Source organism: Salmo salar, chromosome ssa18 (assembly GCF_905237065.1).
Source record: "Salmo salar chromosome ssa18, Ssal_v3.1, whole genome shotgun sequence".
In the NCBI taxonomy this organism is placed as follows: Eukaryota; Metazoa; Chordata; class Actinopteri; order Salmoniformes; family Salmonidae; genus Salmo; species Salmo salar.
Window position 1 is genome coordinate 21,691,741 of NC_059459.1, and position 72,089 is coordinate 21,763,829.

The 72,089-nt window shown below is 41.8% G+C and overlaps 1 protein-coding gene across 5 annotated transcripts; it reads left to right on the plus strand.

Moving 5' to 3' along the window:
- Positions 1–14,479: 14,479 nt before the first annotated feature.
- Positions 14,480–51,841, plus strand: LOC106577042 (carbohydrate sulfotransferase 15). Of its 5 annotated transcripts, none has more exons than XM_014154724.2 (9): positions 14,481–14,911; positions 38,241–38,385; positions 39,315–40,297; positions 40,465–40,807; positions 43,255–43,398; positions 43,941–44,097; positions 44,494–44,650; positions 48,248–48,391; positions 48,561–51,841. In XM_014154724.2, exons 3-9 carry the CDS (start codon positions 39,917–39,919, stop codon positions 48,783–48,785), a joined length of 1,551 nt encoding a protein of 516 aa, XP_014010199.1. In that variant the 5' UTR covers positions 14,481–14,911; positions 38,241–38,385; positions 39,315–39,916; the 3' UTR covers positions 48,786–51,841. The 5 variants fall into 5 exon arrangements, with proteins under 5 accessions (XP_014010202.1, XP_014010199.1, XP_045556822.1 ...); XM_045700866.1 differs by having other exon boundaries at positions 39,639–40,297; XM_014154725.2 differs by having other exon boundaries at positions 38,310–38,385.
- Positions 51,842–72,089: the final 20,248 nt, after the last annotated feature.

Sequence of the window (72,089 nt, forward strand, 5' to 3'; positions counted from 1 at the left end):
GGCACGGCAGCTCAACTACTCCCTTGTATTAGGCCATGGCCTGTCATGCCTTGAGCTTCCTGTCACAGCTGGCTCTGTACAAAGAACTGTAATGAGGAGCATTATCAGTCCATTGTCCCTGGTCATAACCAAATTATCTGTTTTATTAGGATTCAACAATCCCATAACAATTGCTGCTCTCTTTGTTGGCTAGATAGCACGCAAAAAAAGGATATAGAGCAGAATGTCTTGATATCTGGAAGAGAAAGACGATTCATATTTTCATATCTGCAGTTTTGTGACTGTTCTGAGACTGGGTTTTCTCAACAATCTATCTTTGTGATAACTCCTCCAAATACAAAATTGTTCCCTTTCTAATCTTATTAATGTACTTTTTCTAATGTCTCCCTCAAGCAGGTCTTTCTCATGGAAATGTGACAACAGCATACAAAGTGACTGAAAAGCACAAAAGATACATGCTTGAAGGAGAAAATGAAGGCAATCTTGACAAAGAAGGGAAGGCAACAAACCTTATTACAAATCAGAAATCTCACAAATGGAAACAGCACACGCTAAAGACAAGTGGCATAAAATGCATACCAGTAGGCTCCAATTTCCGCACAGCATCAACAAACCTATTGCATTCTATAGCCTACACGTATACTATAGTCTTCAAAGAGTTTATAAGATAAAGATATACAGATGGAGATATATGTCTGTTGCAGTATGTAGTAAGCTATAGTGTTGTGGATGAATCAGCAGGATTAGTTCATACAACTCAGAACTACTGCTACTCTTATAGCTCATTATCACCCTTAAATCCACTAATGGATCAGATGGATTAGTTCATACAACAGTTCATACAACTCAGAACTACTGCTACTCTTATAGCTCATTATCACTCCACTATTTTCCTCTAAGTTATTCTCCTGAAGCTAGCCTTGTTGTGGTGTCATGGAATCGTTAAGTCAATATCAAAATGGAGTCAGAGGCAAACTTGATTTAGAACGGGGCTTGGAGTCTAGTCTGACATTTTAGAAAACATTTGGATGGTTTCCCAGGCCGACTGCACTCTACTTCAATTTACAAGACAGTCAGGAAATGGCAAGTCAGTGTTTGAGTGATGCAAGCAACAAGGCCTGAATAAATCCATGGCAAGCCATGAAGATAAAGCTTGTCCACTCCACATTTGAATGCTTCAACTCCCTTTCCCAAGTCTTTGGGAGCACATTGATGTGGTTCTATGGCCATTGGCCCCATTGCAAGCGGTGGATGAAAATATATTTTGTAAGAGAAAGCCTTTCAGCTAGGGCATGTGGGGGGATCTAATCATGGTTAGAGGAGGGATTCCGTATCCTTGAGTCATCCTGAACTTCAGCCTGAACCCAGGATAGGCTGAAAGGAATATGTTTCTCATCACAGGGACTTGGCCAAAAACTAATTACGTAGACTCTCTCTGTTCAAACACATCCTAAAGCAGACTCCCAGAGAGGCTCAGGTCATTGGCCACGTACTGTTTGTCCTTTGGCACGTCCTCTTTGGGAATACCTTCATAATGATACTTTAACATTTTTACAGAATCATACATTTCATGTTTACATAGACAATCTCAAAGTGCCACATAAAGCAAAAGGCACTTTTGGCACGTCCTCTCCAGGACGAAATCAGTACAGCCTAATGTCCCACTATATTCGTCAGGCTGAAACATGCACTCCCTCTCTATATTAGGCACAGCATTCTCATCTCTCCACTCACAAAAGCTACAGTGCTGTCATGTTTTCCCTAGAATGCATTTTGTTGTTGGTTTGGTCCAGTCAAAGGTCAGCTGCACAGATAACATTCAACAGAACACACAGCACATCCTGTCAGAATCAAAGGCCTCAGTGCTGTCAGTGCCTTCACCCGCTAACGCAATCATTTATAGACGTCCCTTCAAAATGGCTTTGCCAACAAACTAATGACTGACGAATGAACTTCAATGTTATTCTATATATTATATAGGCCCAATGATATAGATAGGAGAGGCAACACCATAAATCATTTATTCTGCAAGAGGGTACCGCTAGCAGCATCCTCTGAACAAAAGTCGACTGAGTTCCCAGAAGACCCGAGGCATGGTTACAACAATGTTCAATCAGTGCTAGAGATGAATCACTGAACCATGAGCAGAGATTCAGATTGTTTTGTGATAGATTACAGGCAGAAAGGCAAAGGCTACAGTCGTAGTGTTTCTGCTGTTGTAGAGATCATTAAGACATATAGGGACTCACAACAGAATCGGAATAACACTTCATACACACTCTGTTCTGTATTACAACATCTTATCTCAGATGTGGTTCCTTGAGGGGGCAGGATAAAGGCCAAAGAATACCGCTTGTCATTGTTGATGAAAAATAGAGTTAAAAAATAATGTTTTTACCGTTTAATCTATTGTGTTTGTATCTTCAGGAGATGACTAATGGAACACATTTCATATAACTACAGTATATGTGGGAATAGAATAACACTTTGAGAGAGAAACACAGGCATTAGTTTTGTTATATCTTGAGGAGGAAACAGGCATAAGAATTTTCCACGACAAAGCTTCAGTTTGAAAACCCTCTTCATTCAGAGTGAGATGGATTTATCTTCCTTGTGCAGGGACGGACTGGGAGAAAAAAAACGGCCCTGGACTTTGATCCAGACCTGCCCACCAGAACCGGTCCCCGTATACTCCACAACAGTCGCCCTGCTAATGCACGCATGTACACACACGACCAGCCCATAATACAGCCACCTAGCTGCATCAACCATTGATCACTATCGCAGTATTACTTTAAAAAGGCTGCAGAACACACACACAAACGCTGCACATTTTCATAAAACTTCTACAGAACACACACTGAACTTGTCACGATCAAACTACCTCACGTCACATGAAGCCTAGGGTGAAAAAGAGATGTTTTAATATCCATAATACTCACTGAAACACAGAACTGTCAAACTGCTGCTCAGGATCAGCTGACTGGCTTCACTCTGTCAAAGTACTGAACAGCAATATTACAGATAGGAAAAAGAGACAGAAATGTAAGAGTAAAATAATGGTAAGTAAACAAGTTATAGGAAATATGTCGCAACTACCCTTTTCTGTGGCAGAGTGGCTTCCACCTCCTCCAGCTCTGTGTCCTCATCCTGTTCTTTGATCTTCTTATTTGCAAACTGAACAAATGTGTCTGTAGCTGCCTTAATGGTGTCAGTCTCTTGACATGCCTTTCAGGGTTTCCTGTGTAGCCACAAACATTCGATGGGCAGACAGGATGCTCATCTCGCTTGCCTGCAGGTATTTGGACAGTGGTGACGTGTTCTCAAATATCCAAAGAAATATAGTATTGTCTCATACCGGAGAAGAACCTTGGTAAATCCTCTTGCCTTCACACGATCACATGTTGGCCTGTCCTTGTATGGCTGATAGTGTGAGGAGTACTTCAACATAGAGACCCTGGTCTGGTTTTCCAAAGGATCCAAAGACCTTCTTCAAAGCACTATCCTTTGCACACCAGCGTGTTTCTCAGATTGGAGATAGGCGTCTGTGTCGCGTGTCCTGGCTCTTCTTCTCCCACACATCCATCTTTTGGTAGGATTTACGGAGTAACACAGCAATGTCGTTAAGGAGAGCAAACAGTGACCCACTTGCTAAGACAATTTCAGTTGTGTCAGACAACCAGATTAAGGACATGTGCACAGCACCATACATGTACTTGATTGGGGGACTTTGAGGATAACAGAGTAGAGAAGCTCATATATTTGCCCTGCATATTGGATGCTCCATCCGTAGCATTGCCAATGCACTTGCTCATGTATAATTTTAGTTTATCCACGGCATCTGTCAACAACCAGACAAAGTACTGTCCAGTGGACGCCTCACACTTCACAACAGCCACAAGCCTCTCTTGTACGACGTCTGTCACATATCTCACAATGACAGAGTACTGGTCTTGAGAAGTTATGTCCTGAGTTGTGTCGATCTGGACAGAAAACATTCCAGCTTGCTCAATTTTACTTGACATGGTCCCTTGGATAATGGTCTGAATTGTGTGAATGACGGTGTTGACAGTATTTTTTGAGAGGAGTGTGATTAGAGAACCTCTGCCTCTTGCCCCAGACTGATGTAGGTTCTTGCTTTTCTCAAAGCATTCGGTGAGATGTTCTTTCAAGCAGACGTCATACATTCCCAGCAGTATTATCATCTCTAAGAAATGACTGTGATCGATACGGGTGTCCTCTGATGTATACGCAGCCTCAGACTGCATCCCCCTGTAACTAAGCCCCCTCTTGCCAATGACTTTCACTATGTCTACGACACGTTCCAGCACCTGCCTCCTCCTGCGTACCTGCTCTGTGTGGGCAGATACCTGACTGCCACTGAGCAGACTTTGAATGTCTGCTTTGGAGGACCTTAAAAAGTATGTCTCAGCACTACTTCTGTGCATGTTGCTCTTCTCATGCTGTTCTACCCTTTGGTGAACATGTTTCCAATCCGTCATTCCACTCATAAAAATACGGCTGTCAGTAGGATTTGCAAATGCCATACAAATTGAACAGTGTAACGCATAGCTTTCTTCATTGTATGACAGACATTTTCGATTGGTGCCGTCTTTAAAACAGAAAACCCTCTGTACCACAGAGTTTTTTGATTTCTGCATAGGGTGGAAACCCAAAAATGTTTTTAGGTCATCTGACTTGGGTCTATTGAAATAATCAAAACTTGGTCTGGCATCCTGGCCTTCCCTGAATCTCTCTTCCCCTGAAACTGGACTGGGCCTGTCATCAACCCCAAAGATCCTCTCTTCCAATAAAACTGGACTGTGTCTGTCATCAACAATACTCTCTTCCACTGAAACTGGACTGGGCCTGTCATCAACCCCAAAGATCCTCTCTTCCAATAAAACTGGACTGGGTCTGTCATCAACAATACTCTCTTCCACGGAAACTGGACTGGGCCTGTCATCAACATCAATGCTCACTTCCACTGAAACTGGACTGGACCTATCATCAACTTGGATATTCATAAAATAATATATAAATTAACTAATAAAAGCCCAATTTTGAAAAACTACAAAAACACAGCAGCAGCCTCAGTATTTCATATCAAGTGAATGAATGACAACACAACATGTTTTTTTTGTGTGGCTTTACTCGCCGTTCACACCGGAATGTTGGCATGATGATGAGATTCAATGCATCGTCTAATAAGAGGTGAAGTGGCAGGAACTGTGGCGATGAGGATCATTGCTAGCAAATTATTGTAGCCACATTCACCCGCACAAAATATGAATTTGAGAAGGAAAGGACTTGATTGGTTTTACAATATGTATACTATTTGCAACCAATGTGTCACGGATCCCTCTGGAAATGTCATTACGCACACCTGGCCCCTATTCCCAGTGATTAGCAATTGTATAAGTGTGTCCTTTGTTCTCCAGTGTCCTGTCGATTATTGTTACAATGTCCGTTGGTTCGTGTGAGTACCTGTGCTGTGTGTTTTGACTTTCGTGCCACGTGTATTGTGCAGATGATTACGGGTCTCGTCCCGTGTGATAATCATTGTGCACATGTGTATTTATTTGAGGTACTTCTCGCTCTTTTGTTTGGGTTTCTACCCTGTGTTTTGTACACGTGTTTGTTTGGTCTTCGTCCCCGTGCCTGTACATGGCACGCTGTAATTTGGGGCTTAATAAAAAACCTTATTACACATTCCTGCGCCTGTCTCCCGAATCCCTTTATACCAGCGCGACAGAATAATCGACCATTAAGGGAGACAGCGGGAATGGCCCGTCTGACAACGCTGCGACTGGTCCGTCCGGCGCCGCTGCAACTCCGGCAGCTGCAACTGGGCCGTCCGACGTCGCCACAACGGGTCCGTCCGACTACGCAACTTCAGCAGCTGCAACTAGCCCGTCCGATGCTGCCACAACCGGTCCGTCCGACGCCACTGTAACTGGTCCGTCCGACGCCACTGTAACTGGTCCGTCCGACGACGACGCAACTTCGGCAGCTGCATCGGGTCCTGATCGACTCGCACTGCGTTCCTGTGATCATCCTCGGGGCCGGTGTCGTTACACTGCTGGTGCAGCTTGTCGGGGGGGGTACTGTCATGGATCCCTCCGGGAACTTTCATTACGCACACCTGGCCCCTATTCCCAGTGATTAGTAATTGCATAAGTGTGCCCTTTGTTTACCATTGTCCTGTTGATTATTGTTCCAATGTCCGGTGGTCGTGTGAGTACCTGTGCTATGTTGTTTTGGCTTTCGTGCCACGTGTATATATTGTGCAGATGATTACGGGTCTCGTCCCGTGTGATAATCATTGTTCGATTGTGTATTTATTCGAGGTACTACTCGCTCTTTTGTTTGGGTTTCTACCCTGTGTTTTGTACACCTGTTTGTTTGGTCTTCGTCCCCGTGTCTGTACATGGCATGCTGTCATTTGGGGCTTAATAAAAAAACGTATTACGCATTCCTGCGCCTGTCTCCCGACCCTTTATAGCAGCGCGACAGAGTGGCTGTATAGACATGAAATAAAATTTGCTAATTAACGTTTGCATATGTCTAATGCAATTTAGCATTTAGAAAGACAAGGCAAAAGCAAGCAGAATCCAACGAAAATGCTTATTTAGCTAAGTACAACAGTAAACATACGACAGTAAATCACTGATTCTCTAGTGATTGCCATTTCCCAAAAAATCCAGGTGTTGTTACACGTGGTCTGCCACTGCGTGGATGATCTTTCTTTTGGTGTTTTTCAGAGTCAGTAGAAAGGCCTCTTAGGCCTCTTTAGTGTCCTAAGTTTTCATAACTGTGACCTTAATTGCCTGCCGTCTGTAAGCTGTTAGTGTCTTAACGACTGTTCCACAGGTGCATGTTCCTTAATTGTTTATGGTTCATTGAACAAGCATGGGAAACAGTGTTTAAACCATTTACAATGAAGATCTGTGAAGTTATTAGAATTTTTAGGAATTATCTTTAAATGACAGGGTCCTGAAAAAGGGACGTTTCTTTTTTTGCTGTGTTTAGTGCTACTACTACCAAATAAGTCGGTTAGTTTTTTACATTTACTTGCATTTGAGTGAAGACTTTTGACTCTTTTGTCTCTTGACTTTTCAGCCCCACCCTTACGTTTTTTTTACTCTGCTTTTCCATTTTCTATTGTAGCTAGTTTTCGAGCTGTTTCTGTCAATGTGTTTGTGAGTGTGAGCGAGACAAAGGGGGCGGGGCTAAGGGTTGCATAGATGTTCGTTTGGAATAGACCAACGGGCCTGGGGGAAAGGGGGGGTTGGCCCGTGTCGCTCAACCTTCTGCCAACTTTTTTATTAGTAGTAAAAAATGTATAAGGCAGGCGGCCCACCGGCCCAGAGGGTGACCAGCCCACCGGGAGTTCTCCCGGTGCTCCCGATGGCCAGTCCGCTATTTTCCTTGTTTGATGGCATGAATCATCTGAAGTGTAATTTGGGCTCTTCATGAGAAAGAGTAATGTGTGTCCACATGAAAATGGAGTTTCCTATCCTGAGCCGATCCAGATGTGTTTGTGTTTAGTCATTTAATGATATGCGCATGAGTGCATCAACCCCTGCCTAAAAAAGAGTTTCAATAACAAACCAATTAAATATCGATCAGAACTGATTATCCAGTTAACAGGATTCGCCTGAGAGCCTGAGAGAGTTGACAGATGATGTGATCCAATCGGCATGCGGACTCAGCCTCCTACAGTGAAATGTGTATAAATCTGTATCGCTCAAGCCCGGGAATTATCAGCAATTAGACTCAGCCTCTCATGAATATGGATTTGCGCTGGTGGGAAATGATTTATTCAAATTAGTGTTTATCTCTGTGTGCGCAGAGCCATGGACCTTCTCCGGCTGGCTTTTTCACTTGTCAGAAATGAACTATCTCACCTTTTAATGCCGCAACTGCTGGGAGTTTGGAAAGATGAACATCGTGCAGCAATCAACATTTCATTTATTTTTCAGCCCAAGAAACAGATGTAATGGATTGGGGGAGAGCTCGATCTCCACAGAAAAATACATTTTCTTCTCAAAGTAGAAGAAACACTACAGAAGACTAATTCACAACATTTTATCCATAGAACTGTCCTTAGTAGGAAGGATTGTTGACATATATTTGACATGTCTATCTAAAAGCATAATTGAGAAATCATTAATCAAAGTTGGTATATTTATGACATTACCCAGGCCTCCTTTAAGACTCCATAATGTTTCATCTGTAGATTCTACAAAGCAAAACTTGGTATCATATGAAGCTTTACATTAATATATGAATATGGAAAATTTTGTAGAATAATTTCTAAATGATGCTTTTAGATATAAATATAAATATATTATTATATAAATATATTTCAACAATCCTTCCTCCAAAGGACCATTCTATGGATAAAAAAAACAAAAACATGGTCTATTTTTGTTCCGTGTGGATTCACTCAGAAAACTTCTCTGAAAAGAATGTATTCACCACCTCAGTCTATAACTCCAACCATGCATATACCTTATTAATAGAGCAGTTCAATGACTCATCACAGTAAATGTTAGCAGTCTCTAACAACAACACTCAGTATCATTTACCCTACAATCGTCCACTTCTACATAGCCTTGGTTGTCACAGAATGTAATATTATGTCAAGAGGATCGGCCTTGACAGACTGTTTGGCATTATCAAGAATAATGGGAAGTGGTCTCTGATTCCATTAAAAACCAGGGGATTCTGGGAATATTTTCAATCATTCTAGCTATTTCTCTCCAAATCTAAATAGCATCCCTGCTTCATATGGCCTTTGAAGGCAAAAGAGACCACGTTAAATAAGTTGTTAGAGTTCTTATGGAATCCAAAACACAGATGATGATGATGATGGTCCTCTTACTGTCAAAGGTCATGGCAACTCCCCCCTCCAATGTCTCTATTCCCCTCATCTAGTCTTCTAGACATGTCATCTCCAACAATGTGAGTGGTACATTTTGCATGTCATACATGGACCGGTTGTACATTTCAGGCCCTGCTCTCAATTGCACCCCCTGCTCAGTCAACTCTGCCTGTCAAAATGGAACCTGCCTTTATTACAAGTCGATGCATTCTCTACATTGAATTCTATTCAGTCTAGTTGTCTTATACAGTTGCTGTATAACACAACTGTCTGTATTTGCTTCTTTGCACACTAGAGTCTTTTGACGTCTGATGATGGAATAGAATGCTAATCACATCACTTTAAAGGTAGGTCTAAATCCTAATAGCCTCTGTATGATACAGTTCATAATTCACTAGTCTCACCGTGATATCGCCATGTCTTATGTGACCATGTAGATTCAAAGTAGTCGAGGAAACGTGTGGGTAGTGAATCTTCTCTTTTGTTCCCTGAACACCACACAGTGTGTTTCAATTAGCTGCAATGTGATGTGAAGTACACGTCAGCTGACGGTTTAAAGGTTGTTTGTAACATTTCAGTCTGTGGAGATCATAACAGGTTACCGTTACAGGAACGTGACTGTAGTCAAACGGACAAGCTTCACGGAGTCCTCTAAAATATGTGCTTGATACAGATGTATAATCATATCTTCCATCACCACTGCAAGACTACAGTCTCAACTGAAGAGATTTCATTACAATCTCTTGTCTGGTAGCCACTTTAATGTTCTATGCAATTTGGCATGTAATGAAAATCGATTGCTGTGATGAGGATCCTTTTGTTCTATGTGGATGGCTATGGTGAATTACTGTTTAATTTTCTAGGAGAGTGTCTGCTACAAATAATACAGTATATCAGCAAAAAGCCTTACCCCACTGGGCACAGACGTCAATTCAACATCTATTCCACGTTGGTTCAACGTAATTTCATTGAAATTACCTGGAAAAAACGTTGCTTCAACCAGTGTGTGCCCAGTGGGACTAGTTATATTTACATATCTACCTCAATTACCTCGTACCCCTGCACATCGACTCGGTACTGGAACCCCGTGTGTATAGCCAAGTTATCGTTACTCATTGTGTATCTTCTATTACCCTACTATTACTTTTGTTCTATTTTTCGATTATTTCTCTATTTTCTTTCTCTCTGTATTGCCCTACCCTGGAGGCTCTCACTGGACTAGAGGTTTTTGAGACACCAAGGCTGTGTTTCTCTTGAAACTATGGTGTACACTTTGGTCATGTCGAAAGCATGAAAAGAGAGATTGCTATGGTGAAGCTTACCCTGCCGCCAAAGCCAAATTGCGTGTGTGCATACGCACGCCAGTATCCACTCGCAGAACCACAGCAGTAGTGATGACAGTCTGTGTGTCTAAGCAGTTTCACAGTAAGAGCAGCCAACCACACTGCTGACGCTAGTCCATGAAGAAGGAGATGACAAGTGAAACGATAGACTTCCTGATGGAAGTTTCAACATCACTGTTACTTTATATTTTCAGTGTGAGGCTTTGCATCTACACAATCTAAGTTACATAACAAAACAATCCCCATCAAAATCTGTCAGTTTAAGCTAGAGATATCAGCTTTTTTTGCATTTGATGCATCTCAATCCACCGCATCTGCGGTGAAAGGTGGCAGAGCTAGAGCGATGTTAGTAAAACCATGAGACATCCCATCTGCGGTGAAAGGTGGCAGAGCTAGAGCGATGTTAGTAAGACCATGAGACATCCCATCTGCGGTGAAAGGTGGCAGAGCTAGAGCGATGTTAGTAAGACCATGAGACATCCCATCTGCGGTGAAAGGTGGCAGAGCTAGAGCGATGTTAGTAAGACCATGAGACATCCCAAAAATCGGTCTTCTCACAAAAACATCTATAGCATCCAAACAGTTTGACCTACTATTAAGGGGAGACTATCACAAACACGATGGTGTTCTCCGTTTCACTCTACGACCCCCATAAGTGTAACGGTACTTGTCTGAAGGTAGCCAATTAAAAAAAATAAAAAATGAATGGAAGTATGAAGGTATTTTTGTGCCTACCCAAAAAAAGGAGTTAAGACTAGAGTCTTAGACTATAAAGAAATAAAGAATTTGACAGCCAAATTGCAGTAAAAAGCTGCCTTGGCCTTTACAATCTCACTTTCTCAGATTTATCAAGGTCAGTTGCTTATTCAGTTTCTACCTTCTCCCTCCACAACCTAGTCTCAGGGCAGTTCGGAAGATTTGGTACGTAAATCTGTTCCCCTCCATTTAGGTTGGTACATTACTTTATGTTAGGTTACATTATGAATGGAAAAGTGGTCACACAATATCATATGAATTAGAGGGGGTAAGTTATAATACGGTCATACAATAACATATGAATTGGATGATGTAACTTATCATTAGTATTACCGGCGTATAGTAATATACGTCCTTTTCTGAGACAAGGTTGCTTGTTGTGTCAACAACGAAGGAGAAAAGAGAACTAACAACAAGGACAATTTACGTAAAAGGTTAGGTGAATTGGGTTAAGATTAGAATAAAGGTTAGGGGAAGGCGTAGCTAAAAAGCTACAGTTGTCGACAACACGACTTGAACACGCACATTTTGGATTGCTAGATGATTATGGTATATGCCCACCCATCCTCCTTCCTATAGTTTCTGTCTTAAAGTAGAAGTTCACTTTATTGAGTAAAATAGTATTTTACCTGATTATGTATTTTTGCTGAAGGTAATTATGCCGCGTTCACGTGCTAGTTGGAACTAGGAAACTCTGAAATGTACAATTTGGTTGTAGTTATTCACGTGCCGTGTTCAACCAGTTAGCAAGTCAGACATTTCTCAGTTTCCTAGTTCTGACTAGCACGTTGTCACGTCTGTCGTAGGAAGAAGAGGACCAAAGTGCAGCGTGTGTGTCGTTCCACATTTTATTTATACTGTGAAACTATGCAATACATAAATACACTGAATGAAAAAAAATTTAAAAAACGTGACGCAGAGATGAACACATACACAACTCAAAATTAATCACCCACAAAACCCAGGTGGAAAAACCCCTACTTAAGTATAATCTCCAATTAGAGACAATGAGGACCAGCTGCCTCTAATTGGAGATCATCCCAAACAAAACCCCAACATAGAAATACAAAACTAGAACCTAAACATAGAAATAGAAAACAGAGAAGAAAAAAAACCCTGTCACGCCCTGACCTACTCTACCATAGAAAATAACATCTTTCTATGGTCAGGACGTGACACACGTGAATGGTTTTAAATTTTTTACATTTAACTAGGCAAGTCAGTTAAGAACAAATTCATATTTTCAACGACAGCCTAGGAACAGTGGGTTAACTGCCTTGTTCAGGGGCAGAACGACAGATTTTAACCTTGTCAGCTCTGGGATTCTATCTTGCAACCTTCGGTTACTAGTCCAACGCTCTAACCACTAGGCTACCTGCCGCCCCATAGGATTATACCATTACCCAAGTGGAGACTGTTTAATATGGAATTAAACAGTCTCCACTTGGGTCATGGTATAATCCAAGGTGTGGCTATGGGGGAGGTTCCAATAACGTGGTGTTTGTGACATCTCATATACTAGTATACGACTGGGAAATGTCCACTTGAACGCCCCTTCAACTGTTAGTTACTAGTGGGAAACTCGTCTATAATCCCTGTGCTCCCAGTTTCCTACTTCCACCTCTGACCTCTGTAATTTGTCAGTAAAAAAGACAACAACAATGGCGGCCTCTTCAGCAGCTGTTGATAATGGTAAGATCAATATACAAATTGATGATACAAATGTATTCTGTTCATCTTCCATTTGGTTTAGAAAGTGAAAGCAGCTTTTTGTGGGGAAAAAAAGCTAAACAATCACACGTCTTCTAATGACCTCAATGTTTGATGGTGTTTCCCAGTCCATTAGGCGAATGCACTAACTCGTATTTACGACTTCACAACTGCAAATGAAGGTTCTTAAATGGTTCTTCCTCAGATCTTAAGGTTCCTTGGAGAACTCTTGCCCGATAAAGCACCTTTGAGTTAAGTTTGGGGTTCTTGGATGTGGCATCTGTGGTTCTTCAGAATTATTAAAGGTTATTGAAATGCTGGAAGCCTGCAGATGTGTCCCTTTATTAGCACACAGCAAATTGGTCAGTGTTAACTAGAGTTGATATTTCAGTGTAACATTTGTAGTGTTGATTCAAGAGTTAAATTAACACTATAAAGAGATAAACTAACACTCAGTGGTTTAAAAGAACCACAGTGTTGGTGTTCATAACCACAGTTGACCCAAAACTATGCCCATTATTATCATATTTCCCAGCATGCTTTATTGCAGGTAGATTTTTTTTAAATAGTTTCTTTCAATATCTACAGTATGTTTTTGCATGTACATTGATTGATTAAATAATCTTATGCTACTCAAATATCAATAACGTAGCATTTTCTAAACTATTCCAATCTGTTACTTGGACTTATTGTACCCGTGACTGAAATGGTTGTTCCAGTTTAGACGTTTAGCTTAGTCTTCCCAACCCTGGCTGTCATTCTGAAACAAGTTGCAGTTGAATAAAATGTCAAATGTTGAATATCCCCACTCTAGTTGGATTCCAAAAGGAATTACACATCACATTGCAAATCAGCATAATGTGATTTACAAGCCTGATGTGGTTTGTAAAACATGAGTTTCAGGTCACTGTATTAGGGTAAAACTAGGCCCTCAACAGAATATCTTAAGAAATTGTATTGTTTTAAAAAGTACAATTTTTATCACAACATATTCACCTTAGGTCTCATTTGGTTATTAAGGCCACAGGACTGAAAATTAATGAACGCCAAAAGCACATCTTAGTCACTAGCAAACACAGTCATGGGTGATACTAGTAACTCTAGAATTCACTCAAAAGGCACTCTGGGAAATATGGAAATAAGGCTTAAAACCCTACATAAGGGCTATTCAATTCCTGTTTTGGAGGGCTAAAACATTTCTGGTTTTGGATTTTGTTATGATTTTTTAAAGAACCATCCCATCTATGGTTCTTCAGAGGCCATAAAGTGGTTATCTTATGGCATTGCCCTCAAGAAAGCTTATTTGGTTACAATTTGCTCTTTCATTTTAAAAGAAGGGTAATTACCACCTTTCCACTTGGTTATGAATGCAGCATGAATACTTATGTCTAGACAGATATTTAGTAACTTTTACCAGTATTGGAATTGCTTATGGCGAGGCTGGTCAGAGCCTGGTAGACCCTACCTACACCTGTGCCAAGTAGGCTAAAATACTGTATATTGGCAGGAACGCCTGTTTAGGCAGAATCCTTTTTATTTTGGACTCTGTGTTTTTTGATGGTATTGTCAGTCTTTTTGAAAATGTTCCTAAATATTTCTGCCAACGTTCATTTATGAACCTAGTTTTGCATCATAACTAGATTTAATCAGTCTGCAGCTTTTCAATGAAGGATAGTAGAAGGGGCTAGAAATGTAGACACTGGTGTCGCCTACAGTAGGAATGTTCGTTGTATTGCTGTGATTATTGCGGCTGTCCAGTACCCAATTCCTCTCTTCCCTTGGTCACTTCCACACTTCAGACTCTTGCAGCTCGGTAAAAATAATCTGGAGGAGAGACGAGATGCTACATAGGTTATTGCTTTCCGGTATCCTTGGGATGTCCATAGCCTAAACCCTAACCTCAACTGTTACCTTAATTTAACCCTTTTGAATTTGAATTTCAATATAGTGACGTCAGAGTGTGGACATCCGAAGGATCCCATTTAGATCCTTGCTTGATAGTCACTGAACGCCCGCGCTATACAACCAGTGTTTGATAGAGTGCCATTCAAAAGAACGCAGTTGTGAATTCATTATAATGTGCCTGTCTAAACTCGTATACCTTACCTTATTGAGACAAAACGGAGTTCATTTTGTATTACTAGAATGGATATGGAATGTTCATGAAGAGCGCGCAAAGAAGTCGCGTTGATTGATTCATCCGATCTTGAACGTGAGTAACAGCAATATAATTTGGCCACTCGTTATTACCAGCATGTGTAGGCAGCATTTGACCGTTTTTTGTTGTTGTTGCCCGATATGCAAATCAAACAAAGTTTGTGGTCTAACTGTGGCATAATAATGAGAGCATTCTCTCGTAGAGTACTTCTATTCCACCTAGAAATATTTACCCTATTCAGGGGTTGTACTATATATAGCCTTCACTCCAACTTGTGATGACTTTTATGAATAAAATAAATAATGGAACCGGCAATGTACTTGTTTCTGATAACCAACTTCAACATTTTGCCGCAAATTAAGTTTTGGAAATTAGCCTATCCTGAATAAATTTCAATGCCCATGCCAATATTTTAGCGACAGTGACCATTTTTGTGAGTTGTCAACATTTTAATGTTCTCATCTTGGAATCAAACTAGAGTTTCAACACACAAAGAGCAGCCAGTTAGTTTAATGCTTTGTGGATATGTACTCCTATAATAGATTGCATTAGAAGCCCTATAAAGACAAACTGCTGCCCTCAGGTTGAACTTAAAGTGTACCCATTAATTGAAGATTACATCCACTAACACATTATATCTAACACACTATTGGGGCCAAATTGAATGCCAAATTGCATTTCCACCTGCCACTGAGCATAAACTGGTGTAATCAACGTTGTTTCCACTTCACTTCAACCCCAAAACTAAATGTGATCGAGGTGGAAAACTGGTTGGATTTGCAAAAAGTCATCAATGTAAGGGAATTTCGTCTTTTTTTTCACTCAACTTTGAACCTAAATCCAATGACATGGTGAAATGTTTTGTTGATTTCACGTTGAATTCACATTAGTTTGCAACTCAACAAAATGTAAATCAAAACTAAATATATTATAGAGGTGCTTGCTCAGATAGGAGCCGTGTCAGAAAGCTCTTCTTCCGAGGCAGACTTATTTTTCCTCAGTGAACAGCTGTAGAATATCTCTGTGTCATTCCTGGGGGTTGAATCCTCTTCTAGTCCACCAGAGACTAAACCACAAAAGGCTATTCCATGAGGTGGAATTAACAAATGAATTTCTCGGCACATCAGATATGTCGTTTTTTTCTCTCTCACAATTTAATTGTTTCATTACTTTATATCTGACTACACACACACACACACACACACACACACACACACACACACACACACACACACACACACACACACACACACACACACACCTGTCAGGTAGGATGGCAATGCCATATTGCATGAATCATCCACCGGTATCCAGAGGTGTTTGATGTCTGAATCAGTGGTACAATCTGTCATCTGCCAGATGTCAGAGTGCCCACTGTTTCCTTCTGACGTTTTCTCCACTTCCTCTCCCCCTCCTGTCTGAGAGCTGTGGTAGGCTATTGCTCAGTGCTCTGACATGAGGCCATGGTAGGTAGACAGATGACCTTTGGATAAACCTGTCTCCGTGGACTCATGTTGACTTACGCTTAAAGTGCCTTTGAGCAAGCGGTGGGTCGGCGTTAGGGAGAGGTGGGTGGTTGAGGTTGGAGGACCTCGTCTTAACTCGGTCTCCCCAGTTTCTGCTTTTCCAAGTTTGTGCCCTACCCTGGAGGCTGACTCACTGGAGGTTTCTGGTCACCCATAGGCTGAGCAAAGGTCTGTAGCTTTTGAGACGCCAAGGCTGTGTTTCTCTTGGCACTATGTTGTACACTTTCATCATGTTGAAAGCATGAAAAGAGAGATTGCTATGGGGAAGCTTACCCTACCCTGCCGCCAAGGCCAATTTGTGGGAAAAAAATACTTAGTCATTTTAGGAATAGCTTTTGTGTGTGCGTGCGTGCATGCACAACCCATGATCCACGCTCAGAACCACAACAGTGGTGATGACAGTCTGTGTGTCTAAGCAGTTTCACAGCAAGAGCAGCCAACCACACTGCTGACACTAGTCCAGGGAGAAGGAGATGACAGGTGAAATGATCGATAGACTTCCTGATGGACGCTTCAACATCACTGTTACTTTATATCTTCAGTGTGACGCTTTGCCTCTAAACAGTGCCAGCGTCATAGAGTGCTGTAGTACAGTAGACCTCCTTGGAGAGCTTCTGCTCTTTACTATCCATATACTGTAGCTACATCCTCGGATTGATGGGCTCAGTGGAGGAGTAGGCATATTAGCCTGACACCTTGACTTGTTTTTGAGTCATGAAGATCGTTATCTGTTGTTTTATGGGTAACGCTAACACAAGCCCCACCCCTTCCTCCATGGCAGCTATTGATTGACTTGATCGATGCGCAGTTAGTGATCAGGCAGAGAGACTCTATTCCCCAAGGGCTACTCACATTTAATAGGCTGTGCTGACATCATTTATCTTCTGTGGGCCATAACGAAGATTTAGTGCCTTTGCTATCTGCTGTTTCAGGCCATTCACTGTACATCTAACCACAGGATTCCATGATATGCCCCCCCATCAAATACATTACTTTGAATAGATAGATACAGAGACATATATCTACATTTATGGCTCTAGATACTTGTAATCTATTTTACAGTGGTTTGTCTGTTGCCATGTTATGCTTTTCCCCCATTCAGTCATAGTTCCACAGCTTCTGTATTCCTCCTATTCCCCATTGGTCCATTGCCCCCTGTCCTCTTTCCCCCTCACTGAAAATGCATCCGTTAAACAGTAGGAGGAACCTTTCAACATAACCCTGGTTGTTATGAAGTTTTAATGACATTAAAGCACCGTGCAAAGGTCCCACACTTCAATAGAAACATACAGATCTTAGCTCAAAACCACAGCTTGGTGCCAGATGTCTCAGCACTGGACTGCAATGACCTGCTGTCCTGAACTTGTCAAGACCTCACCAGTGAAAACTGTGTCTTCTGGGAATGACTCTTACAACACTAGGCTAATTATCGTTATCTCTCAAGTGATAGCACATTGACATACAATATGGGTCTTATAGACTCCTTTCAAGCCCCCATTTTCCCAAACTAGCGGTCGCGACCCCATGTGGGGTCACCTGATTTGAAAATGAGGTCACGAGAGAAACTCTGAAATAAAAAATTGCGCTTGGTTCATAGAATCGGGGTGGTTACGCCAGTTTGGGAACCCTTGTGCTAATGTAATAGTTGCTGCCGGTAAGAGTCTTTAGTTGCATATATATTCAACCCGTGTCAATGGGGTTGCGAGTTCATTAACTTACAGACACAACCCTCCAATAAATGTCAGAAGTTAAAATATTGAGGGAAAGATTTTTGTGGTTACATGTTCATTCTATTTTCAGAAATGAGAGAAAATAGCCTGATGTTGATATATTTCAGTAGTGAATCACTCTCTTTCTCTGTAACAAAAATAATGGTGGAAAAAGGAAACCTAATCTGACCCAATGAGGTAAATTAATCAGATTTACAGATCTCTGTGTTCTTCTAAGAACACATTTTGGTTCCCCTGCCAACATCTAACCGGACTTACTCTGGGCCAGACCTAAGGCTATGTCCCTGACAACATCTAATTGGACTTACTCTGGGCCAGGCCTAAGGCTATGTTCTCTACCTGGATGCACTTATTCTCAATGGAGGGTGATGAACAATGTGCTGTTATTCCAAAGCGTTCCAGTCCTTTTTACCACAAAGCCTAGTTTTTACTTATTGTTTTGCACAATATAAATCACAAATATCCCCTACCAGAAGGGGATTCCTCTCTTATCGCACTCTTTTGCAATGGTTCAGTGTTTTTGTGCCATCTCTTTCCCAATCCCAGAGAAGAAGCTTCTCTGCACTACGACCGGTAGCCCCTCACAGAGTGTTCTGAACGAGACATTCCTCTGGAAGTGGTAAACATGTAGACAGGATTAGTTCACTTTCTTACTCTCCTCTTTAACTGCTTTGCCAAGTCTCTGGAACGACGAGTATTAAGAGCGAGATGGACTGCACAACAAAGTCAGGCAAGAGTTGTCTATAGTCAGTCAATGTGAGAGGAAGGAGAAATGTTGAAGGGGTAGAGAGGATAATACTTTTTAATGTCATATTTTATCTGAAATAATGGCATGATTGATAAAGAGAACACACTCTCTGAGGAGAGAGAGGATAATACTTTTTAATGTCATATTTTATCTGAAATAATGGCATGATTGATAAAGAGAACACACTCTCTGTAGTATTTTATTTCCTTCTCCTTTTCTGTAGTCAATCCTGCCCAAAGCAGATCTTTGTGAAGGCTGTAAATACCAGGGGTGTAGTGCTGCCAAAGCGCGGAGGAGTGGCGCTCCCTCACTTTTTTTCAATTTAAGAATACACAGTGCTGGTAAAACTATTTCTGGAAAATGTATTCGGATAAATTCTAAATAAATTATATTTAATTACCACAAAAATTCCATGAAAAATGATAGAATCACAAACCAAATAACTATGTATAGTAGCCTAGAGGTAAATGGTGGTTTCTTCCCTGTCTTCTCTCTGATGGTGGCGAGAATGATGAACAACTATAGACTACATGTGTGCAATGCGGAGGCCCGTCGGAGTCTTGACCACTTTGGCCAATCAGATCATTACAAAAAATCCAAATTCACTGTGTGTCTGCCTTGACGTTCATAAAACTCCATGGACCCGTCTTGCGCAGTGGAACCCAGAATGATATGTGACCACTTGGTTACACCGTTCTGCCAAGGACACTCCAACCAGAGTGGCCACCGCATAGCCCAAGGAGCCTGACTCTCTGGAAGTTGCTGTAGCCCTGCTTGGGATATTTAGCCTACATTGGCTATAGGTTGAGACGCAGGGCCATTCTAGCTTGGTATGGGTGGGCAATTGGAAATGTGAATTGGGCCAAGTTGGAGGCAATAATGCATGTAGGTTATAGTTTATTGAGATGCATGAATACACCACACCAAAAGCTTGATTTTATGGCTGTTTTAAAACAAATTTCCTGCAATTATTTATGTTCATTGCTTGTTCAATTGATTTGATAGAATGTTTCATCTATGCAAATAAATGATATGAATTGATAGTTCACCTCTCTGCTTTCTTTTGTACAGTATATTGTAACCATGTGTTCAAGCTAATGTAACACATGGGATATGAACCTAGGTCTCCCACAGGAGCAACCAATGTCTTAGACCAATAGGAAATTCCCAGTTGGGCTGAGGGCAGACACTGGTTTTGAAGTTCGCAGGCAGGGTTACCTGGTTGCGTGACAATGACCGCCTCATGTCCGCAAAACTAATCAAATCAAAGTTTATTTATAATACACAAGCAATTGTGTAAGCTACACAATACAATGAAATGCCTAGTCACAATAAAGTTATCCTTGCAAACAGTGAAAAGGAGGGCCGAGCACAGAGTAGGTTGAGTGCTTCCTAGTTCCTTGGTGTCCAAATCACCAACAAACTATCATGGTCCAAACACACCAAGATAGTCATGAAGAGGGCACGACAACGCCTATTCCCCCGCAGGAGACTGAAAAGATTTGGTATGGGTCCGCATATCCTCAAAAAGTTATACAGCTGCACCATCGAGAGCATCCTGAATGGTTGCATCACCATCTGTTATGGCAACTGTTCCATATCGGACCGCAAGGCGCAACAGAGGGCAGTGTGTATGGCCCAGTACATCACTGGGGCCAAGCTTCCCACCATCCAGGACCTCTATACCAGGCAGTGTCAGAGGAAGGCCCTAAAAATGACCAAAGCTAACCTAGTCAAAGACTGTTCTCTCTGCTACCGCACGGCAAGTGGTACCGGAGCGCCAAGTCTAGGTCCAAAAAGGCTTCTTAACAGCTTCTACCCCCAAGTCATAATACTGCTGAACAGCTAATCAAATGGCTACCCAGACTATTTGCATTGACCTCCCCACCTCCTTTTTTACATTGCTGCTACTTGCTGTTTATTATCTGTGCGTACCCCTACCTACATGTACATATTACCTAAATTATCTCAACTAACCTGTACCCCCGCACATTGACTCGGTACTGGTATGCACCTGTATGTAGCATAGTTATTGTTATTTTATTGTTGGTCTTTTATTTTTTAACTTTAGTTTATTTAGTAAAAAATTTCTTAACTTCATTTTCTTAACTACTTTGTTGGTTAAGGGCTTGTAAGTAAGCATTTGATTTGATAAAATGTGACGTTACATCACATAAAGGATTAATTAGCATTTTACATAAGATAACAAAATATGATAGCATAGTAGGCCTATAACGCTACTGTTACACCAAAAACACCTAATTTCTGATGAGATTTTAGGATGGTTAGCCGATATACAGTTCATTCGGAAAGTATTCAGACCCCTTGGCTTTTTCCACATTTTGTTACATTACAGCCTTATTCTAAAATGTATTAAATTGTTAATTTCAGTCATTAATCTACACACAATATCACATAATGACAATGCCAAAAAAGGTTTTTAGAAATGTGAGCAAAGTTATAAAAAAAACTGATATCACATTTACCCAATTATTCAGACCCTTTACTCAGTACTTCGTTCAAGCACCATGGCAGCGATTACAGCCTTGAGTGTTCTTGGGAATGACACTGCAAACTTGGCACTAGAGGTCGACTGATTAATCGGAATGGCCAATTAATTAGGGATGATTTAAAGTTTTCAGAACAATCGGAAATCGGTATTTATGGACACCAATATGCCGATTTTTTAAAATTTGTATTTATTTATTTATTTAAATATATTTTTTTACACCTTTATTTAACTAGGCAAATCAGTTAAGAACACATTCTTATTTTCAATGATGGCCTAGGAACGGTGGGTTAACTGCCTTGTTCAGGGGCAGAACGACAGATTTTTACCTTGTCAGCTCGGGGATTCAATCTTGCAACCTTACGGTTAACTAGTCCAACACTCTAACCCCCTGCTTTACATTGCACTCCACAAGGAGCCTGCCTGTTACGCGAATGCAGTAAGAAGCCAAGGTAAGTTGCTAGCAAGTATTAAGCTTACCTTATAAAAAACAATCAATCAATAAATCATAATTACTAGTTAACTACACATGGTTGATGATATTACTAGTTTATCTAGCCTGTCCTGCGTTGCATATAATCGATTTGGTGCGCATTCGCAAAAAAGGACTGTAGTTGCTCCAACGTGTACCTAACCATAAGCATCAATGTCTTTCTTAAAATCAATACACAAGTATATATTTTTAAACCTGCATATTTAGTTAATATTGCCTGCTAACATGAATTTCTTTTAACTAGGGAAAATGTGTTACCTCTTGCAACAGAGTCAGGGTATATGCAGCAGTTTGGGCCGCCTGGCTCGTTGCGAACTGTGTGAAGACTATTTCTTCCTAACAAAGACAGCCGACTTCGCCAAACGGGGGAGGATTTAACAAAAGCGCATTTGCAAAAAAAGCACAATCGTTGCACGACTGTACCTAACCATAAACATCAATGCCTTTCTTAAAATCAATACACAGAAGTATGGAATTTTTAAACCTGCATATTTAGCTAAAAGAAATCCAGGTTAGCAGGCAATATTAACCAGGTGAAATTGTGTCACTTCTCTTGCATTCATTGCACGCAGAGTCAGGGTATATGCAACAGTTTGGGCCGCCTGGCTCGTTGCGAACTAATTTGCCAGAATTTACGTAATTATGACATAACATTGAAGGTTGTGCAATGTAACAGGAATATTTAGACTTAGGGATGCCACCCGTTAGATAAAATACGGAACGGTTCCGTATTTCACTGAAAGAATAAACGTTTTCTTTTCGAGATGATAATTTCCGGATTCAACCATATTAATGACCTAAGGCTCTTATTTCTGTGTGTTTATTATATTATAATTAAGTCTATGATTTGATATTTGATAGAGCAGTCTGACTGAGCAGTGGTAGGCACCAGCAGGCTCGTAAGCATTCATTCAAACAGCACTTTCGTGCGTTTTGCCAGCAGCTCTTCTCAATGCTTCAAGCATTGTGCTGTTTATGACTTCAAGCCTATCAATTCCCGAGATTAGGCTGGTGTAACCGATGTGAAATGGCTAGCTAGTTAGCGGGGTGCGTGCTAATAGCGTTTCAAACGTCACTCGCTCTGAGACTTGGAGTAGTTGTTCCCCTTGCTCTGCATGGGTCACGCTGCTTCGAGGGTGGCTGTTGTCAATGTGTTCCTGGTTCGAGCCCAGGTAGGAGCGAGGAGAGGGACGGAAGCTATACTGTTACACTGGCAATACTAAAGTGCCTATAAGAACATCCAATAGTCAAAGGTATATGAAATACAAATCGTGTAGAGAGAAATAGTCCTATAATTCCTATAATAACTACAACCTAAAACTTCTTACCTGGGAATATTGAAGAGTCATGTTAAAAGGAATCACCAGCTTTCATATGTTCTCATGTTCTGAGCAAGGAACTTAAACGTTAGCTTTCTTACATGGCACATATTGCACTTTTACTTTCTTCTGCAACACTTTGTTTTTGCATTATTTAAACCAAATTGAACATGTTTCATTATTTATTTGAGGCTAAACTGATTTTATTGATGTATTATATTAAGTTAAAATAAGTGTTCATTCAGTATTGTTGTAATTGTCATTATTACAAATAAAGAAAAAAAATTGGCCGATTAATCAGGATCAGCTTTTTTTGGGGGGCCCCCAATAATCGGTATCGGTATCGGCATTGAAAAATCATAATCGGTCGACCTCTACTTGGCACACTTGTATTTGGGGAGTTTCTCCCATTCTTCTCTGCAGATCCTCTCAAGCTCTGTCAGGTGAGATGCGGACCATCGCTGCACAGCTATTTTCAGGTCTCTCCAGAGATGTTAGATCGGGTTCAAGTCTGGACTCTGGCTGGGCCACTCAAGGACATTCAGTGACTTGTCCTGAAGCCACTCCTGTGTTGCCTTGGCTGTGTACTTAGGGTCGTTGTCCGTTTGGACAAAGCCCCATTCTGAGGTCCTGAGCACTCTGGAGCAGGTTTTCATCAAGGATCTCTCTGTACTTTGCTCCGTTCGTCTTTCCCTCAATTCTGACTTGTCTCCCAGTCCCTCCACTGAGAAACATTCCCACAGCATGATGCTGCCACCACCATCCACAGGCGGGATGGTGCCAGGTTTCCTCCAGACATGTTGCTTGGCATTCAGGCCAAAGAGTTCAATCTTGATTTCATCAGACCAGAGAATCTTGTTTCTCATGGTCTGAGAGTCTTTAGGTGCCTTTTGGCAAACTCCAAGTGGGCTGTCATCTGCCTTTTACTGAGTGGCTGAAACATCTCAATGATGATCAATGGAAACAGTATGCACCTGCGCTCAATTTCGAGTCTCAAAGCAAAGGGTCTGAATACTAAATATGGCAATTCCGTTTTGTTTTTTTAATACATTTGCAAAAATATCTAAAAAAAACTATTTTTGCTTTGTCATTATGGGGTATTGTGTGTAGATTGATGAGTAAAAAAATATTTCATCCATTTTATAAGGCTGTAACGTAACGAAATATGGAAAAAGTAAAGGGGTCTGAATACTTTACAAATGCACTGTATGCTTTGATTGAAACAAAAAATACCATCAGCTCTAATTCACTAAATGAATATTCCCATGAAACTGATTGAGATCAATCAAGTCATTGCTATGGAGATGCAGTTTGGATGTTTCACCGTTAAAACTTGAAGAATTATCATTCACCATTGGCCGTGATGATGGCCTATTCTGGAATTAGATAGCCTCCAATATGTGTGGGCATATGCAGATGATGCATTTTCTATAATGATATGCTATTCAATTGGCTACATCTGTCGGTACAAACTTTGATTGAGGAAATGTTGACGTCTGAATATATTCAGTTTTTTTTAAATACTTCACACTCCCATTCCAGAACATGGATGAAAGCGAGTACTTTAAAGGAAGGAGCCATCCCCAATGATAGCACTTTGTGTCTTTGAAAGCCTACCTAGGAATCCCACTGGGCTGCTGCCTGTCACATTCTCCCACAGCACAGAGAGGGGTGAAGAGGGGGCTGATTGCTGTGTGTGTGTGTGTGTGTGTGTGTGTGTGTGTGTGTGTGTGTGTGTGTGTGTGTGTGTGTGTGTGTGTGTGTGTGTGTGTGTGTGTGTGTGTGTGTGTGTGTGTGTGTGTGTGTGTGTGTGTGTGTGTGGATGGATATGGAGGGTGTGATGGAGGCTGTGAAATACAGGTGACTGCCTAACCTACTCCCAATTAAATGCCACAGGGCCTGATATTCATGAATTACACAAGAACATGTAAATCTGCCATTTTATATGAATTACACTCTACCTTTAATATCGGACTGTCACAGCATTGTGTCTTCCTGGCGGTAGTGACCCTCTCTCTTCAAGATGTCTGAGGATTGGGCATGGAGAGAGACCAGGGGTAATGGTCAGAGGGACATACACTGACAGGTGGAATATGTAATGGAATGGAGTAGGGAACAGTGTGTGCGTGTACACATGTGGTCAAGTTATTTGTCACATGCTTTGTAAACAACAGGTGTTGACTAACAGAGAAATGCTTACATTCGGGCCCTTCGAAACAATGTAGAGAGAAAAATAATAGAGAAAGAATAACATGAAGAATAAATACACAATGAGTAACGATAACTTGACTACATATACACAAGGTACCACTATCGAGTCGATGTGCAGGGGTACGAGGTAACTGAGGTAGATACAGTATGTACAGTACATATATGTAGGTGTAAAGTGACTAGGCAACAGAATAGATAATAAACAGTAGCAGCAGCTTATGTGAGGAGTCAAAAGAGTTACTGCAAAAAGGGTCAATGCAAATAGTCTGGATAGCTTGCCGTGCGGTAGCATAGAGAATAGTCTATGACTTGGGTAGCTGGAGTCTTTGACCATTTTTAGGGCTTTCCTCTGACACTGCCTGGTATAGAGGTCCTGGATGGCCGGAAGCTCGGCGCCAATGATGTATTGGGTCGTACCCACAACCCTCTGTAGTGCCTTGCGGTCGGATGCCAAGCAGTTACCATACCAAGCGGTGATAGAGCAAGTCAAGATGCTCTCAATGATGTAGCCCATGCCAAATCCTTTCAGCCTCCTGAGGGGGAACAGGCGTTGTTGTGACTACTTCATGACTGTGTGTGTGGACAATGTTCGTTCCTTAGTGATGTGGACACAAAGGAACTTGAAGTTCTCGACCCGCTCCACGACAGCCCTGTCGATATGGATGGGGGCGTGGTTGGCCCTCCGTTTCCTGTAGTCCACATTCAGCTTCTTTGTTTTGCTGATGTTGAGGGAGAGGTTGTTGTCCTGGCACCACTGCCAGGTCACTGACCTCCTCTCTATAGGCTGTCTCATCGTAGTCGGTGATCAGGCCTACCACCGTCGTGTCATCAGCAAACTTAATGATGGTGTTGGAGTTGTGCGCTGCCACGCAGTCTTACAGGAGGGGACTAAGCGTGCACCACTGAGGGGCCCCCGTGTTGAGGGTCCTCATGGCAGATGTGTTGTTGCTACCCTCACCAACTGGGGCCAGCTCGTCAGGACGTCCAGGATCCAATTGCAGAAGGAGGTGTTTAGTCCCAGGGTCCTTAGCTTAGTGATGAGCTTGGGAGGCACTATGGTGTTGAATGCTGAGCTGTAGTCAATGAACAACATTCTCACATAGGTGTTCCTCTTGTCCAGGTGGGAGAGGGCACTGTGGAGTGCAATAGAGATTGCATCATCTGTGGATCTGTTGTGGCGGTATGCGAATTGGAGTGTGTCCGGGGTGTCTGGGATCATGGGGTTGATGTGATCCATGACCATCCTTTCAAAGCATTTCATGGCTACAGATGTGAGTGCTGGGGACCAATAGTCATTTAGACAGGTTATCTTAGCATTCTTGGGCACAGGGACTATGGTGGTCTGCTTGAAACATGTAGGTATTACAGAATAGGTCAGGGAGAGGTTGAAAATGTTAGTAAAGCCACCCGCCAGCTGGTCAGTGCATGCTCTGAGTACGTGTCCCGGTAATCCGTCTGGTCGCAGGGCCTGTGAATGTTAACCTGTTTAAAGTTCTTACTCACATCTGCTACGGAGAGTGAGATCACACAGTTGTCTGGAACTGCTGGTGCTCTCATGCATGGTTCAGTGTTGCTTGCCTCAAAGTGAACATAGAAGTCATTTAGCTTGTCTGGTAGGCTTGTGTCACTGGGCAGCTCGCGGCTGGGTGTCTCTTTGTAATCCGTGATAGTTTGCAAGCCCTGCTACATCCGACCAGCATCAGAGCCGGGGTAATAGGATTCAATCTTAATCCTGTATTGACGCTTTGCCTGTTTGATGGCTCATAGGAGGTCATAGCGGGATTTCTTATAAGAGTCCGGATTAGTGTCCTGCTCCTTGAAAGTGGCAGCTCAACTTTTAACTCACTGCGGATGTTGCCTGTAATCCTTGGCTTCTGGTTGGGATATTGTGACGACCCTCCCACTCTGTCTGCCATATTCTTTCTCTTTGTTCTTGTTTTCCTTATTAGGATGTCGGCGGGCGGAGCTGGGAGGGTCGTCAGCGAAATGGGACACAGCTGGGCTTGGGTGTGTCCCAGGATAAATACACCTCTTCCCCATTCATTGAGGAGACTCTCCATGCAGACACACTGATAGATTTTGGTTGTGCCATTTTTGTGGCTGTTTTGTTTGTTTGCGTTGACACCTTTCAACACCCCTCATTATCACATTTATGCACGCAACCACTCACTTACACTACTGATTACTGACTACACACACCATTGCTAATTGTATTTAGTTTACTTTAGTTAATAAATATATTTTGTTATTCCTTATCTCCACGTTGTCTCCCTTTTTGTTACGAACTTCGAGCCGGTTCGTGACAATATGTGCGTACGGTCACTGTTGGGGGTTTGTGTGTGTGTGGGAAAGGGAGAGACCTACTGTAATGGGCTCCTGGAGACATCCCTCCTCTGTTTACAGAGAAAGTAAAACATGAGATTTGGGGCTGCTGGGTTTCCATGGCCCTGAGTCTGTAGGCATCTGGCTTGTAACTGCATATCATTACAAGGAGACCTGCTATTTTCATTTGTGTATTCAAGTGTTTCCGTGCCCTCCTGAGTGTGGGGGGTCAGGTGGGTTTTATGTTAGCTCATTCCTCAGCGGTAGGGCAGACTGCCCCCCCCTCCCCCAACAACAAAAATAAGACACAGGAGAGAGGGCAGAACCCAGCTTTCAGCTTTATATCTCCCCTCCCTCCTCCACCAGTACCAGTACAGATGTAGGATCTTAATTTGATCACCTTGTTGCATAGCGCCGGGATGATACCAGTATCGCAATACTCATTAGCGTGATGGCAAGTAAAACAAAACACAAAGCGGATTTAACTTCTAATGTTGGAAACTAACATCATTATGTTGTTTGCATTTTTGCCATGGAAAAAATATTATGATACTGGTATCATCCCGGCCCTACTGTTGCAGGAAATGTTTTCAGGAAATGCAGGAAATGTAAAACTTGTAGTGTATTTGAGGTTTAAAAAGACTTCTGAAGTTTGTAATTTCCACTTTCAAATTTCAGACTTGGTTTTCCCTTACCTAAATGTATCAACCACTATAAAATGTTCATAAATTATAATCCACATAATAATTCACGTTTCCTGTTGCTGCAGGATTATTTTCCTGCTGTAGCAAAATGGCTTAAATTAAGATCCTACATTTGTACTAGTACCACCACTGATCTCTCATCCCGGAGACACAGTTTATGTATGCTCTGCTTGCATGCAAACTACATACTGGACCTACACCTTGTTTGCCTGACGACTCATGCTGAATTTAATTCCGCTGTTCTATCGATCCCTACTTACAGTGAGCTCAAAAAGTTTTGGGACAGTGACAAATGTTTTGTTGTTTTGGCCCTGTACTTGAAATGATACAATGACTAGTCTGTCAGCTTTAATTTTCATCCATATCAGGTGAACTGTTTAGAAAGTCCAACACTTTTTGTACATAGTCCCCCCATTTTAAGGAGACCAAAAGTATTGGGATAAATTCACTTATACACTACATTACCAAAAGTATGTGGACACCTGCTCGTCTAACATCTCATTCCAAAATCATGGGCATTAATACAGAGTTGGTCCCCCCTTTCTACTATAACAGCCTCCACTCTTCTGGGAAGGCTTTCCAGCCACAAGAGCATTAGTGAGGTTGGGAACTGATGTTAGGCATAGCTCGCAGTCGACGTTCCAATTCATCCCAAAGGTGTTCGATGGGTTTGAGGTCAGTGCTCTATGCAGGCCAGTTAAGTTCTCTCACACCGATCCCGACAAACCATTTCTGTATGGACCTCGCTTTGGTGCATAGGGGCATTGTTATGCTGAAACAGGAAAAGGCCTTCTCCAAACTGTTGCCACGAGGTTGGAACCAGAGAATCGACTTGAATGTCATTGTATGCTGTAGCGTTACGATTTCCCTTCACTGGAACTAAGGGGCCTAGCCCGAACCATGAAAAACAGCACCAGACCATTATTCCTCCTTCACCAAACTTTACAGTTGTCACTATGCAATTGGGCAGGTAGCGTTCTCCTGGCATCTGACAAACCCAGATTCGTCCGTCGGACTGCCAGATGGTGAAGCGTGATTCATCACTCCAGAGAACGTGTTTCCACTGCTCCAGAGTCGAATGGCTGTGAGCTTTACACCACTCCAGCCGACGCTTGGCTTTGCACATAGTGATCTTAGGCTGGTGTGCGGCTGCTTGGCCAGGGAAACCCAATTTTTGAAGCTCCGGACGAACAGTTCTTGTGCTGACATTGCTTCCAGAGGCAGTTTGGAACTTGGTAGTGAGTGTTGCAACCGAGTACAAATTATTTTTATGCGCAACACGCTTTAGCACTCTGCGGTCCCATTCTGTGAGCTTGTGTGGCCTACCACTTCGCTGCTGAGCTGTTGTTGCTCCTAGATGTTTCCACTGCCTCGGTACCGGGGAAGCTCTAGCATGGCAAAAATTTGACGAACTGACTTCTTGGAAAGGTGGCATCCTATGACGGTGCCACATTGAAAGTCACTGAGCTCTTCAGTAAGGCCATTCTACTACAAATGTTTGTCGATGGAGATTGCATGGCTCTGTGCTCGATTTTATAAACCTGTCAGCAACGGGCTAAAATAGCCAAATCCACTCATTTAAAGGGGTCAAATTACAACACTTTTTTTTTACATAGTCCCCCCATTTTAGGGAACCAAACGTATTGTGACAAATTCACTTATATGTGTATTAAAGTAGTCAAAAGTGTAGTATTTGGTCCCATATTCATAGCACACAATGATTACTTCAAGCTTGTGACTACAAATTTGTTGATGCGTTTGCTGTTTGTTTTGGTTGTGTTTCAGATTATTTTGTGCTCGATAGAAATGAATGGTAAATAATGTATTGGGTCATCACTCTTATTGTAAATAAGAATATAATATGTTATTAAACACTTACACATTAATGTGGATGCTACCATGATTACGGATACTCCTGAATGAATCGTGAATAATGATGAATGAAAAAGTTACAGATACACAAATATTATAACCACCCCAGAAAAATGCTAACCTCCACTGTTGTTGTAATGGTGAGAGGTTAGCATGTCTTGGTGGTATGATATTTGTGCGTCTGTAACTTTCCCACTCATCACTTTAACCTCATAGTCATTGTATAATTTCAAATCCAAAGTGCTGGAGTACAGAGCCAAACTCCCCAAAATATTTGTCACTGTCCCAATACTAATTTATTAATCTGCCATCCTAGAAGTTGTTTGTGTGAGGGGCGTTGTACAAAAAAAATAATCAGTGATTGGAACGTCTCTAACAAATGTAACCAATCAGAGTATCAAAGTTGATAACATCATCGTGTAGGCTCTGGTCTAACCCTTCGGTTTCTGGGACCAATCAGAACAGTCGGAATGTGTTTGCGTTCATAAGCATAATGCTGAAGTTACACAGCTGGCCTCACTCAGCTCAAGTCAATAGATTACAATTTATCTCCTTGGCAGGGAATGAAAGCCACGTATAAATCTTGATATTTGCTCCTGCAGGCCCTAATACTCCAATTTAATTCAGAAAACAGAGAAAGAGACAGTGAGACAGATTGGCCAGAGCGGATGTGGATGGGTAACCAGGCAACCACCTTGTGGAGAGGACCCTTTTGGGGTAATTGTATTTCTACCTCAGCTCAAGAGCATGTAGACATTGTGAGTAATCCAAATGGAAATTGGACTCACATCAACCTTTGTAACATTGAGCACTCATGGTGGCTGCAAACATCTGCTCGGATATCCACAAGGATTCTAGATTATGGTAGAAATGACTGTGGGTGTGTGTTACTGTATCAATCATTCCCTTCCATACGGTAAATAAATATTAAAATATATATAAAATGTATTTTAAATACATTTGCGTATTTCATGAAATGTATGTAATGCCTGATAATATTATTAAATGAATGGCAATGACATCTAGTCTACAGGGTGGCCAAAGTGGTTCCTAATGCAGCTTCTTAAATTCCTCTCTATGTATTGTAGGGCCCTATAAAAGGTATTGTAAGGTCCTATAAAGCGTTTTGTAGGGCCCTATAAAATCTGCGTTGTGGAGAACACGGACGGGATCACAGAATCCAGACATTAAAACTGAATTCAACAATATGTGGCGCAGCGGTCTTAGGCACTGCATCTCAGTGCTAAAGGCGTCACTACAGACCGTGGTTCGATTCTAGGCCATATCACAACCGGCCGTGATTGGGAGTCCCATAGGGTGGCGCACAATTGGCCCAGCATCATCCGGGTTAGGGTTTGACCAGGCTAGGAGCTGTAAATAAGGATTTGTTCTTAGCTGTCTTGCCTAGTTAAATAAATGTAAAAAAACAACGCTTGGCTCTCGACCTTCGCCTCTCCCGAGTCCGTACGGGAGTTGCAGCGATGAGACAAGACTGTAACTACCAATTGGATACCACGAAACTGGGGAGAAAAAAAGGGTGATTTTATTTATTTTTAAATACTATTCTATTACTATCACTTTCAACACATTTAGTTGATTTCTGTAACGACTGTCGTAACGAGGGGACCAAAGCGCAGCGTGTTGAGTGCTCATAATGACTTTTTATTTTAACACAGAACACTAAAGAAAATAACAAAAGTGAAAACGATCAGCTCACAGTTCTGTCAGGTACATAGACTAAACAAAATACAACTACCCACAAACACAGGTGAAAAAACACCCTACTAAAACCCAATTAGAGACAACGAGGACCAACATAGAAATAGAAAACTAGAACTAAACATTGAAATAGAAAACATAGAAAAACACAAAACACCCCCTGTCACGCCCTGACCTACTCTACCATAGAAAATAACATCTTACTATGGTCAGGACGTGACAATTTCCTACTTTTTTAATATTAAAAAATGTATTGAACTTAGTAGGAAATCAACTAAATGTGTTGAAAGTGATAGTAATAGAATAGTATTTAAAAAAATAAAATCACCCCTTTTTTTCTCCCCAGTTTCGTGGTATCCAATTGGTAGTAGTTACAGTCTTGTCTCATCACTGCAACTCCCGTACGGACTCGGGAGAGGCGAAGGTCGAGAGCCATGCGTCCTCCGAAACACAGTCCAACCAAGCGGCACTGCTTCTTGACACAATGCCCATCCAACCCAGAAGCAAGCCGCACCAATGTGTCGGAGGAAACACCGTACACCTGGCGACCGTGTCAGCGTGCACTGCGCCCGGCCCGCCACAGGAGTGGCTAGTGTGCGATGAGACAAGGATATCCCTGCCGGCCAAACCCTCCCTAACCCGGACGATGCTAGGCCAATTGTGCGCCACCCCATGGGCCTCCCGGTCGCGGCCGGCTGCGACAGAGCCTGGACTCGAACCCAGAATCTCTAGTGGCACAGCTAGCACTGCGATGCAGTGCCTTAGACCACTGCACCACTCGGGAAGCTAACCATTCAGTATTTTGCCCAAGTTAATCATAAGACATGAACAAAATGCATCAGTGATTCATATTTTCATGCAACTTTCTGAAATTGCACAGGCATGCCCCCATTTCCATTGAACATCCTTGAGATGTTTCTAAAACTTGATTTGAAGTCCACCTGTGGTAAATTCAATTGATTGGTCATGATTTGGAAAGGCACACACCTGTCTATATAAGGTCCCACAGTTGACAGTGCATGTCAGAGCAAAAACCAAGTCATGAGTTTGAAGGAATAGTCCGTAGAGCTCTGAGACAGGATTGTGTTGAGGCACAGATATGGGGAAGGGTACCAAAACATTTCTGCAGCATTAAACGTCCCCAAGAACACAGTGGCCTCCATCATTCTTAAATGAAAGAACTTTGGAACGATCAAGACTCTTCCTAGAGCTGGCCGCCCAGCCAACCTGAGCAATCAGGGGAGAATGTCCTTGGTCAGGGAGATGACCAAGAACCCTATGGTCACTCTGACAGAGCACTTGAGTTCCTTTGTGGAGATGGGAGAAACTTCCAGAAGGACAACTGTCTCTGCAGTACTCCACCAATGAGGCGTTTATGGTAGAGTGACCAGACTGAAGCCACTCCTCAGTAATAGGCTCATGACAGCCCACTTGGAGTTTGCCAAAAGGCACCTAAAGACTCTCAGACCATGAGAAACAAGATTCTCTGGTCTGATGAAACCAAGATTTAACTATTTTGCCCGAATGCCAAGCATCACATCTGGAGGAAACCTGGCACCATCCCTACGCTGAAGCATGGGGGTGGCAGCATCATGCTGTGGGGATGTTTTTCAGCGGCAGAGACTGGGAGACTAGTCAAGATCGAGGGAAAGATGAACTGAGCAAAGTACAGAGATCCTTAATGAAAACCTGCTCCATAGCGCTCAGGACCTCAGACTGGGACGAAGGTTCACCTTCCAAAAGGACAACGACACTAAGTACACAGCCAAGACAACACAGGAGTGGCTTCGGGACAAGTCTATGTATGTCCTTCAGTGGCCCAGCCAGAGCCTGGACTTGAACACGATCGAACATCTCTGGAGAGACCTGAAAATAGCTGTGCAGCGACGCTCCCCATCCAACCTGACAGAGCTTGAGAAGATCTGCCAAGCTTCTTTTTTTTAACCTTTTTCCTAGGCAAGTCAGTTAAGAACAAATTCTTATTTTCAATGACGGCCTAGGAACAGTGGGTTAACTGCCTTGTTCAGGGGCAGAATGACAGCGTTTTACCTTTCAGCTTGGGGATTCAATCTTGCAACCTTTCGGTTACTAGTACAACGCTCTAACCACTAGGTTACCTGCCGCCCCGCTTGTAGCGTCTTACCCATAAAGACTCAATGCTGTAATCGCTGCCAAAGGTGCTTCAACAAAGTACTGAGTAAAAGGTCTGAATACTTATGTAAATGTGATATTTCAATTATTTATTTAAAATTATTATCAAAACATTCTCCAAACTTGTTTTGCTTTGTCATTATGGGGTATTGTGTGTTGACGAGGGGGGAAAAAAACAATTTAATCAATTCTAGAATAAGGCTGTAATGTAACAAAATGTGGAAAATGTCAAGGGGTCTGAATACTTTCCGAAGGCACTGTATGTGCGGGGCGAGCGTATGTCTACACTTTGTGTAGCTGTTAGCGATGATGCTAATGTTAACCTTCTTCTGGTAGTCTAAAAACGGGTAGCTGGAGCCATCTAAGCAGTTGGCTGTATCAGAAGTGATCTTGTGTGTATGTGCAACTGTGTGGTGGTAAACTACAGAATAAAACTCTTGATATGGACACATCAATACCGCCTCTACTCTCGTGACTGTCACTTCTGTAGGGCAGGGTTTCCCAAACTCGGTCCTGGCCCCCACTCTTGGGGGCACGTTTTGGTTTTTGCCCCAGCACTACAACAGCTGATTCAAAGAATCAAAGCTTGATGATGAGTTGGTTATTTCAACCAGCTGTGTAGTGCTAGGGCATTAACCCAAAACGTGCACCAAGGGGGGGCCCCAGGACCGAGTTTTTAGAAACCCTGCTCTAGGCCCCCCTGACTAGAGCCGTTGTCACCGTCGCTGGAGGGCCACCGCAGCCGATACTCCCCTAGTCGGCCCTCACCTGAGAGACACTACTCCAGCCCTCCCCGGCTGGAGCCTACATCACGCCATACCGCCCCCCCGTGGTGGTCTAGCCGCTTTCCCGAAAGACATCCCTCTAGTCCCCGTCGGCTAGAGGCAAGGGAGCATCGGCTTTGCTTCTGCTCCCCGGAGCGACCTTAGCTCCCCAGCAGATGAAGACAACTGCAGAGTGCACAGTCCACCACACCAAGGTCTGCACCCCCCTCAGCCAGAACCTCGACTAGCTGTGAATACCGGTCGGCTGTGAATACCCTCACCCGCAAGTACTTAATGCTGATTGTTAAGGTTCTGACTCACTACAAGGCAGATGTGTCCATATCCAGTTTTCTTTATCTTCATTACCACCACATGTAGAATTAACACATAAACATACTCTTCAGTGATTTTGAAATCGACTTGTGGTTCTGAAAGGCAATAACAAACAATGTTGTAAGCTATGCAACGGAAATATTTACTCAGGAAAGAATGGCGTAGCATCTATACAGGGATATTCACATAACAGCATACACATTTACAGCAGTGTATTTATAAACATATCTCAGAGAGAGAACTAATTACTTAGACAGGCTAGATTTATGGCCCTCTCTGCTGACTGGTGGAGATCTTATCTGAGTCTGGTGCCGGAGTCATGAATCTTACTGTGCATGCTGGAGCATGGAGGACGGTCTCTGAAACTTCTAGAACCTCTCGCCAGCTAGAGAGCTTATCAGATAAATCAAATGCGCATGCGGAAGCGCTCCAGGGGTCTAGAATCTTCTACTAACTTACTAACTTTAGCTGGCTTATAACACACTCTCTTCCAGTAATAGTAACATGCACCTCATACTCCTTTGTTTTTACATTGCTGCTACTCGCTGTTTATTATCTATGCATAGTCACTTTACCCCTACCTACATGTTCAAATTACCTCGACTAACCTGTATCCCCATGCATTGACTTGGTACCGGTACCCCCTGTATATAGCCTCATTATTGTTATTTTATTGTGTAACTTTAAAAAAATGTTTGTTTATTTAGTCAATATTTTCTTAACTGCATTGTTGGTTAAGGTCTTGTAAGTAAGCGTTTCATGTTAAGGTCTACACCTGTTGTATTCGGTGCATTGATTTAATTTGATACTCATAATAATAATTATAACAATGCAATAGGCCCATTAAAGCGGCAATATGTAACTTTTTAGAAATGTGTGTTATAGAGCTGTCATTCTCATTGAAAGCAAGTCTAAGACGCGGTAGATCTGTTTTATGTGCCAATGCTTCCTGTTCTAAAGTTTTGTTTTTGCGTCTTTTACTTTTGGTTTTGTACACCAGCTTCAAACAGCTAAAAATACTATATTTTTGGTTATGGAAATTATATTTCACAGCGGTTTAGATGCTATAATGATTCTCTACACTATACTTGCTTACTTTGTCTCATAAACTGAAATTAGGAAAACGATTAGAATTTTAGTAACCAGGAAATGGCGGAGCGATTTCTGCATAGTGCATCTTTAACTGGCCATTCTGAACTTAGACTTATGCATTAAACAGGCAAACAATGCTACCAGCTTGCGAAAGAACAAATAAGTTACAGATGTAACAAGATAAATTGCGCTAGCCAGGTACTGTATCAGTAGGATGCAGTGAACATCATCAATGATCCCCAACCATATAAACCCCCAAATTTACATTGCGAATGCACGCACAACATTTCCTAAAAATAAACACAGGCAACTTGGTTGCTAACCAGAACTTGCGCCATCTTCTTCAGTGACGTGACGGGCTTTGTGTGGCGCTGTGGGCTGAAGTGGGTGCTGACAGGCGCCTCTTGGCAAGATTCACAGACTCCTCTTTGGGGCACCTCAACATCTCAAATATAGCAGGTCAGAATCCGGCGATGCGAAGGACCATGTAAAAACGTCTAGCTGGACCTCTTCTGAGTGGTTGGCTGGATATGCACTCACTTTACACTTAATACTGATTGGTTTTGGTTCTATCCACTGTAGTGCTGTTCGGTTAGAACATGACAGTGAGGCCCATCACAGACAGACAGACACACAAAACACACACACACACACACACACACACACACACACACACACACACACACACACACACACACACACACACACACACACACAGCTGTTTCCATTTTAATGTGTTTTATGCAGAGTAAACAATCATTAGGAGCCATGCAGAGCGATGCACAGTAATATACTCCATAGTATTAATATACAAACATAAGGCATAATATTATACCTATAAATGATTGCTATAATATAGTATGAAACACAGGGATATTTACATGCCATAAGAAAGAACCATGTGAAAGAAATAGAGACATGTAAGGCCTAAGGGGATTAAGGCATAGCTCTCTCTATTTCCTGGCTACATATCTTATCTAATGGCATAGCTACTGTGCATGTGCTAGAGCAGAGACCAGACTGGAAAGTTAAAGAAACTCTACAGTCACTACGGTAGCATGTGATAAACACTTCTAATATAAAGGTCATTGCAACTCTCAATATGTAGAATTGCAATAGGCTACTGATAATATGGCAATACAAAGACATGCATGAATGTTTTATTTAATTTTTAAATGTTTTATTATTGTTGTATTTTTGTTTTTATTGATTTAAACAAAAACTATACATCGTACAACGCTCCAAGAGTGTGCAAAGCTGTCATCAAGGCAAAGGGTGGCTATTTGAAGAATGTCAAATATAAAATGTATTTTGATTTGTTTAGCACTTTTGTGGTTACTACATGATTCCATATGTGTTATTTCATAGTTTTGATGTCTTCAATATTATTCTACAGTGTAGAAAATAGTAAAAATAAAGAAAAACTCTTGAATGAGTAGGTGTGTCCAAACGTTTGACTGGTAGTGTATATATATATTGAAATACTTTAAATACATTTTCCGATGCATTTAACATATATTTTGTTATACATTTTTACAAACATTTTTTTATTGACTTGAACTGCATTCCGTAATATATGTTGGAATGTATTTAAAATGTCTTAAAGCTGCAATATTTTTTAAAATCTAAAATATATATTTTGCTATATATTTTTTCAGTTCTGGCTCCCACACTCCCACCTCCCCTCACAACCTCCTCTGCTCCTTCCTCCTTCTCAGGCCCTGTCAGTTTCCCACGCAAGTTCCGTCACAGATGCTTCTATATGGGCTTTAATGGTTGTCTTGCCCTCTCTCCTTGGTACCTTGTCTTTACTCTTTCCTTCATATTGTCTATCCTCATCTCTCTGTCCTGCACATCCCCACCCCCCATCCCCTTCTTCTCTCTCTACAGAAATCAAGCCTACAATTCGGATGTTTGATGCTGGCTCTGGCAGACAATAACTTTCCATGGGTTTTACAGAGAGAGGACAGGGGACCCTCTCCATCAGCAACACCAAGATCAAGACCAGGAGAAGAACACATTCAGCTGAGACCTTGTAAGTAGGATACAAACCTTTATACTACATAATGATGCATAGCTCAGTTGGTAGAGCATGGCGCTTGCAATGCCAGGATAGTGGGTTTGATTCCTGTGACCACTCATATGTAAAAAATGTATACGTGCATGGCTGTAAGTCACTTTGGATAAAAGCATATTCTAAATGGCATATGCTGTATCATATTATACATTGAATGTGTCTTTTAACTAAATGTGTTTTTAATTGCTGTACGCTATAGGTTGTATGACACATGGCTCAAGTAAAGTGTAACCCACAGTTTTTGACAGCCAGTGATAGAAATATAATATGTGATTATTTTAAATCACTGAAGTGTTTAGTGGTCTCTGTTTAATAAGGCCCAAGAGCGAATAGAACAACAGTTATGCAATGACGAATAACACTGAAATCATTGAGTGTACCAAGTGTAATTCACTGTATCTGGGCAGGGGTTTAATTTCAACGTCCAGAGTAATTGTTAACGTGTATAAACTCTGGAAGGAAAGAAAGCAGAATGAATTATGGCTCCAGGAAGTGTGATGGAAGAGGTTTTGAAACATTTGGTCGGTCCTGTGTCTGGAATTCTTCAACACACAGGTCCAGAAATAATACTCGCTTTCTCTCTCTAACTTGAGGGAAAGACTTTGCAGCAATGCTCGTCCACCTGTATCAATACAGTACACTTTTGGTGTCACGAGAAAACCTTTAATCTCCAAAACATACCATTTTCATGGATCAACCTTGTATTTCCCTGTAGGATAGAGATCTGGCCAGTTCTAAAATGTTGATGTTTATTTGAACCTATAGTGATGAAACTGTCTTCTAAGGACTTTGATAAGCCTCAAATGCAGAGGATGAAGGTGCAGACTTACCATTATGCTCTCACATTATAAGCTTTTGTACCCACTGTATTATCCTTCTCCTTAAAGCAGGGGAGCGTTATCCGACAAGAACTCACACTCTACTATGAGCTGCATGTGAGGTTGTCATGAGTAATTGGGCTGAAGTCACCCTTGCTAGTGGAGGAAGAAGAATTCATCTGAGATGACTCATGTTCGATTGCCCCTAAATGAACCCTCATCCTGGAATAATACTTAGCACCTGGTCAGGAAACAGCTGTGAGCTGTCTATTACAAAGTCCAGGGCCCCCCAAAACACTACACCATTGAAGGGGAAAAACGAATCACAGATTAATTGAGAATTGCCGTGTCCAAAAGTTTCCTCTGTTTTAAGCACCATATGTGGTGTTACAGTACCTGGTGTGCCTACAGCAACATTTGGAGCAGTCATGATAGATGAACCCTCCACTGCTCCTCCACACACCTCCATCCCACAATAGATGTGCCTTGACGGCAGATGTGCCTCGAAGTCCCTCCCCTCTGACATCCCCATCCCCCTCCACACAGCCCTGTTCCATCCGGTCTACAGCATGTCTCTCACAGACTACAAACATGGTGCAATTCCTCAAATGGACTACACATATGGCCCACCCTGCCCTATGTAAGTTGAGAACTACAGGAAGAGACGCACAATGCCCTGTTTGGACGATGGGGATAACAGCCGCAGAGGCCTGCCCAGTGTCCTAGAGTTGAGGCGAGTTCCTCAATGGTCATTGGGGCCCCTGAGGAGTGTCAGAAAGGTCAAGGTTATCAGCTTCCTGCTAGGATTGACATTGACCTTCCTCATCATGGCTTCTTACATCTTAACCTGGGATAAAAAGGGTCTGATGCTGACCCTGTCACCGTTCCACCTCAGGACTATAGTCAACCCAAGCAGCACCCTCTCCCATAACCTGTCTTCTACCAAGGACTATGCCAACATTAAGCTCCTGGTGAAGTGCATTACATCTAAGCTTGAGTTCAGCCCAAGGAAGCTGCCTCCTCTGAAGGACGTTGTCAATACGGACTCTCATGTGAGTATGAGCAAAGTGTCTGGCCTGTTGTTTCATGTGTGCCGTTTTGTCTCAGGACGAAAATCCTTTCAAGCATTTATAATAGCAAATAAGATAATAGCATCATTACAATTGTCTAGAAGTGTTTGAAAAGTATTTTGACGATTTTTCTGTTTTGTACTTCCCAGTTGTTTTCCGTTATTCCTCATCAGTTCCTGCCCAATATCAAGAGTCCATGCTGGTATGAGGAGCTCTCTGGGAAAACCAAATTGGATCCTTACAGTAAGAACTTGTATGCAGTTCGCTCTAAGAGTTTCCGGACTGTCTGTGACTACCTAAGGAAACATTTCCAGGAACACTTGTACCACAGTGACGACAACAAGCAATATCGCCTGCGCTGTCTGCCATATTTCTACATCATTGGCCAGCCCAAATGTGGCACAACGGACCTGTTTCACAGACTGCTGCTACACCCGGAGGTCAAGTTCACCACCATGAAAGAGCCCCACTGGTGGACAAGGAAAAGGTTTGGTAAGCACTAGTCCCCGTCTTTACTTTGGTAGAGCTGCCCAGAGAACTTGGCTTCCATTGATTTGGATGGAAAACTATTACATTGGCTTCAACAGCCTTTTCACCCTGCCAAAATACACTGCTCAAAAAAATAAAGGGAACACTTAAACAACACAATGTAACTCCAAGTCAATCACACTTCTGTGAAATCAAACTGTCCACTTAGGAAGCAACACTGATTGACAATAAATTTCACATGCTGTTTTGCAAATGGAATAGACAACAGGTGGAAATTATAGGCAATTAGCAAGACACCCCCAATAAAGGAGTGGTTCTGCAGGTGGGCACTTCTCAGTTCCTATGCTTCCTGGCTGATGTTTTGGTCACTTTTGAATGCTGGCGGTGCTTTCACTCTAGTGGTAGCATGAGACGGAGTCTACAACCCACACAAGTGGCTCAGGTAGTGCAGCTCATCCAGGATGGCACATCAATGCGAGCTGTGGCAAGAAGGTTTGCTGTGTCTGTCAGCGTAGTGTCCAGAGCATGGAGGCGCTACCAGGAGACAGGCCAGTACATCAGGAGACGTGGAGGAGGCCGTAGAAGGGCAACAACCCAGCAGCAGGACCGCTACCTCCGCCTTTGTGCAAGGAGGAGCAGGAGAAGCACTGCCAGAGCCCTGCAAAATGACCTCCAGCAGGCCACAAATGTGCATGTGTCTGCTCAAATGGTCAGAAACAGACTCCATGAGGGTGGTATGAGGGCCCGACGTCCACAGGTGGGGGTTGTGCTTACAGCCCAACACCGTGCAGGACGTTTGGCATTTGCCAGAGAACACCAAAATTGGCAAATTCGCCACTGGCGCCCTGTGCTCTTCACAGATGAAAGCAGGTTCACACTGAGCACGTGACAGACGTGACAGAGTCTGGAGATGCCGTGGAGAACGTTCTGCTGCCTGCAACATCCTCCAGCATGACCGGTTTGGCGGTGGGTCAGTCGTGGTGTGGGGTGGCATTTCTTTGGGGGGCCGCACAGCCCTCCATGTGCTCGCCAGAGGTAGCCTGACTGCCATTAGGTACCGAGATGAGATCCTCAGACCCCTTGTGAGACCATATGCTGGTGCGGTTGGTCCTGGGTTCCTCCTAATGCAAGACAATGCTAGACCTCATGTGGCTGGAGTGTGTCAGCAGTTCCTGCAAGAGGAAGGCATTGATGCTATGGACTGGCCCGCCCGTTCCCCAGACCTGAATCCAATTGAGCACATCTGGGACATCATGTCTCGCTCCATCCACCAACGCCACGTTGCACCACAGACTGTCCAGGAGTTGGCGGATGCTTTAGTCCAGGTCTGGGAGGAGATCCCTCAGGAGACCATCCGCCACCTCATCAGGAGCATGCCCAGGCGTTGTAGGGAGGTCATACAGGCACGTGGAGGCCACAAACACTACTGAGCCTCATTTTGACTTGTTTTAAGGACATTACATCAAAGTTGGATCAGCCTGTAGTGTGGTTTTCCACTTTAATTTTGAGTGTGACTCCAAATCCAGACCTCCATGGGTTGATAAATTGGATTTCCATTGATTATTTTTGTGTGATTTTGTTGTCAGCACATTCAACTATGTAAAGAAAAAAGTATTTAATAAGATGATTTCTTTCATTCAGATCTAGGATGTGTTGTTTAAGTGTTCCCTTTATTTTTTTGAGCAGTATACATTTCTAGGGGGAACCACCAGTGATGTGTGGAATAACTTCTTTCCATTTATATTCATATTATATCTATTTTGAGGTAATACTGTGTGCTTCTTTTCCTAATTATTGTACCTACATTCTACACGATGTACACTAGTAACAATATAACTGAATGAAAACTCAAAGCGTTGTCTCTTTTATGATAATCATCTGCTTATAATTTTCCTTTTTCAAAGATTTGTACCAAGTGATTATGTGTTGTTCTGAACCTCTACTGTAGTGTGTGGGTGATGGATGAGACCAGGTCCAGCCATCCAAACTAGTGTCTGTTGTAATTCATCTAATTGAATGAGATGTTTCAGTCTGAGAGGCAGCGTAGGTGTCAGATCACACTCTGAGGAGAGCTATACTGTTGATCACGCAGAGCGCATTGATTTCAGGCTCCATTGCCAAGTGAGTTTGTGGGCGTTCAAAGCAGCAGGGGGAAATGGTTTTGGATGTTGATCTTTGTGCTGACAATTGAATCAGAAGGGCATCTACATCATGTCTCCTGGGGCCATCTAGTATGAAGTCTTGATCTTCTTTGAGCTCTGACAAGTTTGAAAGTATGGACAGAACTTCCTCTCAGACTTTGATCACCTTTGAATGACACAGAAGTTTTGGTACAACACTTTTTCGTTTGGTTTTGAGAAGGTCTATGATAGATCATAGATGGAAGTAGACGGTAGTGACATTTGATTGAATGATGACGTCATTGACCATGGTGTTGCTCTCCCTTGCAGGTATCATCCATCTTAAAGATGGCCTCCTAGAACGCTTCCCTGTGGAGGATTACCTGGACCTGTTTGAACTGGCTGCCTACCACATCCAGGAGGGAATACTGGGGAATACCTCTGGAGACCACAGCCAGCGACACATTATTACAGGTAACCTACAGGTCATCGTAGGTCATTTATATCTACTGGATACATTGAATTATAATAATTAGGTCGTTTTTAAACATCTTTAGAAACTCTTGGGATGTACTGATTTCAACAAAGTGTGTGTGTGTGTGTGTGTGTGTGTGTGTGTGTGTGTGTGTGTGTGTGTGTGTGTGTGTGTGTGTGTGTGTGTGTGAGAGAGAAAGAGATGTTGTGTGATTACAAACCTCATTCAGTATTCCCAGCCAGTCTAGGACCTTCGACACTGATTAACACCAGAAGACTGTTTGTTTCTCCTTCCTCCATTATCAGTTCTCTCACTCCATTATTCACTCCATTCCCTCTTAATTGGCTCGGCACTAACCAGCACGATAATGCCAACACTCAAAACTGACATTTAAGGACAAGGTTTTGAAGTAGAATGTTGTTGCTAAAGCCACCATAAGGTCCAGTGTTATTTAGGAATTATGAGAGGTTTCCACTGTTGTGTTATATGCAATGTCAAGTGTAATCCCATAATGGGTATCACAAATATGTTTGATTGACAGGTGAAGCAAGCGCATCCACAATGTGGGACAACCAAGCCTGGAGCTATCTCTATAACTACCGGGCAGATGGGGAGCCTCCTTTCCTGGCCCAGGACTTCATCCACGCAGTTCAGCCCAACGCTAAAATCATTGTCATGCTCAGAGACCCAGTAGAGAGGTAAATATGTGGGAATTTTAATTTGACCAATTTCTCACAGTAGGAAAATAATCATGCAGCACCAGGAAATGTAAATGATTATAATGAATGGACATTTTTGTAGGGGGTTGATAAATGTTTTGTTAGGGCAAATAACATCTGACGTTTTTAAGTGGAAATTACAAACTTTAGAAGCCTTTTTAAACCTTGAGTACACCATTCTCACACAACAGGGTGCTCACGGAAACTTCTCACACAACAGCGTGATCAAATTAAGTGCTACACCTGTAGGACTAAGTCATGTTTTGTCATGCTGTCACATAGTTTTCACTATAGGAATGTCTGTGCATTTGGTCAATGTAGCTGAAGAAAGTATGTTTTCTGGTTGGTGTGTGTGTGTGTGTCCCTCTGCTTTAGGTTATATTCAGACTACCTGTACTTCAACATGGCTAACAAGTCTGTGGAGGACTTTGACCTGAGGGTCTCAGAATCCCTACAGCTGTTTGAGGCTTGTTTAGCAGAAAACTCTGTACGTTCCTGTGTCTACAACACTAGCCTCTCCAATGCCATGACGGTGAGTGGGACTCTTATGAATAAATAATAAATATGCCATTTAGCAGACATGCTTTACTCTTATTGCTGGCATTGAAAATGTACAACACTCTCAACTGTATGTCCGTGCTGAGCGATTAGTGATGAGGACTTTTTGAGGTCGGTTCGATTTCGGTTAGGTTATTAAAATATAATCATGGTTTTTGATTTTGGTATAGATCTTTTTTTTAAAACATTAAATGCATTATGAAATAATGATATTAAAATGATTTTATAGCTTTTTAATGAATATCCCAAAGCCAAAAATAGTGAACATTGAATTTCCAAAACATTGAAAACATTCCATTGTTTCTGTCAGGTCCACATTGGAGAGCTGTCTGACAAAATCAGTTTACCAGTTCTTCAAGTACAGTGAGCTCCAAAAGTATTGGGACAGTGACAATTGTTTTGTTGTTTTGGCTCTGTACTTTAGCAATTTGGATGAAATTATACAAAGACTATGAAGTTTAAGTGCAGACTGACAGCTTTAATTTGAGGGTATTTTCCATTTAGAAATTAGGATACCAAAACTATTGGTACAAATTCACTTACATGTGTATTATAGTATTAAAAAGTTAAGTATTTGGTCTCATATTCATAGCACGCAATGACTACATCAAAAATAGAATATGTTTCTAAACCCTTTTACATTTATGTGGATGCTACCTTGATTACGAATAATCCTGAATGAATTGTGAATAATGATGAATGACAAAGTTACAGAAGCACAAATATCATACCCCCAAGACATGCTAACATCCTCCCCTGTTATTGTAATGGTGAGATGTTAGCATGTCTTGGGATATGATGTCTGTGTGTCTGTAACCTTCTCACTCATTATTCACAATTCATTCATGATTACACGTAATCCTGGTACTGCAGCATCCACATGAATGTAGAAGTGTTTAGAAAAGTATTCTTATTCTTATTTATAATAAAAGTGACTCAAAAATGACACAGTACATTATTTACCATTCATTTCTATTGGGCACAAAATAATCTGAAACACAACCAAAACAAACAGCAAATGTATCACATTTTAGGGAAGACCCAGATGCAGACAGTGTCGAAGTAACAAAAGTTTATTACTAGAACAGGGGGCAGGCAAAACGACAGGTCAAGGGCAGGCAGAGGTCAGTAATCCAGATCAGAGTCAAAAGGTACAGAATGGCAGGCAGGCTCAGGGTCAGGACAGGCAGAGGTCAATAATCCAGGGTGGTGTGACAAGGTACAGAACGGCAGGCAGGGTCAGGACAGGCAGAGGTCAATAATCCAGGGTGGTGTGACAAGGTACAGAACGGCAGGCAGGCTCAGGGTCAGGGCAGGCAGAGGTCAATAATCCAGGGTGGTGTGACAAGGTACAGAATGGCAGGCAGGCTCAGGGTCAGGGCAGGCAGAATGGTCAAAACCGGGAAAACTAGAAAACAGGAAGGTGGGCGACACCTGGAGGGGGGTGGAGACAAGAACAAAGACGGGTGAAACAGATCAGGGTGTGACAAAATGCAGTCAACAAATGTGTAGAGTCACAAGCTTGATGTTGTCATTGTGTGCTATGAATATGGGACCAAATACCTACATTTTAACTAATTTAATACACATATAAGTGAATTTGGCACAATACGTTTGGTCCCCTAAAATGGGGGGACAATGTACAAAAAGTGTTGTAATTTCTAAACTGTTCACCTGATATGGATGAAAAATACCCTCAAATTGAAACTGACAGTCTGTACTTAACCTCATAGTCATTGTATTATATCAGTACTGGAGTACAGAGCCAAAACAACAACAAAAATGGTCACTGTCCCAATACTTTCAAGACTGCTTATTACCATCTACTACAACTATCAATGGAGTAGAGCTACCTCACAAACTTCCTCTATCCCTCTCATCATTGTGTTGTGTATATTCCTCTCTCATGCGGTCTGTGTGTAGGCTATCTGTCTCTGTCAGAGCCGGGAAGAACAGGCACAATGGATAATGGTAATTGTAGTTAATTACCATGTTTCTCTTCTGAACTAGGTTGAATATTTGCCTTATGAAAACTACAACTAAAATGTGCCTATAATCCAGCGTCCCACATAGTTCTTGACTTAATTTCTCTCTTGAATGATTTGATTTCTCTCTAGAGAAACAGAGCGTTGAGCTCACAAAAAAACGAACTAAATGGAATTCAAGTAATTGAACCGACGTTGGTCAATCGGTTGTTTAATAACACCCCCCCCCCCCACCCCCCGCTCAGCACTACCGTAGGTATTCAAGGTAAATGCATTGGCATGCCATATCCTGTTGTATCACTGTTCTTGGTGGATAGTGTATTGTCTAGATGGAAACATAAGAAAATTGTGCCAAAGCAAGAAGAAACATTTAGTTCGACTGCATTTATTAAGAGATCTGATTATGTAAACAAAGTGCATACAAAGTTAAGCAGAGATGGCTTTGTCTATGCCAAATTGTAATACTTAACTAAATTGATTCCATGCCAAAATGTAATACTTAACTGAATTGATTCCATGCCTAATTGTAATACTTAACTAAATTGATTCCATGCCAAATTGCGATCCATAACTCAGGCCTTTATTTTCCATGTCTAATAGGATTTGTTATTCAAATCACGGCCACTTCCAGGAAGGTGGTGAAACTGTGCTGTGACATATGCCTCAGTAGATCTACTGACTTGATACCTGATTAACTAATCAAGAAGCGTGAAGTTTTCTTTCAGAACAGATTCGACTGAGATGCACTTACTTTAAGTCATTTAGGAAGTAGTTGTCTCTGGAAATATTGGCATTTATTTCCAGAAATTCTTATTACCGTTTTAACAATTTTACTACCTTGAAATTGATATTGGCTCAGTTTTATACAGGCACAGTATGTATGCTTTGTTTAGTTTATTAGGATCCCCATTAGCTGTTACACATGCAGCAGCTACTCTTGCTGGGGTCCACAAGTTTTAATGCTGTAAACATTTCCTTACTTGGGTGCATCTGTCATAGCCTGGGGCACAGCTAGTTCACATAGGAAAAGCACAAATCTAGATACCTACTGCCAGAGATGTTCACACTGTTCTACATATAGCTCAGCCTGATTTGTGGTAGGAATGTTATTGTATTTATGCCAACATGGTGCTCAGAGTTCCGTGTGTACCTATTGAGGCACATACTTTCTAATTAAAATGTATTTGACGTTCAGCACCGTGGATGTTATTGTCAACCGACATGGATGTTAACCTACAGTAGCTCTCCGTTTACATTTCACTTCTGAATCCATGCGGTTGAGCTTATGATCATTTTTAAAATATGTAAAGTTCATCATCTCAGAAGGTGCCTCTTCTCTCTTTGCTGCATCTGGAGACATAATTACTTTTGTCGGTTGGTCTGTAGCACTCCCTGCAGGTTAGCTTGTGTACTGTTAACAGGAGTCATGCTGTGGTCTCTAGCACTCCCTGCAGGTTAGCTTGTGTACTGTTAACAGGAGTCATAGCATGTAGCTTGTTCTCCACCTTCACAATGAAGCCTTGGTAGAAGAGTTATGGAAATCATATAGAAGTCTTACCTGCTGTGTTTGTTGTGATCCTCTCCAGGTCAGACTGAACCTAGGTCTGTATATTGTCTTCCTGCTGGACTGGTTGACTGTCTTCCATAGAGATCAGATCCTAGTTCTGCAGTTAGAAGATTACGCTGCCAATCTGAGACTCACCATACATAAAGTGTTTGACTTCCTAAATGTGGGTACGTACCGGGATAAAAACAGTTATTCGACTGATTCTACATCAACATCCTAGGTGTGTCCAGAGCCAGGACACAATGTTGGTGATGCATGTCTGCTTCTTCCTCTGTGTGAATTACAACATCTGCTGATCCTGTACATGCCTGTCTGTACTGCATGTCCCTCAGGGCCTTCATCTGAGCAGACGGAGGCAGCTCTCACCAAGAGGCCCATGTCCAACACACGGAGGGCAGCAGACAGGAGCCTGGGCCCCATGCTACCCAGCACCAGGGACCTCCTCAGGGAGTTCCACCAGCCATTCAACCACAAACTGGCCACAATCCTGGACAACAAGGCCTTCCACTGGACAGAGACATAAGGAATGGCTCCATCTCAGATGGATACAGACCTGAGGAATCCTGTACTAAATCCCCCATGGTCATTTGAGTCCTATGAGATGAACTGTCAAGTGGGATAAGCCATGGACATGAATTAAGTCACAATGGGAGAACATATAGTCAGTAAAATGTCTGAGGTGCTCTGAAGACCTGAACAATGCATCTGTCTAGTGCTTGAAGTTTTTCCTTTTGTTTGCCTTTCGTGATGATGGTGGTGCCCTTATACTGTATGTTGGAGAATAGTTTGCTTTTTGTAGGAGACTCCTGGAAACTGACTGGGGTAGAGCCTGGTGGACTACTCCCTCTAGTGGGAAAGCTTTAACACGACAAATATTGAGAGTAAAAAGAGAGCCTTCACATGCTAATGATTGATCATTTTGATATACTGTTTGCCACTGGGTATTTCCCTCTCAATCATTGTGAAACCATTATGTAAGAAACAATATGGGAGCAAACAGCACAATGGATTTTATCATGATGTTGCCTTCAATTGTCTTATAAAACAAACATGAAACACCCTGTCTTCAACGCCATACACTCTATTCAATTAAGTAAAGGGCGAAGAAGTGACCACATGGTCATAACCTGCTTTTTTAATGTGAAATATGTTGATGCCATTCTACACTGGCCTAGACACACAATGGACAAATCCTCACACCAGAGGGCAACAGAACCACAGAGACACGCTATGGAATCTCATTTCCCGCCAATGCAAGTCTATCTTCTCACCAAAGACTGGCATATTTGTTTCCAACTTATATTTTCCGGTAGTTTTCTTGTTTGTACACGCTCTGCACATGGACACATTTTACCTAAACTCAAGCGTCAAGCCTAACTTGCCTGACGGGCCGCCCCGAGGTGGTGAGGGTAGGCGACAACACAACCGCCACGCTGACCCTCAACATGGGGGACCCTTAGAGGTGCATGCTTAGTCCCCTCCTCTACTCCCTGTTCACCCACGACTGTGTGGCCGCACATGACTCCAACACCATCGTTAAGTTTGCCGATGACACGACGGTGTTAGGCCTGATCACCGACGATGATGAGACCGCCTATAGGGAGGAGGTCAGAGACCTGGCAGTGTGGTACCAGGACAACAACCTCTCATCTTGGAGCACCAAGTCTGGGAGCTAAAGGCTCCTGAACAGCTTCTACCCCCAAGCCATAAGACTCCTGAACAGCTTCTACCCCCAAGCCATAAGACTCCTGAACAGCTTCTACCCCCAAGCCATAAGACTCCTGAACAGCTTCTACCCCCAAGCCATAAGACTCCTGAACAGTTAGTCAAATGACTAGCAGGACTATTTGCGTTGACCCCCTTTTTTTTTTGCACTGACTCTCTTGCACTGGCTCTATGCACACTCACTGGACTCACACACACTACACTGACACTCCCTCCAACACACAAGCTCACACACACAAAACACATGCATATTGGCGCCACACGCGCACACACACACACAAACTAACACATAGAAACACTTTCACACTCTTCACATACGCTGCTGCTACTCTGTTTATTATCTATCATGATTGTCGAGTCACTTTTACCCCAGCCTACATATACATATTACCTCACCTCAACTATCTTGTACCCCTGCACATTCGGTACTGGTACCTATTGTATATAGCCTTGTTATTGTTATTGTATTGTGTTACTATTGCCCATTTTTATTTAGCAAATTGTTCTTACTTTTTAACTCTGCATTGTTGGGAAAGGGCTTGTAAGTAAGCATTTTATGGTGAAGTCTACACCTGTTGTATTCGAGCGCATGTGACAAATAAAATGTATTTGATTTGATAACTTACCAGCCACCCACTTGAATCTGTAGTCAATTTTTTATGTGTCTCAGCACAGGTTGACGTGTTTGACTCAAATCACACCCTACACTGAGTATACAAAGCATTAGGAACACCTGCTCTTTCCATGACATATACTGACCAGGTGAATTAGTTTTGTGGCAAACAGTTTTGTGGCAAACTGAACTTCTGGCAAACAATTCTGGGAAACTTGTGGCGAACATTCTACTGTTTGCTGCAAACTCATTATGAATATGCAAATTAAATTATATCTTTGGTTACTTTGTATATTAACCAAAATAAAATGCCTTTTCTACATAAACCAAATAAAATATAACTTTAAATGAACTTCCTTCTCACAGAGAAAACCTACTTAATATACAAAATACTAAACAACATGTATTCAATGTATTAACGGATACAAATAAATCCAATACATCTTTCTTATCTCACATTGAAAACATTATGCCAAGTGCTACAATATTAACTTTGAAATCATCAGCATGCTAATGAAGAAAAGAGCAAAGACTGAATATTTCTCAAATAAATTGTTTCATATTTTCATGTATAGTAGCTATAACATTTACATGTGAGAAATGTGAACACTATGGGGATGTTGACCTTAGGATGTTTAAAGGGGCAACTACAGAAATGATGTGAGCCAAGTGATAACTGAGCAATGAGCTTTGAAACCCAGTTCAGAGCTATTGACTTTCTGAGTGAACATTGGAGATTGCGGACCTGTGGAAGTCCTTCTTCTGAAGCTTGTTGAATACATGCACTTAAACAATCAGAAAATACAAAACAAAAGCGTCATTAAGATACTGAGAACATTTTATATTTTGCCATCTTAAAAAGGTAGTGTCACGTCCTGGCCAGTATAAGGTCAATTGGTATTGTAGTTTGGTCAGGACGTGGCAGAGGGTATTTGTTTTATGTGGTTCGGGGTGGTGTTTTGGAAAATAGGGTGTTTGATTTAGTATTTCCGGGTTTTTGGGTTATGGTCTGTGTTTATGTATTTCTATGTGTTATCTAGTTAGTTGTATGTCTATGTTTGGTTAATTGGGGTGGACTTCCAATTGAAGGCAGCTGTGTGGTGTTGCCTTTGATTGGAAGTCCTATATTAGTTGGGTGTGTTTGTTTGTCTAATTGTGGGAGATTGTTTTTGCATTGCGTGTTTTGTAGCCTGTAAAACTGTTGCATAATCGTTGTTTATTGTTTTTTGTATCGTGTTCACGTTAGAGATTTATTAAATTCAAAGATGAACACGACCTCCGCTGCGTATTGGTCTACCTTTTCTGACGAGGACTTTTCAATATCGTCAGAAGACGAAGATAAGTGTGACAGGTAGACTCAGTAGGTAATGGGCAGGCTTGGCAATCTGTCTTTTTGCTTGGTTGCTTTTAGAAAGAAACAAAGAAGGAACAACCCACATAACAAATACTACAGTTAACTATAGAATACTATTGTTCTTACTATATAATTCTATAGTATTCTGTAGTTAACTGTAGTATACTCTACTACACACTGTAGTATCCTTTGACCGTGAAGTGCTTACTATATCATTTCATAGTATACTGTAGAATACTATACTACACACTGTATTGATATGCTAATGTACATTTGCATATGCCATGCCCATTCCCCTCTCCATATCCCAATTTGTGCCACCTATGACTGAAAAACCTACATGCCAAGTATATACCAGCTATTATGTTCTCTACAGGTTATAGAAAAGAGCAGAAGCGGTGAACCTAACTGGTCAGACCACCGTCCTACCTATCTACCTACAGGTTATGGACAATTTGCTTGTTTAGTCTTTGTCCAGTAAGTTTCCTCAAGGAGAAAGCCCCAAAAATATATATAAAATGTATTTAATTAAAAAGGTAATAAACAAAAGGTAATTTAAAAAACATCTCAGTAAATCATTTTTTCCCCTCATTAATCAACACACAATACCCCATAATGAAAAAGCAAAAAAGGGTTTTTTGTAATTTTTTGTGAATGTACTAATAAAAAACTGAAATATTACATTTACATAAGTATTCAGACTCTTTACTCAGTACGTTGTTGAAGCACCTTTGGCATCGATTACAGCGTCAAGTCTTCTTGGGTATGACGCTACAAGCTTGGCACACCTGTATTTGGGCAGTTTCTCCCATTCTTCTCTGCAGATCCTCTCAAGATCTGTCAGGATGGATGGGGAGCATAGCTATTTTCAGGTCTCTTCAGAGAGGTTCGATTGGGTTCAAGTCCGGGCTCTGGCTGGGCCACTCAAGGACATTCAGAGACTTGTCCCGAAGCCACTCCTGCGTTGGGTTGGCTGTGTGCTTTGGATCGTTCTCCTTTTGGAAGGTCTGAGGTCCTGAGCGCTCTGGAGCAGGTTTTCATCAAGGAACTCTCTGTACTTGGCTCAGTTCATCTTTCCCTCGATCCTGACAAGTCTCCCAGTCCCTGGTGCTGAGAAACATCACCACAGCATGATGCTGCCACCACCATGCTTCACCATAGGGATGGTGCCAGGTTTCCTCCAGACGTGACGCTTGGCTTTCATGCCAAAGAGTTCAATCTTGGTTTCATCAGACCAGAGAATCTTGTTTCTCATGGTCTGAGAGTCCTTTAGGTACCTCCCTGACCAAGATCCTTGTCCCCGATTGCTCAGTTTGGCCGGGCGGCCAACTCTAGTAAGAGTCTTGGTGGTTCCAGACTTCTTCCATTTAAGAATGATGGAGGCCACTGTGTTCTTGGGGACCTTCAATGCTGCAGAAATGTTTGGTACCCTTCCCCAGATAAGGTATAAATAAGGTAAGTAAGGTGTTTTTATTTTTAATACATAAAAAAAAAAAAAAAAGCTGATTTCACTTTGTCATTATGAGGTATTGGGTGTAGATTAATGAGGATTGTTATTTTCATTTAATCCATTTTAGAATAAGGCTATAACATAACATGTGGAAAAAGGGAAGAGGTCTGAATACTTTACGAATGCACTGTAAATATAATAATACTACAGTATGCTATAATATTTTTTCATATGGGAACACGTGATCAAGATGAGCTAGCTACTAGTTTAAAGCAATGAAACATTTATTGAAATAATTAATGTGTTGGCTACTTTTATGAGAATAATACATGCATTTGCTTACCATATCAAGCTTGAAGTTGATACACTAGTTTATCACTCACAAAAAGTGTTATGTGTGAATGCACCACAAACATATTTCCAGGGTGTTCATGCATCCTCTTCTCAATACAGCTTCTTCCAACACCATGGGTAGAGGAAGGATATCCATCTGCAAAAATGAAGTTTTGCCATAATATCAAGTCAGCTCATATCGTTGATAGCTGTTGTGCTGGCTAACATGCTACTGAACAGTGACAATAGCATATTGATATGGATATTGGTATTAAAAGACAGCAACTTCTTCACCTAAAAATAGATGTTTTAAAATATCTGGCAAATCATTAGTTTGCTAGCTAGCTACTAGCTATCACACTCATTGTGCAAAAATACCATAGTTAGCTAAGCGCTAGTGTCATAAAGTTCGTCGTCTGAGGAGGAGAAATCATTGGACAAATATGCAGCGGTGAAATTGCTCATCTTCTTCTTTATTAAAGAAAGGAAAAAATACTCATACAAAAACAAACGACGAAAACAGTCCTGTAAGGTGCTCAGACTATACACGGAAACAACCATCCACAAACACAAGAGAAAACTATCCCACTTAAATATGGCCTCCAATTAGAGGCAACGACAACCAGCTTTCTCTAATTGGAGGTCGTTCCAAAACCCCAACATAGAAATAGAAAAACCACATAGAAATAGAAAACATAGAACATAAACCAAAAACCCCGAAACACATTAAACAAACACCCCCTGCCACGCCCTGACCAAACTACAATAACAAACAACCCCTTTTACTGGTCAGGACGTGACAGCTAGCCCTAGATAGCTAGCTAGCCAGCCAGTGGCGTTGACAGGTTGAAACTGATATACCAACACAATGTGTCATTCTATCCCATAAAACATGACATTGCTAACCAGGCTAACACAATTTGAAAGTTTATTAGGTAGTTTAATTAATAAGTTGTTCGACACTCAGCAGACAACTTTGGTAGGTAGATCGCTTGGTTTCCATTTCCAACTGATTTGTCTTCTCCCCCTGACTGGTCGTCAACAGTTACTGGTCTTCAAACTCCTGTGTTTCCCAGAAACGACTTCTGGTAAACTGTTTGCCACTAGCGGCAATAGATATTGTTAACATTAAAATAAAATCTCGAGAGAATTGTTTGACAGAAAACAACTCCGGCTTCCAGTAAAGGGAAAGTGTTCATTGAGCCAGAGTTAAATCACTGGCCCCTGGAATCACTCTTTTTGTCTCTATGGACTGTTTGCTAGGTTGTAGATGGAAAAAAAATGATCACATAGGCAAGCGTATGCCATAGATCCAAACAGAGACAAACACAGAGGCATATCCTGGAACAGTGTTATACCGTTATGGAAAAACTGTCCCTGTTGCATGCGGTAGTATTATTCGGGCAATGGATCAGCTTGACTCTCAACATAAAGTGGTTAAGTGCTCTGTTTTGTAAGATCAGTCACTGCTATTTCAAAAATAGCAGTGCTTGAAAATGCCTCTTTGGCTAGAGCATTGTTTACCTTGGTTGCAATTATAACCGCAGGTGTTAGATGAGATCATTTTTTGCAACCAACTCTCTCTTTTGATGAAAAGTGATTAGTGCAGAGGATGAATAGCAACATGTTTTGCTTTCTGATTAAGGAGTTGTGGGGTGGTGTGATAGTGTGATTGGGTAGAACTGGTAATGTAGACTGTCTTCCTACAGTGGCGAGTGAGTGCGTGGTGAGTGAAGCAGCAGCAGTGAAGCGTGGTTGATTGCCCCCTCCTTGTGCTATCAACAGTAATCCTCCCCTGGATGTTGACAGGCGGAAGGAAACTGATAAGGTCTCTTTTGACATTCTCTCATTTTGTCAAGGACTTAGATGACATGCCCAATGTGTGATGGGCTTTGACAGCTTTCTCCTGCTTTAACAATCTCTTAATGCACATGTTTCATATCACATGATCAGTGCAAAATGTATGTGACAAAAATATACTGTAATGCAAGAGTGATCCACCTCCTACTGGTTGTCAAACATTAGGTTGTCATTAGGTCATCAAACAAGACAGTCTCTTATCAAGGGTGAGTAGTCACAATTACTGCTCATCAATAAACTGGTCATTCCATGGTCATTCCAAAAGAATGAGCTGAACCTCAATAGTGTTCCATTCCTCCCCAGAAGTCATTTAAATTACCAACACAACATATGCCTTAAAAAAATTATCTGCTGTGATCAGGAAAATACAGTGCCTTCGGAAAGTATTCAGACCCCTTTACTTTTTTTTGACTTTTTGTTCTCATTAATCTACACACATTACCTCATTGTGACTAAGCAAAAACAGTTTTTTAGAAATGTTTGCAAATTTATATAATAATAAAAAAATGAAATATCACATTTACATAAGTATTCAGACCCTTTACTCAGTACTTTGTTGAAGCACCTTTGGCAGCGATTACAGCCTTGAGTCTTCTTGGGTATGACGCTACAAGCTTGGCACACCTGTGTTTGGGGAATTTCTCACATTGCTCTCTGCATATCCTCTCAAGCTCTGTCAGGTTGGATGGGGAGCGTCGCTGCACAGCTATTTTCAAGTCTCTCCAGAGATGTTCGATTGGGTTCAAGTCCGGGCTCTGGCTGGGCCACTTAAGGTTCGTTGTCCTGTTGGAAGGTGAACGTTCGCCCCAGTCTGAGGTCCTGAGTGCTCTGGAGCAGGTTTTCCATCAAGGATCTCTCCGTAGCGATGGTGGCAGGTTTCTACCAGATGTGACTCTTGGCATTCAGGCAAAAGAGATCAATCTTGGTTTCATCAGACCAGAAAATCTTGTTTCTCATGCTCTGAGAGTCTTTAGGTGCTTTTTCGCAAACTCAAATCGGGCTGTCGTGCCTTTTACTGAGGAGTGTCTTCAGTCAACCCACTCTATCATAAAAGCCTGATTGGTGGAGTGCTGCAGAGATGGTTGTCCTTCTGGAAGGTTTTCTCATCTCCACAGAGGAACTCTAGAGGTCTGTCAGAGTGACCATCAGGTTCTTGGTCACCTCCCTGACCAAGGCCCTTCTCCCCTGATTTCTCAGTTTGGCCTGGCGGCCAGCTCTAGGAAGGGTCTTGGTTGTTCCAAACTTCTTACATTTAAGAAGGATGGAGGCCACTGTGTTCTTGGGGACTTTCAAGGCTGCAGAAATGTTCTGGTACCCTTCCCCAGATCTGTGCCTCAACACAATCCTGTCTCGGCGCTCTACGGACAATTCCTTTGAACTCATGGCTTGGTTTTTGCTCTGACATGCACTGTTAACTGTGGGACCTTATATAGACAGGTGTGTGCCTTTCCAAATCATGTCCAATCAATTGAATTTACCACAAGTGGACTCCAATCAAGTTGTAGAAACATCTCAAGGATGATCAACGGAAACAGGATGCACCTGAGCTCAAATTCGAGTCTCATTCAAAGGGTCTCAATACTTATGTAAATAACATATTTCTGTTTTTTATTTTTAATACATTTGCAAAATTTCTAAAAACCTGTTTTTGCTTTGTCATTATGGTGTATTTGGGGGTATTTAAAAAAACATCAATTTTAGAATAAGGCTGTAATATAACAAAATGTGGAAAAAGTTAAGGGGTCTGAACACTTTCCGAAGGCACAGTAACCTAAGTGAGATATGTGAGTGGCTGTCTGTCACTGTTTATTCTTTATTTATGTATTTCTATTTGTGATTTATTTTTTGTAATTTTTCTTTTTCTTTTCGTATTTTAACCCCTTTTTCTCCCCAATTTTGTGGTATCCAATTGGTAGTTACAGTCTTGTATCATCACTACAACTCCCGTACGGACTCGGGAGAGGCGAAGGTCAAGAGCCGTGCATCCTCCGAAACATAACCCAACCAAGCGGCACTGCTTCTTGACACAATGCCCACTTAACCCAGAAGCCAGCCACACCAATGTGTCGGAGAAAACACCGTACACCTGGCAACCGTGTCAGCGTGCACTGTGCTCGGCCCGCCACAGGAGTCGCTAGTGCGCGATGGGGCTGCGACAGAGCCTGGACTCAAACCCAGAATCTCTAGTGGCCGTCACTGTGATGCAGTGCCTTAGACCACTCCGCCACTCTGGAGGCCCAATGTTCATTATTAAACATTATCGTAAGCAATTGAAGTTCTGGAGCATCTTTCACTCAATTGATTACCTAATCAATTCAGATTGTAATGAATAACAATCAGCTCTCCTACAGTCCCTGAAGTTCGATAGAATTAGAGAGGTGTTATAGAGGCATACTGAACCAGAATGTGCAATGGCATCACTGTATGTGGAGGGGAGAGATACATTACAGTATGTACTGCTTTTCAAGGCATTCATGTCTTTCTAATGCATAGGGACAATAGTTTTTCCAGACCAGGTGACCAGGTAATGTAGACTGTCCACCTACAGTGGTGAGTGAGGGCTTGGTGAGGGAAGTAGCAACAGTGAAGCTGGATCTATGGCATCAGCCCATGTGATTCATTTCTTTCCAAACATTCCCTACAGACAACAAGAGTGATGTCCATTCTCCCTTTAATGGAGGCCAGGGTAACTGCCATCGGGAGCTGAACAGAGGAAGCCTGGAGACTAGCTCCTTCCCCTTTAACCTAAGGTTATGCCCGTCAGACAACAAACTCACACTGGAAACTATGTACATGATTGAAACAGAGGCAATTATCTCAACAGGCCTTGTAGAAAGTAACCAATAATGTGGCTGGCTGGAGACACTTACAAAAATGAATTTGTTGCTGCAAACTTTCTGCAATTTTGTGGCAAATTTGCTGCAAACTACATAATGTGCCAGGAAATGTTGCCAGAAGTTTGCAAATGTTTGCCACTGGTGGTGAATCTGCAGCAAACCTTTGGCAGCAATAATATTTATTGCCACTAGTGGCAGAGTTGGCCAGAGATTTTTTATGGCAAACAATTCTCTAGAGAATCTACTTGAATCTGCAGCAAACCTGTGTTAACAATATTTATTGCCACTAGTGGGAAACAGTTTCTGGTGAACACATGAGTTTCAAGACCAGTAACCGTTGACAACCAGTCAGGGGAGAAGAAAAATCAGTTGGAACTGGAAACCAAGTGATCTACCTAGCAAAGTAATCTGCTGAGTAACTAACTTATTCAGTAAACTACGTAATAAACTTTACAATTACAATATGTTAGCCTGTTTAGCAATGTCATGTTTTATGGGATAGAATGAAACCCATTTTGTTGGTATATCAGTTTCAACCTGTCAGTGCCACTGACTGGCTAACTAGCTATCATATTTTTGCACAATTAATGTGATAGCTAGTAATAAGCTAGCAAACTTATGATTTGCAGGATATTTGAAAAAATATAAAGTGTTTTTAATACCAATATGCATGTCAATATGCTATTGTCACTGTTCCGTAGCATGTTAGCTAGCACAACAGCTAGTGTAGCTAGCAACAATATGAGTTGACTTGACATCAAAGCAAAACTTCACATTTTTAGATGGATATCTTTCCCCTACCCATGGTGTTGGAAGAAGCTGTATTGGGAAGAGGATGCATGTTGCCAATACATTCATTATGTCTAACAATTGGGTCTTTAATTGCTTTAAACTAGTAGCTAGCTTATCTTGATCATGTGTTCCCATATAGTATACTGTATTTCTATACTATAGAATTCACTGTAGTGTTTTATAGTATTCACTTTAGTGTTTTTGCTAACTTTACTGTAGTAGTCACTGTAGTGTTTTTGCGCAAAAAACACTACAGTGAATACTGTAGTATTTACTACAGTGTTTTTGCTGACATGACTGTAGTATGGTGTAGTATCTACTGTGGTGTTCTTGTAGACATTACTGTAAGATACTGTAGTATTTACTTCAGTGTTTAACTGGACATTACTCTAGTATACTGTAGTATTTACTATAGTGTTTTAGTTTTGTTATCTTTTTCTTTTTCTTTTTAAAAATATATATACTGTATATATATTTTTTTACTTTCACCTTGAGGCGTCTTACTGGACAAACACTAAAACCCTCTAATAAGGCCAACAACTACAGCCATGAGTCTAGAAAAGTCTAAATGGGACTTCTTGGAGTTAAATAAAGGGATATTTCACCCAAATTACTAAATTTCATATTGGTTTCCTTACCCTGTAAGCAGTCTATAGACAAGGTATGACAGCAATCCATGCTTTGGTTTACTTTCCCTAGCACTATTTCCACAGGCTAACATTTTTGCATTTGTGGCACAAAACCCACTGAAGTCAAATGGAAAATAAAATAATTTAAGACAGATAAAATGACTTAAGAATCTCTATTACAGGCACTACAACTATGGTGTGCCAAAAAGGCTTTCAACAAGGTTAGGATTCATACTATGTTATTCATCAGTTAATTAAAGGGATATTTAATCCAAATTACAAAATGACACTATGGTTTCCTTACCCTGTAATCAGTCTATGGACAAGGTATGACAGCAATCCATGCGTTGGTTTAGTTTCCCTGGCACTGTTTCCCCATTTGTGGCACACATACCATTCATGGGACTGACATTAAAATGTTTTGTGCATCATGTTCAAATCATATATAAGTGACTTTGTTGAGCTTCACAATCCATTTGAGATAAATTTGGATGATTAGGACATGATGCCAAAAAAAGTAAAGAAAATTGAGCACGTCACCCAAAAGATCTGTGCAAGGCCCTGGTCTGGACTTCATGTTAAATCAGTGCATCCATTCAGCTCATCCATGTCCAAGCAGCAGCTTAGCATGTCTTCTTTAGCTGTTATCATGTGGATGTTCCACTTGTTATCATTGTACTCTACCAGCAATGTGGTGTAGCACAGAGCATGCTCGAGGTGTTGCCATGGGGATAGTGACCCACACAATGAGGGGAAAAAGCCAGCATAGTTACTCCAGCTTATCACACATCAGGCTTTCTTTTGCTTTACAGTTGTTTCCACCTCAACAAACAAATCAAATCAAATCGAAGTTTATTTGTTACGTGCGCTGAATACAACAGGTGTAGACCTTACAGTGAAATGCTTACTTACAGGCTCTAACCAATAGTGCAAAAAAGGTATTAGGTGAACAATAGGTAGGTAAAGAAATAAAACAACAGTAAAAAGACAGGCTATATACAGTAGCGAGGCTATAAAAGTAGCGAGGCTACATACAGACACCGGTTAGCCAGGCTGATTGAGGTAGTATGTACATGTAGATATGGTTAAAGTGACTATGCATATATGATGAACAGAGAGTAGCAGTAGTGTAAAAGAGGGGTTGGCATGTGGTGGGAGGCGGGACACAATGCAGATAGCCCGGTTAGCTAATGTGCGGGAGCACTGGTTGGCGGCCCAATTGAGGTAGTATGTACATGAATCTATAGTTAAAGTGACTATGCATATATGATAAACAGAGAGTAGCAGCAACGTAAAAAGAGAGGTTGGGGGGGGGCACAGAATGCAAATAGTCGGGGTAGCTATTTGATTACCTTATGGCTTGGGGTAAAAACTGTTGAGAAGCCTTTTTGTCCTTTTTGTCCGCTTGCCATGCGGTAGTAGAGAGAACAGTCTATGACTGGGGTGGCTGGGGTCTTTGACAATTTTTAGGGCCTTCGTCTGACACCACCTGGTGTAGAGGTCCTGGATGGCAGGCAGTTTAGCCCCAGTGATGTACTGGGCCGTACGCACTACCCTCTGTAGTGCCTTGCGGTCAGAGGCCGAGCAATTGTCGTACCAGGCAGTGATGCAACCAGTCAGGATGCTCTCGATGTTGCAGCTGTAGAACCTTTTTAGGATCTCAGGACCCATGCCAAATCTTTTTAGTTTCCTGAAGGGGAATAGGCTTTGTGTGTTTGGATCATTCTAGTTTGTTGTTGATGTGGACACCAAGGAACTTGAAGCTCTCAACCTGCTCCACTACAGCCCCATCGATGAGAATGGGGGTGTGCTTGGTCCTCCTTTTCCTGTAGTCCACAATCATCTCCTTAGTCTTGGTTACGTTGAGGGATAGGTTGTTAATCTGGCACCACCCGGCCAGGTCTCTGACTTCCTTCCTATAGGCTGTCTCGTCGTTGTCGGTGATCAGGCCTACCACTGTTGTGTCGTCTGCAAACTTAATGGTGTTGGAGTCATGCCTGGCCATGCAGTCATGGGTGAACAGGGAGTACAGGAGGGGACTGAGCACGCACCCCTGAGGAGCTCCAGTGTTGAGGAACAGCGTGGCAGATGTGTTGCTACCTACCCTCACCACCTGCGGGCGGCCCATCAGGAAGTCCAGGATCCAGTTGCAGAGGGAGGTGTTTAGTGCCAGGATCCTTAGCTTAGGGATGAGCTTTGAGTGTACTATGCTATTGAACACTGAGCTGTAGTCAATGAATAGCATTCTCACATAAGTGTTCCTTTTGTCCAGGTGGGAAAGGGCAGTGTGGAGTGCAATAGAGATTGCATCATCTGTGGATCTGTTTGGGCGGTATGCAAATTGGTGTGGGTCTGGGGTTTCTGGGATAATGGTGTTGATGTGAGCTGTTACCAACCTTTCAAAGCACTTCATGGCTACGGACGTGAGTGCTATGGGTCTGTAGTCATTTAGGAAGGTTGCCTTTGTGTTCTTGGGCCCAGGGACTATGGTGGTCTGCTTGAAACATGTTGGTATTACGGACATAATCAGGGACACATTGAAAATGTCAGTGAAGACACCTGCCAGTTGGTCAGCACATAGCCGGAGCACACGTCCTGGTAATCCGTCTGGCCCCACAGCCTTGTGTTTGTTGACCTGTTTAAAGGTCTTACTCACGTCGGCTACGAAGAGTGTGATCACACAGTTGTTCGGAACAGCTGATGCTCTTATGCATGCCTCAGTGTTGCTTGCCTCAAAGCGAGCATAGAAGTTATTTAGCTCGTCTGGTATGCTCGTGTCACTGGGCAGCTCGCGGCTGTGCTTCCCTTTGTAGTCTGTAATAGTTTGCAAGCCCTGACACATGAGACGAGCATCGGAGCCAGTGTAGTATGATTCAATCTTAGCCCTGTATTGACGCTTTGCCTGTTTGATGGTTCGTCGCAGGGCATAGCAGGATTTTTTGTAAGCTTCCGGGTTAGAGTACCGCAACTTGAAAGCGGCAGCTCTACCCTTTAGCTCAGTGCGAATGTTGCCTGTAATCCATGGCTTCTGGTTGGGGTATGTACATACAGTCACTGTGGGGACGACGTCCTCGATGCACTTATTGATAAAGCCAGTGACTGATGTGGTGTACTCCTCAATGCCATCGGAAGAATCTCGGAACATGTTCCAGTCTGTGATAGCAAAACAGTCCTGTAGTTTAGCATCTGCTTCATCTGACCACTTTTTTATAGACCGAGTCACCAGTGCTTCCTGCTTTAATTTTAGCTTGTAAGCAGGAATCAGGAGGATACAACCACAACAGTAGTGATTTAACTTCATTGCACATGAAAAAGTGCATGAAAGTGACTTTCTATCTAGTTAAGTTTAGGATGACAAAGGCACCAAACACATATAAGGATGATGATGATGGTGACGGGGATGATGATTATGGCGATGATGATGATGACAACAATGCTGCTACTAACATTATGACAATGATAATTATCAGCAACAAATGGACAATTTTCAAATTAAAGCCAGAGAATATGACTACAGTGTGCCAAAAAGGCTTTTTATAAGGTTAGGAGGCATATTATGTTATTCATCAACCAAATTCTAATTTAATTTGAGACAATTCTTTGTTAACATCAGCATTTTGAGGTCATGCATGCTGTGAACAACCCAATGTTTCTATCTTCTTTAGTGATTCAGATTGCAGTCAGCCATATTAATTACATTTCATGGCCCGTCCCCAGATGGCTGAGGCGGTGTTGAGACAGCCACCCTAAGAACCCAAATTGAATTTTCTTTCTATATCAATCCTTTTTTCCCCCTGACTGTCCACACCAGTGGAGGCTGGTGACTTCAAAAATGTAGGAGGATGGGAGACCCACGGTATAGCCGTGGAACACACGGAGACGTCTACTGTAAGTGTGTTTCAAAAATTGTCAAAGAGTAATTATTTTTACCTAAAGCATTTAATAAAGACATGTATAGTACAATATTATGGGGAATGGGAGTGAGAGTGCTACTTACACCATTTTGGTAAGGGACCACAGCAGTGATTGAATGAGGGTATGAGGCATGAGTTGAGGTGCTCAGATGCTTGACTTCAGTGCAGGACAGGTTTTAACTGGGAAGACAAAAAAACAATAACACAACACACTACACAGTTAGACAAAATAACTAAGAATGAGTTTGTCCAAGCAAGGAATAAAATCATTGATGTGTAATAATGTGCTTGTGCTTGTGTATATGATTGACTCTACATACAGTAATGAGAGAAAATTGATAGGAGAGGAAACATTCCATGTGCCAGTGGATGAGCGGGCACATGAGACGTGGCTTCAGTTCATGTCAAGAAAGAGTTGACAATGGTAGTGGAGTCGAGTGGTCATCACTTCTTAAATCAGGGAACAGGAGGGGACTTAGCTGGAAATACAAATAGCAGATACATTCCATTACAGCTGCGCCATCGTAGGTTTGAACAAGTTTGTCCATGAAGTTAAACATCTCACCCACTTGACACATCAAAGTAGCCCAGGAAACATTCGTGGATAAAGCCCTGATCATCCACATACCTGACGATAACTGACTACTGCAAGCAGACTGGTGGCACCATAGGTCCCAGAGTAGGTGGGGAAATTTTTACCCCCTGTGGCCCAGAGTTTCTCCTTATGTGTTTACCTAACCAGGGAAACCCTGGACCCTATACGGTATGACAGGGATTAATCAGTTGTAAAAACCCTGTCAAACTGCAGAAACAGTATACATGTTCATATGAATTATATTTCAACTGGATTAGGAGGGGGATTACCTCTACCCAGATACAGAGACAACAACTGATAGACAATAGAACTCACAGGGCTGAGCTAGCTTTATTCATGTTTGCATCATGCAGGCCTATGCAACTGTAGGCTTTGTAAAAAATGTACTCACATCTGTCATCAGTATTATGTTGATTGATTAATTCCAGTTAATCATTTTGGATTGAAAACATATAGGCAGCCTAGCCAGATGAATTTTGAATATAAACAAAATTTGATCACATTCACATTTTCTCCTGACACACAAATGGACTATAAATACATAATTTTACCAATTAGTTACCCTGATCAAATGGACAGCACACATAGGCTACCAGCTCAGCGGCGAAAGGTGCACGCACACTCGAGCTGGTAGCTAGCTACTGCTACTTGCTACTGAAGTTAGCAAGGCAAATTGAAATAAATTGCACTAACTGGACACAAAAAGAAAGTTATAAAACCAAGAAAATAATTCATAATCTACCTCCTCCGTCTCCTGTAATTTGAAGAAACTAATTTTAATTGAATAATATCCCAAAAATGCTAAACTATCACTTTTCAATCTCTATCCAATAATGTCACCACCTCACCAAGCTTCTCAACACATATAACCCCTCATAATGCTCTGTGGCACAACCCCAATACAACACACTAGGTTCATTCTCTGATCCTAATCCTATGATTGGATGGACATGTCAGTTCATACTGAAAAAGCTTTGATTGGTTTGAGGACGTCCTCCGGAAGTGGTCATAATTAACATGTAGGTCTATGGAAGAGGGTGAGGCCTACGAGCCTCCTAGGTTTTGCATTGAAGTCAATGTACCCAGAGGAGGACAGAAGCTAGCTGTCCTCCAGCAACACCATGGTGCTACCCCAGAGAGTGCTGTTGAAGTTACTATAGACCTTCATTGCAAACAGTGTTCTAATCAATTATTTGGTGACATATGAATACATTTAGTATAGTTTAATCTAAAAAAAAAAGAACTTTTTTAGTGTTTCACTATTTCTATTTTTATAAAATTTCCCTGAGGAGGATGGTCCTCCCCTTCCTCCTCTGAGGAGCCTCCACTGTTCCAAACACAGTTTTACATGTGACCCATATCAAATTTACAAATTCACACTGATGTAGCACACAGATGCCATACTAATTTCCTGTCACTGTTCCTTTACATTTTGGGGGGGGGGGTTGTCAACATCAGGTCATGTACAAAAAACCACTTTTGATCTGAACGTCCAGACAGAGGTCGCATATGGAGGATCGGGTTTGTATCCTGATTCAGATCCATATATGGAGATGGTTTAAATCAGAAGATAAAATATCAGATTTCTTTGCTGTTTACACATTAGGGAAAAAATCAGATAAGTATCAGATATGTTAAAATAACTGTTAAAAAAACCTGTTAACTCCTCATTTATTGATTTAATTCTTACTAATAACCCCCATAGTGGAGTATTTACATGTGATCATTGTCCCATAGTATGTATTAGAGATACAAAACAGCAAAATACTAATCCTTGTTCAATTAAGAAGATACATTTTTTACGTTTTCTCCTCAAGGGTTTTTACATGACATGTTCTATTCTGATTCTACTGTACCCCTGACCTTGATTTGGATCTGGAAAATTTTTCCTCCATAATTATTCCTCTGGCAAATAGACACTCTCCTTTTAAACAATTCAGAGTCAAAGATAGATCTAACCCTTAGTTTTCTTCTGAGCTTAATCAGATGAGAAATCAGGCCTGGGCCAAAGCAAGGAAAACTGACTCTGTAGTGGACTGGCATTCTTTCATACGATTGAAAAACAGATGTGCTATCTCCATGAAGACATGTAAATCAAGCTACTTGTTAAGCTCTGTCTCTGACTCTACTGGTGATCCTTCAACATTTTGGAAAACAGTAAAAGCACTGAAGTGTACAAATTCCTCTTCTTCCCTGCATAAGAAAGTTCTGTCTGACTTGGGCATCATAAATAATCATTATTTTATCATGGCAGGCTTTTTATTTGAGAGAAACGGTTGTTTAATTGACCCTGGTCAGTCAATGGACTGTTCTTCCCTCTGTTAGCCTCTTGCTGATTCGACGGTTAACCCGTCATATTCTATTGAACCTTTGTTTTAATTTCAACAATTTACTATCTGTGATGTGCTAGATGCCTTGCTTAAGATTGAGGTAAAAACAAATCCATTGGGGCTGATATGCTTGATCCATTTTTACTGCAGCTCTCTGCCCCCCTGTTAAATAATAATTAACCCATATTTTATGCTGATGATTAAATCTGGTACTCTCCCCAAGGTTTGGAAGACGGCCCATGTACTCCCCTTCACAAAGGTGGTGACCTTTGTGACCTAAATAATTACCGCCCTATTTCTAAACTTTCTTGCCTAGCTAAAATATAAAAATCCTTGATAAGATCTTTCTTATCTTTGAAATGTATCCTAAATATACATCAGTCAGGTTTTAGACCAGGTCATAGCACTATCTCTGCTGCAACCCTAGTTATAAATGACGTGGTTAACTGTATGGATAAAAGGCAACATTGTGCTGCCCTCTTCATTGACCTGTCAAAGGCTTTCAATACTGTTGATCACTCACTGCTAATTTAGAGGCTTTCCTCAATTGGCCTAGACCAGACTGCATGTAACTGGTTTAAAAATGACTTGACAGATAGAACTCAATGTGTATCTACTGATGGTGTTAAATTACATTTCCTGGATGTTACAAAAGGTGTCCCACAGGGGTCGATTCTGGGTCCTGTACTTTTTACTGTTTACATTAACAATATCGACTTGTAAAAAACTGTAACCTGCACTTGTATGCCGATGAGACTGCTGTTTGTGCTATTGCTTCCGCTGTTAACCAGGCTCTATCTGAACTACCGTCTGCCTTCATTGTATTACAGAAAACCTTTACTGACCTGAAATTAGTACTGAATGCAGGTAAAACTAAGTATATGTTGTTCTCTAGAGCGCATAAAAATTACTCTGATGATTTAAGCATATGTGACCGACCAGCTCGATTCGGTCTTATGTAACAACATTTTGCATTGGATAAAAGTAAAGACTCAGAGCTAGAAAATGGTATATCATACACTACAGTTGAGGAACAATGGGAAAGTAATTCTGCTTTGAAAGTTAAACTTGTAACCCCACTTTTGAGAAAATTACCCTTGAATGTTTTGGTAAACCTACTGGAGAGTTTAAGTATTACTTGAAGTAACAATAACTTCACCTGAATGCAGCACATCTCATTTTCAAGGACAAACAGAAAGAGATACATCTTTGTATTCCACTGGGCCAAAGCAGAAGCAATCTGTCATGGTTCAACTGTGTGTATGCCTTCAATTTCAGCCTAGAAGAAGCCTATTGTCCTGTTTGGCTGCACAGTGTTGGGTCTGTGTTCATTTTGCGCTCACAGAATGGAAAAATTCAGTTAGTGCTCCCTATATTAGATGCATTTACAGTACTGTATCAATGCATACAATGTATCTATTGTAACTTGTGTTTGAGGGGAATCTGTCATAGTTGCTCAGGTAGCATCATCTCAAGGTTTGTTCAAATGACTCAAAATCCAGACCAAGATTTACACAAAGGTTATAGGAGTTAAGAAGGATCAGGCATGTTTTTGCATGGAAAAAATATATTAACACTGATAAGCAAAATGATGTGTGCTATGAATTAAAAGCTGCATTTTATTATCATCTTCTTGTAATTTAAATGTTTCCCAAGCCTCATGAATTCATCAGTTTATACTGTAATGCAATATAACTAAGATGATAGGACTCTCCGCTGTCCAGCATATGCACTACTGCGAAGAAACAAATCTTCTTTGACACAGATAACTTTCAAGGTCATGTTGCCATAGAGACCACCCAATGTGCTTGCTTAATTTATGATTTAACTCATTCAGTGGTTTCACTGGTAAAGCCATGTGTAAATTCATTTACGGATCAATCTGGTTACACACTACACATATTTTCTTAGATGAGAAATAATTGGACGGAATGATATGACCCTGAACTGCTTGGGTTATAATAAACGATATAATGAAAAAACCCAAATGGTCTGTGCATAGTACTCAGTGTTAGTCACTTGGCTTAAGGGGTGTACACCCACTCACTCTGTCACGATCGTCGTAAGAACTAGACCAAGGCACAGCGTGATTAAAGTTCCGCATAATTTATTCAAGCGTAACTTCCAAACAAAAAGAAACAACGAACCGCGACATCAGCGGTGCAACATGCACTAACTCAAAACAAGAACCCACAAAACACAGTGGGGAAATGGCTGCCTAAATATGATCCCCAATTAGAGGCAACGATTACCAGCTGCCTCTAATTGGGAACCATACCAAGCACACCAACATAGAAATAAGAAACCTAGAACACCCCCTAGTCATGCCCTGACCTACTATACCATAGAGAACCAATGGCTCTCTCTGGTCAGGGCGTGACACACTCCCACGCCAGCACACACACCTTCATCATTCAACATAGACATTAACATACACCCATTATTCAAGATGTACATTAACATACACCCATTATTCAACATATACATTAACACACCCATTATTCAACATACACATTAACATACACCCATTATTCAACATATACATTAACATTCACCCATTATTCAACATATACATTAACATACACCCATTATTCAAGATACACATTAACACACACCCATTATTCAATGCACTGAAGACACAGTGGATGGATTTTAATACCATGTATAGACACATTTCTAGAAATGTGGGCATAATCAGAATGTAGACAAGATCAGGACAAAGGACTCATGTTAGCACCAGGTATAAACAGAGCTTAAGTCTGTTGTCATACACTAATCTATTATGGTAATCTGGTCAAATTGATGTTCCATAATGTGGGTTGGTGATGAAATAAGCACACAGTGTTTGTGTGTGGAAAGCAGCACATATCACACCTTTTTACAGTAGTTATTGAAATGTAAACATACTGTATGTCAAAGCTTTCTCTGTAAAGGGGAGCACGACGATGTCAAAATGACCATTCTTGGAACAGTTTCTGATTGTATTTTGTCAATCAATTGAGACAATCAATTTTGTTTTGTCAATCAACACAGAACATCTCCATGGCATGTGTACACCTAAACTCACAGTTCAATAAGTCCATCACTGAGAGTGGCTTCAGGACCAAATAACGGTCAGCCCAGAATTTATCCTTGCCTGTCCTATCTGTTGACACCTGTGACAGTAGATAGAGCTCTCTATGTGTGTGCCTGATCTGATCCTGAAGCAGCAGAGATGCTACAATATGTTTGATGGCTTTGCCAACTCTCCTCCTCCATCACATAGTCTTCAAATATGCACCACGCATTTTCAACAGTTTCAAAACTTTAGGAGCCAGGAAACCATGGCAACTAGGGGTGTGTTTATCCCCTATCAGATTCATAGGGAGGTTGTTAATTCAGTGTCTATTAACGTCATAGCCTACTCACATCTGCTGTTGTAAGATGTTGCGTGTATGTCTGTGTGTGTGTGTGTGTGTGTGTGTGTGTGTGTGTGTGTGTGTGTGTGTGTGTGTGTGTGTGTGTGTGTGTGTGTGTGTGTGTGTGTGTGTGTGTGTGTGTGCATTGTGTGTATTGAGGAGGGGGGTTGCTGCAGGCTCAAATGTGTATCTGTGAGTCAAACTCATCATTGTCCAAAAACATCACCACATCAACAGTTCAATGCAAATGACAGCACATCAAAATGTAATTTGTGACGGGATGACTTAGTCATGGTAAATATTATGAATCCAATGTCTCTGTAAACATACTGTATGCTCCCTTTTAACATAATGTAACAGATGTATGCTTCAGTTGGTTTGCCTCGCCTTCTTAAATAAGCATGCCCCATTCAAGAAATTTAGAACCAGGAACAGATATAGCCCTTGGCTCTCTCCAGACCTGACTGCCCTTAACCAACACAAAAACATCCTGTGGCGTTCTGCATTAGCATCGAACAGCCCCTGTGATATGCAACTTTTCAGGGAAGTTAGAAACCAATATACACAGGCAGTTAGAAATGTCAAGGCTAGCTTTTTCAAGCAGAAATTTGCTTCCTGCAACACAAACTCAAAAAAGTTCTGGGACACTGTAAAGTCCATGGAGAATAAGAGCACCTCCTCCCAGCTGCCCACTGCACTGAGGATAGGAAACTCTGTCACCACCGAAAAATCCACTATAATTGAGAATTTCAATAAGCATTTTTCTATGGCTGGCCATGCTTTCCACCTGGCTACCCAAACCCCGGTCAACAGCACTGCATCACCCACAGCAACTCGCCCAAGCCTTCCCCATTTCTCCTTCTCCCAAATCCAGTCAGCTGATGTTCTGAAAGAGCTGCAAAATCTGGACCCCTACAAATCAGCCGGGCTAGACAATCTGGACCCTTTCTTTCTAAAATGATCTGCCGAAATTGTTGCAATCCCTATTACTAGCCTGTTCAACCTCTCTTTCGTGTCGTCTGAGATTCCTAAAGATTTGAAAGCAGCTGCGGTCATCCCCCTCTTCAAAGGGGGGGACACTCTTGACCCAAACTGCTACAGACCTATATCTATCCTACCCTGCCTTTCTAAGGTCTTTGAAAGCCAAGTCAACAAACAGATTACCGACCATTTCGAATCCCACCGCACCTTCTCCGCTATGCAATCTGGTTTCAGAGCTGGTCATGGGTGCACCTCAGCCACGCTCAAGGTCCTAAACGATATCTTAACCGCCATCGATAAGAAACAATACTGTGCAGCCGTCTTCATTGACCTGACCAACATCTGTCAATCACCACATCCTCATCGGCAGACTCAATAGCCTTGGTTTCTCAAATGATTGCCTCGCCTGGTTCATCAACTACTTCTCTGATAGAGTTCAGTGTGTCAAATTGGAGGGCCTGTTGTCTGGACCTCTGGCAGTCTCTATGGGGGTGCCACAGGGTTCAGTTCTTGGGCCGACTCTCTTCTCTGTATACATCAATGCTGTCGCTCTTGCTGCTGGTGAGTCTCTGATCCACCTCTACGCAGATGACACCATTCTGTATACTTCTGGCCCTTCTTTGGACACTGTGTTAACAACCCTCCAGACGAGCTTCAATGCCATACAACTCTCCTTCCGTGGCCTCCAACTGCTCTTAAATACAAGTAAAACTAAATGCATGCTCTTCCACCGTTCGCTGCCCGCACCTGCCCGCCCGTCCAGCATCACTACTCTGGACGGTTCTGACTTAGAATATGTAGACAACTACAAATACCTTGGTGTCTGGTTAGACTGTAAACTCTCCTTCCAGACTCACATCAAACATCTCCAATCCAAAGTTAAATCTAGAATTGGCTTCCTATTTCGCAACAAAGCATCCTTCACTCATGCTGCCAAACATACCCTTGTGAAACTGACCATCCTACCGATCCTCGACTTCGGCGATGTCATTTACAAAATAGCCTCCAATACCCTACTCAATAAATTGAATGCAGTCTATCACAGTGCCA

Coding starts and splice junctions, on each gene's coding strand:
- LOC106577042 (XM_014154724.2), top strand. CDS start 39,917: ATGCCCTGTTTGGACGATGGGGATAACAGCCGCAGAGGCCTGCCCAGT. Junction 40,808..43,254: donor GTGGACAAGGAAAAGGTTTG/GTAAGCACTAGT, acceptor TCTCCCTTGCAG/GTATCATCCATCTTAAAGAT. Junction 48,392..48,560: donor AAGTGTTTGACTTCCTAAAT/GTGGGTACGTAC, acceptor CATGTCCCTCAG/GGCCTTCATCTGAGCAGACG.